Here is a 72,089-nt window from a genome sequence, read left to right on the forward strand (position 1 = left end):
CTGTTTTACTATTTCAAACATTTACGGACTCAAACTCTATGTTGTAATTTATGAAGAGAGGAAATAAGTTTTAGTAACCATGAAATAAGTAAATCTGTTCTCAATATATAGTCTTGCCCATCACAAGGTCTTTTTAGCGTGTAACACTCTTGGAGCAGTTACAGATATCATGGGTTGAATGGAAATAAGAGTGGACCAATTCAGTGAGTTTTTCCTAATTCAAAATATCTACTTTATGTTAAAGGAAAAATAGGGAATAAACTACTAACGTGTCTATCTTTTAGTCTGTCAAATGGTCTTTGTTTGGACGATAGTATAAGACACCAAAGGAACTGTGTCTAATTTGTGTAGAAGAAAGTTTCAACGGTGTTGGTTAGGGAACAACTTTAGGTCGAACTGAAGAGAAATGATTTATGAGGAAATCAATTTTTCAAGAATAATATGGATTATGCAAGCATGACTAGAGATTCCTACATTCATTTGATAAACCTTATTGTGATGATAAAGAGACGGGTGAAGTGGAAATATAAGAAAGACACTTGGAGTCTACTCAAGACTACGAATTTTGAAGAAGCACACTCCATTCATGTTCTATTTTGTTTATAAATCGCTATTGTCTTTGTCTTTGTCTTACTCTTTACTAACATGTAATGTTGTTTTGCAACTGCCATGTCTTTGCCGAAAATTTTAAAAAAGTTTTAGTATAATAAAGTTGGCTCTAGTTCACAAGAACTATCATTTCATGTTCCTTCGATTTCTACTATAACGTCTTTTAAGCCATGAAATACCTTATGATTTTGTTTGGGAGTTTGGAGGGGAAGGGAAGGGAGGGTTTCGATAAATAATTTAAAAAAAATAAAATATAGAGAAAATCTTTGACATTTTTTTAAAAAAAGTTTTTGTATGGAATAATAAAAAATGCTTATCATTACCATACTGGTAAAAAAATAGAGGTGTGTGTGGTATCTCTACACGGGTAGAGGATACTTAGAAGCCTTAGTAAATGAGGATGGTTAAGGCTTTCATACGGTGGCGAGAGGTCCTGGTTGATCATGTTTATGGTGGTAAGAGAGACCAACTCATGTGAGGTGAGAGACTATGTCTTTCTCCTATTAGTGGAGAGGTATCTATAAAGGCTTTTGGGCCTAAGGTTTAATAAATCCTAAGAATTGGTAACCACTCCCCCTTGACTGGGGGAGACTGTTGACCACCTATTTTCAAGGGAGATGTGGTATGACTCGTTCTCGTATAACTAGTGGGAAGATAACAATGTTAAACATGTCATTTGTTCTAAAGGCGAGACTCCATACTTCATAAAGGTGGCGCCCGGACAATGCCTCATGACGTCGCTCCTATTTGGGACTCTCACAAATATAACACTACAATTATCATATTTTAAATTTTTTTAATACTATAACAACATAAATTATATTTGAGCAATTTTTTTAAGCCTTTCAAGACCTTCCAAACTCCTCTTACAATACAATTTTTTAATTATTTAAAATTAGGAGGGTTTTGGTTTTTGAATAAAAATGAATCTCCAAAACCCTCTCCACATAAATCCTTCTATTCTTTTCACTCTAAACTCCCAAATAAAGCCTAGAGGGTCATTAATCACGATCAGAGTGTGAATCCACTTGCCTGGGACCTTATTTCCTAAAAGAGGAACACTTATAAATTTGGCTTTTCTCTTGAAAGAACTACCAATCCCTTTCAAAATAGGAGTAATCTTTGTTCTTGGGGTTGCCTCCCTCCCTTCAACCCATTGGGGCTCTTCGTGTTATCGTTCTAAAGATTAATGTCAAAAGAATGGTTGATCTTAAGCCATTATGTTATTAGGCGGAGATGGTGGAATGTGTTCCTTATCATAATATGTTAGCTTTCATTTGTGTTATGTTTATTGCGGACATGGATTTCCCTTCAACAAAAAAACGTCTTCGAACTTACTTTGCCAATGTCCAACGAGAGGTTAATGTCCAAGTTGCTCGAGTTAAAAGTATTATGACCATTATTGCTGATAAGGATACAAAAAATCATTATAGTTGTTGACCTACAAACTGGTCTTTCCAAGGCACGACGAAGCCTTGAGTCATATTAGACGGAGGTAGAAGATTTGCAACACTGAATCCGTTTACAAATTAATGAAAAACTAATTATCTGTTCCTAGTTATTTGACCTTTCTTAAGATAAGGCAATTGAGAACAACAGGAAAAGACTAGGTTGACAAAAGGAGAGTGAGAGCGGTTGATTGAAGAAAAGGAATGACTAATACAACATCCCTAACAATCGAAATTGTGAAAATCCTTAACACTACCGATGTTTAAAACCTTGATTTTCTTAACAATTATTTATTTATTTATGAGAATCCAAAATCACAAAGAGCAACAAAATATATATACAAGACACTCAAATGCTAATCTTTTCCTTAGCATTTCATGGTATTACTATTAAATTTTATACATTAACAATCATCGAGCTAAAATATTCACTGCTCAACTAATCCATACTAAAACGGTTGGATTGCATAGCAAATTTTAGAAAAATAATTGTCACTAAATAGTTTCATTGAGAAATTATATTCAAGAGGGAAGATCTTGTTTTAATCAAACGTCTAAATAAGTTCTCCAATCCAATCTCAATGCTTTCAATAGCATTCTCCAAACCCTCTAATCTTTCATGTGCAGCCTTCAACTTTTCACCATTATTGGCTTCACTTATAAGTGTGCTTAAAGCAGCTTCCACACACTGCAACTCATTCCCATTCTCTGAGTTGTCTTCACATGTTATAACACCCTTGTGAATCAATTTTGCTACCAACAACCATTTTGTAGCCTTTGACTTTGACGAAGACACACTTAAAAATGACAAAATGAACTGAAAAACAGACAAATTCATTGTAATAACTTCCCTAAGAACTCTAATAACAGAAGAAAGGTGATGATCAAGTTCCAAATTTGGAGACATCCCAAGTTTGGTATCCATGTGCTTCAAAGATGTGATCAACTTGTTGACATTTTTCCTCATCTTTTTTGTGAAGAATTTGTATTCTGCCACACTTGTTTCAACACATGAATCTCCTTTTCTTCTCCTAAGAGAAGAATGAAGAGCTTGAACATTTTCCTTGATTTGCAACATGGTGTCCCTTGTGATGCCACATACATCCAAAATTCTCATAGAACTATCCAACACTTCTTCAACGAACTTCTCACCTCTATGACTAGAAATGAGTTGTTGAGTTGATGGCATGTTGAGAAGATGTTCCAATGAAATATACAAATCTTCAAGTAAGGAAAGACCATTATGAATAGAGGCTGATGTAGATGTACAAGTGGATGTGGATGTTACTTCCCAAGCTTTGAGCTTGTTCAAATCCTCAGTTACTCTAATGGTGCTAGGATGAGATCTAGAAGGCAAACTAATTGAACGAACATGGTACTTGTTTGCCATTGTACTTAATCTTTTTTTGTTTCTCTCAAATAGTTGAAGTTCAACTTTGTGATGCTCTTACCAAGTTATTGATTCTTTCTTTATATAGGGGTCATTCTTCACACTCATTCCTAGAACTTTAGATTCAAAATAAATTCGTAAAAGGACGCACAAGTCAGTGATGACCGTGTGGGGCATGTGATAATGGCATGGGGGCATCCTTCAATTTCGGTTAAATTGTCGCATCAATGCCTAACATTGGGCGGTATTAAAGAGATGGAATCAATTATTGATTATGGTATTTGTTTACATTTATTGATTTTTGGTTTTAAATAGATATTAAAAATTTAGTTTTTATTTTTATTTTTAAATATTGTATTCTCTACACGGAATAGCAAATACTAATTTTATAGTAAAACAGAATCATAATAGACAAAAAAAAATATTTTTCAAAAAAAAATTAACAATGCTACATAATGACAAATAATTTTATTTAGGCTCTGTTTGGTAAAAATAGCGGTTGACTGATAAGCTAGCTGATAGCTTATAGCTTATGACTGATGGCTGAAGACTGATGACTTATAGCTTATAGCAGATGACTGAGACTGATAGCTTATAAGCTCATTGAAGTGTTTGGTAAAATTAGCGGTTCAATTAACTTATAAATGTAAAATGACATAAAAGATATTTAATATATAATTATTTTATTTTAAATTAAAATAAATTATAAGGGTTAAAAATGGATTTTAATTGAAATAATAAGGATAAAAAAGGAAGAAAAAGTAATAAGCTATAAGCCATAAGCTAAAACGCTATTTGAAATAGCGTCTGGAAAATAAGCTATAAGCTAGTAAAATAAGCTATAAGCTCGTGATGAAAAGACCGTTACCAAACGGATCTAAATTATCATATGAGCTTATAAGACATAAGACATAAGCTATAAGCTCGAAAATATATCTTACCAAACAGAGCCTTAATGCGATTATTCTTTGCTATTATTTTTTTTACTTTTAACATATTTTTTATTCAATTTAGAATTTTTTATTTATTAATTAAATATTTAAAAATGCATTCTATAAATAGAATGTCACGATGAATTAAAAAAACTATTAATGTTTATTTCAATCTTATATCTTTTAACTAACATTTCAAAAAATTGAACTTTGTAAGAGTTAGAATTTGGTTTGGTTAATCTTGTAAAATTGTTAGTTGGCCAAATCATTTGTAAAACTCAAAAAATTAGATTGGATTATTCAAAACTGTATGAACCAAAGAGTTTGAGTCGATTTTCTGAAATTATATGGTAAAAAAAAAAGCATGTAATTGGTCAATTTGTTTTTTGAAAAAAAATATTTTCTTTACATTAAAACTTAAAACAATTATTCTTCTAAAAAAAATATTTTATTCTATTTTATTTTTTATACTCTATTGTGTTTAATTTAAATTTATTTTTTCCCTTAAATTAGAAATATTGTTCAATTTATTTTTTTATTCAATCATGTTTGATTGATAAGATATTCAAAACTATTTAAATTTTATTAATATATATATATATATATATATATAATTTTGCTTATTTTAGATATAATGTTTTTTCATATTTATTTTGTTTTTAATTATGTTTAAAATTAAGTGTTTTATTAATGTTGTGTTATGTTCTTGTTGTATTAAGTTTTTAATTAATTTTGAAAAATATGCTTAATTAAATTATGAATTTATGATTGTGTATGAAGTTTAAATTATGTATAAAATTAATTAATCACTTTAATAAATTGTTCAACTATAAATTTAATCGGTTGAACAAATTAAATTTTAAATTAGAAGTCTTGACACTTGACAGTTTAACATTCGGTACACAAGACACTTTAAATATTTCGATAATTCTATATTAGTAAAAGGAGTTATTAATATCTTTAACTATATTTGTTAATATCTTATATTTTACATATTCAAAATTGGACAAAGTAGTAAACAATAATTATAAAATGGGTTTGAGGCTTAATGTATACCTGGCTTGTTCTCCGTGTATTGGTAAACAAAGAGTTTCATTAGTCATCACATAGTTTGTCTCCTTTTCATGCCACATAACCTCTTCAATTCAAATATAAAATTGGTGTACATTATTTGACTGTATCAAGAAGGTGCTTGGACTGCAAGAAACGGAATAAAGAAAGATTATTCAACAGATTTGAGATCAACAATAATTTAAGTTATAGACAAAGACAACCTATATCCAATTTCAAGTTTAATATTATGTGCTGGATCCAATTTCAAGTTTAATATTATGTGCACGAGCGGCATAAGTGATACATCTTCATTCTCCTTTATTTTGCTTTTAAAATTGCCTTAATAATTACATAAAATATCTTTGCTTTGCTTTTTTTTTTTTTCTTCTTTTAATTCTTTAAAGCAAGTCTAGGTGATTATCGACCACCATCTTTAATTCTTTAAAGCAAGTCTAGATGGTTATCGACCACTATCTTTAACTGAATGCATGTATAAAGTGTTAGCTAAGTTTATTAGAAATAGATTGAAGAAAGTGGCTCACAAAATAATATCATCTTTAATTTAATGCATGTACAAAGTGTTAGTTAAGCTTATTACAAATAGTTTGAAGAAAGTGGCTTACAAAACAATATCAAGATCGCAATTTGCTTTCGTAGAGGGTCGTTAAATGACTGATAGTATTCTAATTGTCAACAAGTTCTTGTTGTTAAATACGTTTTCTATCAATGGGCGAAATTTGGGTCGTCCAACAAAATAAGCTTTTCTATCTTTCTTAGCAAAGCAATAACCACTTTAACCAATCTAAAATTTTTGGACAACATTTGGCTCGACCATTGAGTTTTCTTTATTTAGCAAGTTCAATTCTTTGCATTAAATTGGAGATCGAGAGAAATTTGATCATTTCTCTTTCCTTTGCATCCATTAAACTAAATAAATTAAAATAGTTATAAATCAAGATCAATTCACTTTTACAGGATAATTTTTAGTATAAACATAAATTAGGGATTTTACATGTACATGTGTAAGTAAGCTAATAAGTTTTTAAAATTATTGGTGAGAATCATATAAATTCCAAACTTTTCACTCCCAAATCATTCCACTCAAACATATGGCTTTCTATACCCCCTTTAATGAGGGAAATATATTATGGTTGACTAGTATATAACGCAAATGCCGACTATTGATTTGTCTTCTAGCTTATAGATATTCTAGACAATGTAAACATGAAGCCCAAAAGAAATTTTCCGCCGTCCATATTTTACATATAGTCTGTATCCACAAAACTCTAAGTTGTCTTCCTCATGAGCCTCCTTTGTGTATTTCAAAATACCTTTTAAGGAACCATTTAAATATATAAACACCCACTTCAAAGCTTGCCAATGAACTTAACCATATGATTGACCATAAAATGACGTATTATGTTAATTGCATATGCTAAGTCTAGTTTACTAAAAGTCTGGTTTCCAACCTCACTTGCATAAGGAGTATTATTCATCATCATCATCATCATCATCATCATCATCATCTTTTCTTCTTCGATTTAAGGATATTGTTAGAGAATGAAGGTGAAGATTACCATAATTATGTCACCAACATATAGATGATGGTGCATAATGAATTTCTCATTCCTTTTCAATATTTATACACAAATGACATAACTACTTCTCAAAAATCCATGTTTTTAGAAGAAGTTTATCAAACTGACAATACTATTTCCCTGTGCTTGATTTCAACACATATAAATATTTCTTCAGAAGACATACCTTAGACTTATCCTTTAAAATGCCTTGAGTTTGTTCAATGTAGATTGTCTCTTCAAGATTTCCATGTAAGAAAGTTGTTTTTATGTCCATATTGATTCACAATTGCCATAATTATCCTTTTAAAATAATGTTTTGCCATAGATGTACAAATATCATTGTAATCAATCCCCTTAACCTGAGTAAACCTCTTTACTACAAGTATTTTCTTAAATCTTGGTTCTTCAGTCTCAAGAACATCTTTCTTCTCTCAAAGATTCACATGCATCCAACCATCATTTGTTTCTTAGATAGACTTACAGGCTCGTGAGTATGATTCTTAATTAGTGAAGACATCTTGTCATTAACCTCCTCCAACCATCTTTAAGTATATTTTCTATATAATTCTTTCTTGAAGGTCTTTGGTTTTGATTTTTCCAACCCTTCAGCCACTTTAAATGAATAACAAATCAAGTCAGCATAATTGTGTTTATGAGGTGGTACAAACTCCTTCCTTTACCTATAACATACCAACTAATATTTTGGAATAGCTCACAAGAACTAGAATTGAGAGTCTCAAATTCCTCCTCATCTCTAGTTTCCCTAGTTGGAACCTCCACCTTAAACTACATATTCTCCACCATAGTTTTCGATAATTTTATTTTCAGGTCTTTGCACTTCATCCCCATATGAGTCTCATCAAAAGTGACATTCTTGCCTATGATAAATTTTAATCATTCAGGTTCCATCTTCTATAGCTTGTAACCCTTCACACATTTAAAATAACCAATGAAGAAACACTTCACAACCATATCATCTACCTTTTCTTTAACCACATCATCAACCTTTTCTTTCTTGATATGCTTAACGTCAAAGCTCTAAAAAACTTCAAATTAGAGCAGTATAATCATTTCTCACTACAAACTTCCAAATATGTATTGAAGTCGATTCCTATAAGTGGATAAATGTTGATCAATTAAGCTATTTTATCAATAATGAACCTGCAAAAACTCTCTATTAAACCTATCTTCTCTAAAAAGGTCATATTCATGCATTCAAATATGTCATTTGTGTTCCGACATCTGTTCTATCTCTCTTATTACGTTATTTTTGTGCAAAACTCATTAAACTGCTATGAAACAAACTCCAAGCCATTTTTCAATTCACAACATATTTAATTCAACTCTAAACTAATTTCTTTAAAAAGTATGTCATTCTTTAAACTTTTCAAAGGTTTCACTTTATTTTTCAAAATATATACTCATACTCGTCTAAAAAAATCATCGTTAATAGTGAGGAAATATAAGACAAACCTCATAAATTCAAGTGAGCATACTCAAAGAGTCTTTTAAATTATGCATGTCACTCTACCTAGTTTTCAATGATCATAAACTTACAATTTATTCATCTTCTCACTTCATAGAAAACCTTATTATCCAATCAATCAATCCTATTTCACTACCATACCCTAATCTCAAATTCCATAGCTTTGTTTTATCATGAAACTCTTGAATGGTAAATGATGCATAACCACTAACAAAGGAACCATCTAAAGTATATAGCTCACACATTTTAGATCATTTTCAATAATAAATGCACTATGCAAAATTTACATCACTTCATATTAAATTTTATTGAAATAGCCTAAATCATCAAACATACTTATGAACAATAAATTTTTATTAAGCTCATGAACACATTTCACATTGTGTAGAAAGAAATCACGTTTACCAAACATTTCAAGTTTAACCTTACCAATACCATGAAATTTGCAAGCCATATTATTATTGATTCAAATAACTCCATTATCTTTCAGCTCTAAACTCTCTAAGTATTATTTCTTTGGGCAAATGCGAAAGCCTTATGAATTCATGATCTAATTCTTTGCTGTCTCTAAACTTGTTACAACTAGTCTACTTACACTTGCATAACCCTCCATAACTAAGGAAACCATAATCCGGACATAAGTACCATTGCTCCCCCTCTTAGGACAAACAAATAATTTTAAGTTCAACTTGTGAAAATCCTTAGACTTGGACTTTCTTCCCTTTTGGTTTCCTCTACTCACACTTCAGCCTTTTGAAATACACAAGGTTTCCTACTATCATCAATCTCCAAATCTTTCATCCTAGTTTACTCCTTGGTTCATTTAGTCAGTTGAACCTACACTTAGGTGATACAGTCTTACTTAATATTAAGAATGACATACTTGAAATGTTCAAAAGATTTGGGTAATGAGATAAACAAGAGTAAAACATTGTCCTCATTATCAAGCTTTACCTCAATATTTTGCAAGTCACCATTAAACTTGTTAAATTATGTCAATTTCTCTATAATGGATTTGTTCCCCACCATTTGAAATTAGTAGAGTTGTTATTTCAAACAAATATCTATGAGCCAGAACTTTGTCATATACAATGATTCAAACATGACCCACACTCATATGTGGTCTTCTCCCTTGCAATCTTACTTAGAACTTTTTATATATGAATGAGTGGATAATGACATATTTTCCTCTTATCCACCAACTTGATCTTCTCTAGCAAAACTAGGTTTGTAGGTATCAATATCTCACCTTTCAAATACGTTGTTGAAATAAAATTCCTCGCATATTCACTTCCTAAACCTAAAATTGTTGTCTCAAGAAAATTTCTTGATGCCCTATTTAGAACTCATAATGATCACTTATAAAGTTATGCCTCAAAATGGAATTAAGTTGTTGTGAGATTGATATAATTCAAAGGTCAAATACTCTAAGAATAATGATGTGTGAGGAAAATAACAATGACAAACAAAATAAATATCCTATAGCAAAATTTAATATACCAAATAGTGTTAGCAAGACCACATTAACAATAAAAAAAAATAAAAACGAGTATAAACATAATTTGTTTGCGCATATTGATAAAATACATCTACTACGGAAAATAGGACAATTGTCCGATCCACAATATTGTAAAAGATGTTACAAAAATTATAAAATATTCCCTCTATATTAATTATAAGGAAAAAAAACACTCATTTTTTCTTATAACAAATTATAAGAAAAATAAAACATCAACTTTATACCATTTAACCATTTAATCACATTTTATAAGTATTTGAGTAATACATTTCTGCAAAAATGCATGACACACTACGTCTCCACCACACTGCATTTCCCGAAAACATGATATGTTACATTTTGCCAAATTCTTGATTCTTTCTTTGCATTGGGGTTGGGTTATTATTCACATTCATTTCTAGAACTAATTTTTTTTTTTTGATCACATTTCTAGAACTAATTTAGATTCACAATAAAGGTAAAAGGAAGCACCAGTCAGTGATCAACGCGTGGGGCATGTGCTAGTGGCATGGGTTACCCTTCAGTTTCGGTTAAATGGTCGCATCTATGCCCAACATTGAGTAGTATTTAATATGAAATCATATAGTGATTTTGGTTTTATATATTAAGAGAGAATCAGAATAATTTGAGTTATAGATAAGTTAGATATATCTATTTCCAAAAGGATGGTCGAATGAGTATTTAACGATTTATGTGCACGGGTGGCATGTGTCTATACCCTTCTTTGAGGACGCGTATCTTGTGCTGGGTGACGTGGGTGTATAAGAGACACGACGCACATGAATTTGTGGGCTCTTAGGCTGATTTGAAAGGCCACACGCTATAAGTACGAAATTGTTCATTCAAGAAATCTGTACTCTAGTTAAAGTTTAACCGTGATTAAATTTCTTTAAATGTTTCAATTTACAATTGCTATCGGAGAATTTATCTAAGTTTGTTTCAATTTACAATTGCTATGGGAGAATTTATCTCAAGTTTGTTGAGAATAATGCAAATGCGAGCGTGGATAATAGTCCCACATTAGAAATGTATGGTGAGTTGAGCATATATAAGTGGGAGAACTGACTCACCAATCATTTTAAGGTTTTAGGTGAAGAAGTAGTGTCTATCCCACAAATGTGTGTTGCTCAAACGGATTTGAAGTCAAATGAGAAAGGGATAAAGTTGTGAAATCTCATCACCTTAGACCGTTAAGCTCGTATCACGTACTTATGCCACTCGTGCACATAATATTAAACTTATACTATTACTAACTGAAGACGGTCATCGTTCCATGAAATTGAAACAGAAAGTTGATCTCAAATCTTTCTTTAATCTGTTTTTGCAGTCCAAAACACCTTCATATTGAAACAATCAACTCATGTACACTAATTTTATATTTGAATTGAAGAGGATGATAACTTTATATTTTACCTTCATATAAAGCCTAAATAACATCTCACATTTAACAAACTGATTCTTGTATTTGTTCAAAACCAAACTCAATAATTGATTCCATCTCTTTAATACCGCCCAATGTTAGGCATTGATGCGACAATTTAACCGAAATTGAAGGATGCCCCCATGCCATTATCACATGCCCCACACGGTCATCACTGACTTGTGCGTCCTTTTACGAATTTATTTTGAATCTAAAGTTCTAGGAATGAGTGTGAAGAATGACCCCTATATAAAGAAAGAATCAATAACTTGGTAAGAGCATCACAAAGTTGAACTTCAACTATTTGAGAGAAACAAAAAAAGATTAAGTACAATGGCAAACAAGTACCATGTTCGTTCAATTAGTTTGCCTTCTAGATCTCATCCTAGCACCATTAGAGTAACTGAGGATTTGAACAAGCTCAAAGCTTGGGAAGTAACATCCACATCCACTTGTACATCTACATCAGCCTCTATTCATAATGGTCTTTCCTTACTTGAAGATTTGTATATTTCATTGGAACATCTTCTCAACATGCCATCAACTCAACAACTCATTTCTAGTCATAGAGGTGAGAAGTTCGTTGAAGAAGTGTTGGATAGTTCTATGAGAATTTTGGATGTATGTGGCATCACAAGGGACACCATGTTGCAAATCAAGGAAAATGTTCAAGCTCTTCATTCTTCTCTTAGGAGAAGAAAAGGAGATTCATGTGTTGAAACAAGTGTGGCAGAATACAAATTCTTCACAAAAAAGATGAGGAAAAATGTCAACAAGTTGATCACATTTTTGAAGCACATGGATACCAAACTTGGGATGTCTCCAAATTTGGAACTTGATCATCACCTTTCTTCTGTTATTAGAGTTCTTAGGGAAGTTATTACAATGAATTTGTCTGTTTTTCAGTTCATTTTGTCATTTTTGAGTGTGTCTTCGTCAAAATCAAAGGCTACAAAATGGTTGTTGGTAGCAAAATTGATTCATAAGGGTGTTATAACTTGTGAAGATAACTCTGAGAATGGCAATGAGTTGCAGTGTGTGGAAGCTGCTAAGCACCCTTATACATGAAGCTAATGATGGTGAAAAGTTGAAGACTGCACATGAAAGATTAGAGGTTTTGGAGAATGCAATTGAAAGCATTGAGATTGGATTGGAGAACTTATTTAGACGTTTGATTAAAACAAGATCTTCCCTCTTGAACATAATCTCTCAATGAAACTATTTATTGACAATTATTTTTCTAAAATTTGCTAGGCAATCCAACCGTTTTAGTATGGATTAGTTGAGCAGTGAATATTTTACCTTGATGACTTTTAATGTATAGAATTCAATAGTAATACAATGAAATTCTCATAAAATTACTAGACTCTATTTTGGTTTCTTGTGTTAGCTATATTTCATCACTCCTTGGGATTTTGGATTCTCATTAAATAATTTGTGAAGAAAAGCAGGGTTTTAAATTGTTGTTATTTTAAGCATTTCATCATTTCGACTATTGCGGATGTTGAAAGTTGCAACAATTTAGATTTCCTATTTGGTTTTTTTTTTTTTTTGACAAAAGATTTCCTATTTGGTTTGAGTCAGAAAAAATACAAAATAATTATTAAACATTATGGAGAAACAAAAACGTACATAACTACGGTGTAAAATGTAATAATTAGTGTACAAATAACATTCCTCTAACATTCCTCTTCCTGTTTACTACTTCATGCATTTTGCCTCACAGATTATTATAAATTTTGTGAAACAGTACTTGTGCAGGTACATGGGAGTGAGTTCGAACTTACAAACTTCAATTATTCATATTTAAAATGTGAATTTCAATCATTAGACTATTTGACAAAAAAATCAAAATAAACATATGAGTGTTAATCACCTAACATAAAAATATAATTGATTTGTCTTGTCCTCATATTCATTTGAGGGTATGATTAGGAAGATTTAATCACCTTTATTTTCTTGTGCAAATATGATCTCGTTACATTGAGTACTCTTATTGTCATTCTAATAATATTCATTAGCAAAATGTCCTCATTTTGATGAGTGTTAATCACCCAACATAAAAATACAATTGATTTGTCTTGATGCTAACACCACGGATGGCAAATCTATGGAGATGGCAAGAATTCAAATCAGTAAGAACGTTCGAGATAAGGTCCAAGAATCAGCGAACTTCCTCGTAGATGGAAAGCAGTATTCGTTGGTGATCAAAGATGAATCTTTGGCGAAGTGTCGACATATTTCAAGTACCTCTTGAACTCAATTCCCTAGTTCAGAATCTTCGGATTTTGTTTGCTCTGATGATTATAGGACTGATGATGATTCCGGGCGACTGGTATTGGTCGAGCGCTGAAGTCAAGGAAGTTGACGCTGCATTTTATTGGTCCGTTTCAGATTACGAAAAGAGTAGGGAAATGGCTTATCGTATTGCGTTACCACCGACACTTGCGAATTTGCATGATGTATTTCATGTGTCTCAGTTGCGGAAATACATTGCGGATCCGTCTCATGTGATCCAAGTGGAAAATGTGCAAGTGAGAGATAATTTGACAATTGAGGCGTTGCCTATGAGGATTGAAGACCGAAAGTTGAAGTTGTTGCGTGGCAAGGAGATGGCTTTGGTCGGGTAGCTTGGGGAGGAGCAGCAGGTGGGAATGTTACATGGGAACTGGAGAGTCAGATGAAGGACTCCTATCCCGAGCTCTTCACTTGAGGTATGTTTTCGAGGACGAAAACTCTTTTAGTGGGGGAGAGTTGTAACACCCCATATTTTCCGTTTATTAATTTAATTTGGATTTAAATTAATTATTTGGAATTTTGGTATTTTAATTTGGATTTAACTGGAAAATTATGGAATAAGAGCTATTAGGCTTAAGGTGTGATGTTAGTAAAAGAGGGGTGCTATTTGGTTAGGCCTTTTACTAAGTTGTGTTTATTTTATTTTATTTTTCATAAAATAAGAAAAGAGTCAATTGGGAGAAAAAGAGGAACATGTGAAAGAGAAGAGAAGAGAAGAAGAAGAGGAAGAAGAGAACCTTCAAGAACTCCGATCGAAGGTAAGGGGGGACTCCTCCTTTTAGTATCTATTATGTGATTATAGGTAATAGGACTGATTAAGATATTATTTGATTCAATTGGTTGTATTGGGATTGGGATTGTTAGGTTTGAGAATGAAATAGTTTGGGGGAATTGATGATATTGCATGAAATTATGAATGGAAAAATGTGTTTTCATGGTGTTTGATGATGTGTGATAATGTCTGCGTTGTTTTTATACCTTTATGTGATGTTTGGAATGAATTTTGGGTGGAGAATGGGTGAGATCGCAGGTCTGTTGCAGAGATGAAAATTCTGCATAATCGCACGTCTGCTAAGCGGATGCTGTTTATTTTCCAGAAATTGTTTGAGCCGCTAAGCGGAGGTCCCCACGTAGTTTGCTTCTGTCACGAGTCGCTAGCGGGCTGCTGAGCGGACCCTGCTGTGTAGAAATTTTTCCAAACTACGAAATTGCGTATCTTTTGATCCGTGTACTCTTTTTATGTGCCGATTTGGGTATTGCAAAGATAATTAAATGTTTTATAATATAAAATAGAAGTATGGGCAGTGGCCGACTTTATTTCTAAAACTCGATTTAATTGCTTTGGTGAAATGAAACATTGTGCAAATATGTGATTTGCGGATAAGACAAAGTAATGTTGTGGTGATGAATGAATTGTGATTCGCTATGTTTAATTAATGAATGAGTGATATGATTGAATGATTGCGGAACATGGGCATACTTGGTGGTGGTGATAATGGTGAGTTTGTGAGACGATGTATTTCATCGGATCGGTGATGTGTAAGTATGTCATATGTGTGTACATTCATTCATACATCATTTAATAACTGAATCCTGGTGACGTATGGATTAGTGGTGGACATAATTCCCATTGTGTGGAATTTGTGTCGGTAGGGCCGTATTTAGGTGATGTTTAGATCGGTCGGGTGGATTAAGTCCACGGTTTATTGGTACCACATACATAGTGTCAGTTGGTCCATATGCATATTGATATAACATGATTGAATGAGTTTTAGTGTTATATTTTGGTGATGTAATTGTTGGTATGGTTGCTTGATGATTGTATGGAAATCTGAATATAATGCAATTTGGGTGAATGGTATGCTATGATGTTATGTTGCTTATGAATGCATAATATTTACTAATTGTGAATGAGACTCGCCCTTACATGTTGTCATTTTCAGATTGAGGATAGCGGCTTTTGACTTGGTGAGGATTAGCTCATAAGTCAGTGTGTTTAGTATAGCGTCAAGTGTCATGCTCTTATATTGTAACACTGGGGAACGCAAGTTTTTGAGTTTATAAGTTTATAACTTTAATTGCTTGTTTTTGAGTTATTTTATGGGACATGCTATCAAAGATGTTGTGCCTATTTGTCTAATTAATTTTCCGATGTGTTGACATGAGATGTTGTGAACTATTGATGAATGTTCCTTAGTGAATGCATGACAATGAAGTACGTTATTTTGTGTTTTAAATTGAATTGTGGCACCCTTGTTTCATGTTACTCTGATTATTTATTTAATTGCCGCGGGGTTTAGAAGGGTGTTACATATCTCCTCTTCATCTACTTCTTCTTCTTCTTCTTCTTCTATTTGGTGGAAGGATTTATTGTCGGTTGAGAAGAATGTGAATATCAACCCTTTGGTGTCGCATTGCCGATTTAAGGTTGGTAATGGTTACACGATTCCGTTTTGGGAGGCGAGATGGAGCGATGACGTTTCTTTGAGAAAAATTTCCGAATTTATATTTGGTTTCTAGTTTGAAGAAGGTGTCGGTGGCGGGTATGGGCGGTTGGGAGAATGGTGTTTGGTAGTGGGGAATTATGGTATAAATTTTTATCATCTTACCGATCCATTATCTAGATCGGATTTTATCGCTTTCAGTACTTTCATTGACGGGTGTGGGGTGCTTTTAGGTGAGAAGGATGGCATTTTTTGGGATATTACGAAGGATGGTTCTTTTACGGTGGCTTCTTGTTATAGGCATTATGTAACACCCGTATATTTTAATTTTTAATTTAATTGAAAATTGAATTAATAATTAGAATTACTTTGGTTTTATGAAAATAAAATTGGAAAAGAATGGTTTATGACATTGGGCTAGGTGTGATGTTAGTAAGAAGGAGGTGTTAAGTTAGTAAAGCCCTTTACTAATTAAAATGTTATTTTTCATAAAATAAGAAGGAAATTGGAAAAGAAGATAGAACGTGAAAAGAAGAACTGAGGAATTAGGAACTCGAAGAACGTGAAAGAGGAACGGAAGAGGGAGAGACCAATTAAGAACTTTTGGCTAAGGTAAGGGGGGATTCTCCGGTTAGCATCTCTTATCGTATTTTAGATGATAATGTTGATTAGGGATATTGTTTAGGTCAATTGATTGTATGTTAGATTGGGATTAGGATGATTTTGAATAGATCATATGATTGATGATTATCTATACTGAATTTTGTGCATGATTGTATGTAAATTGATGTTATGGTATGAATATGGTGTTTGTTTGATTGTGTTGCTGTATTCATCCATGGAACTGAATCTATGAATGTAAATCCCTAACTAATTTAGTAGAAAATAGGATTGTAATGAGTTAAATTGATATAGGGTGATAGACTATTGAAGATAGATGAATCCTATATGTTAAAGAGTGCAAAAATTATGTTTTAGATCCAAAATCGCAGGCTGTAATGGTGTAAAGCGCGAGGAAGCCGAGCTGGTACGATTGCAGGTTTTGGAAAGTCTCTGGCGTTTTGCGTATGATACGCGTATGAGGAACTTCCCAGGGGTCGTACGCGTATAGTACATGCCCTGTCCCGTCCAAAATACGCCCTTCTACTGGTACGCGTATGATACGCGTATGAGAAGGTGGTGATACACGTATGATGATGTGATACGCGTATGGCGCGTTTTGTGTGGAAATCAGTCTCTGTTGGTACGCGTATGACCAGCGTGAGTGCAGAATTTTGCAGTTTTGTGATTTTTGAAAGTTTGATGATGCGTAAATTTTGAACTGTTGGCCTGTTTTGAGTGCCGTTTTGAGTATGATGAACTTGATGAAATAACCTTTGTGTTGATTGATGATATGATTGTATTTGAATGATGTTAATATATATAAACATGCTTTGATGATGATGATGATGATGATGACGATGGTTTGAGTATGAGATGATGTTACTCATAGATTTGACGATGGTATAAGTATGTTTTATTTATGTTTTCATTTATTCATAATCATTTGTTGAGGGATGTATCCAGATGATGTGTTGGATCAGTGAAGGGCATAATTCCCATTGTGTGGAATTTGTGCTGGCAGGGCCGTATCTTGATGATGTTGGATCGGTCGGTGGGTTATCCCCATTGTTGACGTTGGTACCGCATGCATAGTATCAGTTTCATACATATGCATGATTTTCATAACATGAATAAATGTGTTTTGATGTTATGGTTGACGATGTGTGATTGTGTGATGATGAATTGTTTGAATATGAAACGATTGGGTGAATGATATAATTATGATATGTTGTTGTTTATGATGCAATAATATTTGCTAATTGTGATGAGACTCACCCTTATATGTTGTCATTTTCAGATTGAGGATAGCGGCTTTCGACTTGGTGAGGATTAGCTCATGAGTCAGTGCGTTTAGTTTAGCGTCAAGTGTCATGCTCTAATGTTGTAACACTGAGGAACGCGAGTTTTGAGTTTATGTTTTTATGACTCTTTTTGTTTTAGTTTGAGTTTTGAGGGATATAGTTTTCAAAGATGTTGAACTTATCCGTATGACTGATTTTCCGCTGTGTTAACATGAGTTATTATGTATTATGATGAATTTCCTCAGTGAATGCATGACAACGACATATGATGTTGGTTTTTAAATTGAGTTGTGGCACCCTTGTTTTCATGTTACTCTGAAATATTTATTTAATTGCCGCGGAGTTTAGAAGGGTGTTACATATTATGCCGGTATAAATATACCGTACGACCCTCAAAATAAAAATGATTTTGCTTTAGCCTTGATTTGGAAGATGGAAGTCCCTTTCAAAATTAAAGTCTTTGATTGGAGTCTTTTTTGTTAATAGGCTCCCAACAAAGGATTTACTAGTTCATAGGAAAATAGTTTTGTCTTTGGAAAATACTAAATGTCTTTTTTACGGTATTGATCCGGAAAGTAGGGAACATTCTTTCTTCAAGTGTAACATGGTGAAGATGGTGTGGAGGGAGGTTTTTATTTGGATTGGAAAGGAGGAAGGTGAGATAGAAGAGGATTTTTTTATCAAGTTTCATGGGTTGGTCCCTTTTTTGTAAAGAAAATAAGGTGAAAGAAGGAAAAATCGGAGTGGTTTGGTTAACTACTACTTAGTTCCTATGGTTAACTAGGAATGGTATATGCTTTAGAAATGATGTTTGGAATGTGAATAACACAGTTTGGGGTATAAAATCTTTGATTTGGAAATGATATTTTATAGGAGAAATTACTCATCCCATTTGTAGTTTTTACGAATTTAACAAAGGTCCTTTGTTATATCTTTCGTAATTCTAATTGGTTTGTAATTTCTCTGTTTTGGCGGGTTTTTCCCGTTCTTGTATATTCAGGTTTTGAGAACCCTTAGTTCTCTATATTAATATATTCTTGCTTACACAAAAAAAAACAATTAATTTGTCTATCTCCTCACATTCATTCGAGGGTACGATTATCAAGACTTATTCATCTTTATTTTCTTGTGCGAATTTGATCTCATTACCTTAAGTTTCCTTATTGTCATTCTAATAACATTCATTAGCAAAATGTCTTCAGTGTTAATCACTCAAACATAAAAATACAATTGATTTGTCTTTCTCCTCATATTTATTTGAGGGTACGATTATCAAGACTTATTCATCTTTATTTTCTTGTACGAATTTGATCTCATTATACCTTAATTTTATTTTTTTAATTGACACATTTTAATTTTTTTAATTTTTAAATTAAAAAAAAAAATTTATTACTTCAATTGGTCATGCCAACCAATAGGAAAATATATATTTATTCCCTCATTTGGTCATGCTAACTGATACTAAAACTATTTTTTAATTGAAAATAAATGATCTATTCTTTCGATTGGGTTATCCGATCGATAGGAAAACCCAGCCAAGCATATTTTTCAGAACATTCATTGACTATAGCATTCACAAATTATCATCCATTTTTGCAAAAAGCTCGAGGAGATCTTCATCTTATACCTCCAAACGTCATCTTCCATTAACAACATTCTATTTCTACACTCAACCAAACTCAAAAACATTCCATAAATGATTCTCGTAAAAATTATTTCTTTCATTAACGAGCTTCAAAACTCCATAATCTCTTCTCCAACTCAAACAAACTAAGGAAAGAAATAAAACAGACTTATGAATCACAAATGAAACTCGAAGTAAGGAAGCTCAATTGAAGCTCAAACGAAACTCATTTCCTTGTCTTCTTCATAACATTTTTGGTACGTAAATACTTTCTCCAGGCATGTAACGTAGTAGCATTAGTTGTTGTTGTGTTAAGTAAATGGTTTAATATTCTTGTTGTTTGTTGTAGTTCAGATAACAAATGCATATTTACCATCTCCATGAAAACTCGTTGCGTTTCAAATATTGTTGAATGGTTATATTACTTTAAGTTTTGTTTATAAGAAGTTTGCTTGTCTGAATACTTGAAAAGTAAAATAACAGAAAATAATTGTTCGGTGTTTCTATAATGAGAAAACTTTGTTGGGGTTAGACTTGATTGACATATTTTTATGTAGCATCCTTGATCAGTAATATGAAATTCTACTCAGTTATTAATATTACTGCATATTACTCTCATCATAGATCATGTTTGAGTTAACAAAGTGAGATTAGTTGTATTACCCAATAAACAATCTCAAATTGCATCAATATTAAGTTTCAACAAAGAATGCAGATATTAATGTTGCATTTCACCAATATCATAGAACAACATAGAAAGCTTACTCATAAAGTCTATGTACATTGTCAGGGCCGGACTTGGGCCAGGGCAAACAGGCCCATGGCCTCAAAAAATTGGGGGCCTCAAAATCAAAAAAGAGTTAACAAATTATAAGAAATATTAAATATAAATATCGATTCTTGGATGTGTATTTTTTACAATTTTATTATTTTGTAATAGTGCAGTTTGTACAATTTTATTTTGTTTGTTTTACTAAAAAGCCAACTATGTATTAATATAACTAAAACAAATTATAGAAATACTTAATTTAGTTTATTTTTAAAAAGGTCCATTATATAATAAAATATTTTATTATTAAATTTATATAATAAAAAATCATACTAAATTATAATCCTACAACTTCTTCCCCAAAAAATTTCCCGCCAAAATCTATAATAGATTAATTAACTAAAAATATTAAAATTAACAAAAAACAAAAAAAAAACTATTCATTTACTCTCTTCTTTTTGCCCCATTCACCAATGTTTCTATTAATTATTAAATTAATTATTAATATATAAAATATTAACTCTCACTTTTCAACTAACCATCACCTTAAATTAACCCTCACATTAAATATTGAATTGAAATAATTTCATTTTATTAATTTTACTTATTAATTAATTAATAACTGAATTTAAATAAACCCATTAAAACATTAAACATATTAAACATAACCATATCATAACCCACTAACAAAAGAACCACTTCTCTCCATCTCCCATGTCATAACAATGTATATAGAACGTGGGGATGCATTACTCACATGTTCGGATGCATTATCATTCAAATGAGCTATGATGGATTTAAATTTATGTATCAATTTCCAGAACTCTTCCTTCTACACACTCATGTCTTTTAATTCTATTTCAAAACTTCTTCTACTTATTTACGTAGACCACATCATATCTTATTTCATATTTTTTTTAAAGATACAAATTTGGTGAAATCTAAGTAATCTTCTACTAAACAAAGACTATCAACACATTCTGCTAATACAACTGCATATTTATTATGTCTTTCAACACTTATAGATACAATTTGTCATTCTTTATATGAATATGAATGTGTATGTTTATTCCATTACAGTTGTTTAGATTATGATAATCTCAACCTCACTTCATTTTACTTCATTTTTTCTTTTGTTTAGGTGACTAGATTTCAGTTTGTATTAAGGTAACTGTTATTATTTATTTATTTTTATTTGTTTCACTTTATATTAAGGTAATTTTGTATTCTCTATTTTATATTTCTATTATTTACTTACTTTTATTTGTTTAAATATTATTTTATTTTATTTTATTTTTAATTTTACTTTTTTTACTAATTTTAGTTGTGTTTATTTGCAGGTGATTTTGAATCATTCTAAAATACATTTTCTTAGTAAAGGTTCTTTTTTAATAAATCAAGTTGTGAAATAGAATGAGTTTCAAGATGAATTAAAATATATTTTTTGTCATGTAAAGAGAATTTTACTCTTTATTTATTTTATTATTACTTTTTAATTATTATTTAACATTATATTATTTTACTTTCTTCTAATTTTATTGATGGTCGCTAGCTAATTCACTTTCTAGGTATAGACTTATCACAAATTTTCAAAAATATTTTGTTTTATTAGTTGATATATTTGGTTAATCTAATAGGTTGTAAATGAACTTTACAAATTAATTTAAATTAATGATTTTTATTTTTCTTTCTAATTTTAATAATTTTTTAAAATTTTTGGTTATGTTTTATTTTGTTGGGTTCTCTTAGTTTTATTATTGTTTTCTAATATTTACTACGGTTTTATTATTATTTTTTTTTTTGTATTTTATCAAATAGGTTGTAAATGATCTTATTGATCTTTACAAATTATTCTAAATTAATGATTTCTATTCTTATTTCTTACTTTAATATTATTTTCTAATTTATTGTCTAATTTTGGTTATGTTTTATTTTGTAGTGTTCTTTTCATAGTTTTATTTTTTTTAATTAATATCTTATTAATATTTTACTGTTGTTTATTAATGTTTTTATTAATATTGAAGAAGTCGAGTTGTATGAGAAAGTAACTTAGAAACATTTTTTATTTTTTAATATATGGTTTTTATTTTATTTTTTTAATTTTTGATCTATTTTATATTTCTATTTCCTAATTCAAAAATTTTCTAAATTTATATAAAAAAGATAAATAAATAAACAATTAATTAATTAAAATAATTATCATAATTCATTAAGACAAAAAAATTATCATAATCCACCTTCTATCACAATGCAATGTCTCTAGCTATCTCACTAATCCAAAATTTACTTACGTATGTAAGATAATAACTTGACTTCTAAAAATTGTTTAGTATATGAATTTTTATTTACATACAATTTTCATTTTTTTAATTATCTTATAAATATGGATTTTATTTTTTCATTTAATTTAAACTATTTAAAATAAAATATACTATCATAATCCATTAAAACAAATAGAACGAAACTCTCACACATGAAAAATAAGGAAATCCACCTTCTATTACAATACGTCTTTAGTTATCCAACTAATCCAAAATTTCTTTTCATTTTTTTATTATTCTTTTTTTATTTTGTTTATCATAGTTTTTCTAATTATTATAGCTTAATTTTGATTTTTATTATTTACATATGTAAGATAATAAGTTGATTTCTAAAAATTAATTAATATATGAACTTTTTTTATATACAATTTACATTTTTTAATTATCTTATAAATAAGTATATATTTTATTTTTCATTTAATTCAAACTATTAAATTGTTTTTTTTAGTAAAATATATACTTTTTAGAAAATACTTAAATCATATTTTTTAATATATATATATATATATATATATATATATATATATATATATATATATATATATATATATAAAATTTTACCGTGCATCGCACGGGTAGACGGCTAGTAATACATAATTGTTTATGTCTATTATTATTATATAAAATTTTTTTCATTCAATTACATTTTATAATTATAAATTAAAACTTGGGAAATATATTATTGGATTATATTTTATAATTATAAATTAAAACTTGAGAAAATCAGTATTATTTCTTATTAAATTAAATTTTTTAATAACAATTTGATTAGAGTTAATCTAATATGATATAGTATTTATACAATTTTATAACTTTTTTAAAATTAGTTTAGTTTCACTTATGTTTGTATATTAATTCTAATAAAACTTTGAGGTTTTTACTATTATGTCTTAAAGTTTTGAAACTCAATCAAAATAATTAAAACTACTTTTTAGTTTTAATGTTGTTTATAATTTTTATGTTATTTCAAATTTTTTGTATAAATTTTAATATTTTATAATTAAATATTCAAAAAGTCATCATACAATCATATAATTTATTATTTTATGATTAAATATAATTCATTATTATTTATGAAAATGGATATTCAACAATTGATTTTGTACAATACTCTCTAACTCATTACATTGACATGATTTGATTGCATCGGTGATAATATAAAATTCACATCACCTTTCTTAATATGTTTACACTTTTTCAAACATCTATCTCCCTTTTAACTCTTCATCGTCAGACCTCTGACTCAGGAGCGACGGCAAAAAAAAAATAATTCATGATTGATTGTTTAATTTTTTATTATAACTCAATTTTTATTATTTGCCCAGGGCCTCTAAAATGTCGGGACCGACCCTTTACATTGTCATAAGGTAAAACGCACAAGCATGTATACTATTTCAACATCAATAAGATAAACATCAACATCAACACAATAGAAACTGAAGTTTACTGTAGATGCATGGGGAAAAACGTTTACCTACAAGAAACATGATGAATAAGTAAAAAGGATAACTAAATGTTGTCAGATTTTTTGTCTTCTTCTTCGACGACATGTAGACCAAGAACGATGAAGATACAATTTGTTTAACAATGAAGATGAATATGATGTTGGTTGAAAAGGATTATGTTTCGTTAATTAATGATGAATGCAGTTGGTTAAACTTTGAAGATGGAGATGATTTTGGTGGAGAAGGGTTAGGTTTCATTAATGAATGATGAAGATGCTCTTGACTAAAAGTTGTTTCTCAAATGGAAATAAAATAATAGCTACTGAAGAAACATACTAGTTGTGTTTTATTTAAATGAATAAATCATATCACCATTGTCATCTAAACCAACCGTGGGGATATATGGTTTACTTAATGAAATTTTATAAAAAAGCACCAGATTTTAAGCAGTTGATTTTTTTAAAAAAATTGAAAACTTTATAATAACGGTTGGATTAAACAACCATAGTGATATCAATTTTATTTTTTTATTTAAAAATTAATAAAAATGAAAGGCACAACTAGAATACTGAAGAAATCATGAATTTGCTTGCGTAGAGATTCAAACCTATGAAAGGTTAATGATATCACCATAGTTATTCTAAACAATCATGTTAATATGTTAACTATTTAAAATTAAAAAAAATATGGCGTCTGAATTTAGAGATATTACCTCGGTCCTTCAAAGGATTGTGGTAAAGTGAGCATTGTTGTATATATTTTTTTTATAGTAATGCATGTTAATACAAGCTATTCTCTAATGACATAGCCAAGATTCATCCTTGTTACTCAGGAGACATGCATAATCTGAAGGAATTTTATTTAAATTCACTGTGCAAGTATTTCCCCTTCTAGAGCTCGTGAATAGAGTTTATTTTGATTTTGATTTTATAACCCTGCAACCAGAAGAATTAATAAAAGATTACATTGTTACCTTTATCACATAATTTACTTATGCTAAATAAATTATGCTTTATCCCTTTAACCAAAATAACTTCCTTAATAATTGGACTTAGGGACTTATCAACAGTACCGAAACCTTAATTTTCCTACCTTATTATTTATCTCCATAATAAAACCTCATTTCATGGGATCAGTCCTTATGTTTTAAGGAGCCGTTATCAAGGTACCATTTAGCATCCGAGACTGTAAATCACTCATGCAATAAAAATTTACTATTTTGGTATTGTCATTAGTTTTATGTTTTGAGCAACCACTATCAAGGTACCATTTAGCATTCGAGACAGTAAAGCACTCCTGCAATAAAAACTTAGTTCTTAACTTTAAGTACCCATATCATATTGGATCCTCTATTCTTAGTTTCATAAACAATATTTCATTTGACTTTATACTAGAGACATAAACATTTAATGAACCAGATGAATTCTTTATTTTTCTCTCATAAAGTTTATTATATGAGTATGAAGAAGGATGTCCTTCTTTTCTCTCACGACTTTTCATAATAAAACATAACATGGCAATATGATCTAATTTATTACAGTAGTTACATTATAAGGTTTTGCAATGAGATATAAAGTTAAAATTATAATTATTACTAAGGTTTTTACTATTATTGTTCACATAGCCAATATCGACTTTGCTGTAGGAAGCTCTTTGATTTCCCAACAGAAGATTCAAGTTACCTCTTCCTTTGGTGAACTTGACAAATGTCTTTTAAAGATCACAAATTTCATTTTTCAAAGTATCACATTTTTCATCCATTTTGTTTGATGTGGAAGAGTTTTAAACTTAGTCATTTTATCTTTCTCTATGAATTTATATTTTTTAAAGGTTTTTATCTTAAGATTCAGGATAAGGAATAGTATCCTTGGATATATAGACAATTTGTTCCAGTTTTCTTGTTTCTTTTGTTAGCTTCTTATAAATACGAAAAAAATCATGATATGAAAAATAAGAGGTTCCCTCACCATCTTGATGATTTTCCTTGAGATAAATATTGGCTTCTTATTCATCATATGAGGATTCTATATTGATATCTTCTCCTGCGATGTAAACTTTCTTGCCCTGTTTCTAAGGCTTCTTAGATTTATTTTGATTTTCCTTTTTAATTAAAGGACAATTTGGCCTAATGTGCCATTTCGTTCCACAAAAGTAGCCAGTGGGGATAAATGAAGTTTTTTCCTAATCATTTTATTGTTACTCGATTTTGTTTTTTCTCATATTTTAGGAATATTTTGAAGTTCTTTACCATAAGAGACATGTCACCATCATATTCAGAGTCTTTAGTCCTGAGTGCAAGGCTTTTTCTTTTCTTTTCTCCTTTCTCGTCTATGGAAAGCCTCTTTAGTTCCATCTTGTGTTCTTGTAATTTTCCAAACACAATGCGTGTCTCCATAATTGCTAGATCCCTAGATTCTCAAACCGCAATGACTTTAGGTTTCCAACTGCAGTTTAAGCATCTAAGAAATTCTACAACTAATTTCTCATTTGAAAATGTTTTTTCCAAATTTCTCATATGACTCGTGATATGTGTGAATCATAATTAAATTTGATTAATGTTCTATGTGAGTTTCATCCCAAGAAGTTCATACTCATGGGTTAATATTCTCAAACTCGCCCTCTTTATCTTAATAGTTTCTTCATGGTTAATTTGGAGGATATCGCATATTTCTTTTGCAGTATCGTAGTGAGAAACTCGCTAAAATGCATCAAGACCAAGAGCAGTGTGATGGCAGTTTTTGCTTTCAAACCGTTATGCACATTTTATTTATCATGTTTGGTTTAATCCTTTTTAGGTTTGTTCACTACAACACCATCAGCATCATGTGTTGGAACAAATGAACTTTCGTTCACAACCTTCCAAATACCACGATCCATCTCTTCTATGAAAATTTTCATTTTCTCTTTTTATAAACAATAACCTTCTCCATTAAAGGATGTGGCTTTGTTTAGTGAGTAGCTTGAATTCGTTTTTTTTCTCCTAGGACAATTAGTCTTTAACAGGAGTTAGACTTCGATGAAACTTACTGGACAAGTGACTTCAAACACAAGAGGGGGATGGGTGAATTGTAGTATTTGAATTTCGCGATAAAATTTAAGTTTTTGTTATCTAAAAGAAAAATCGTGTTATTATCAAAATCATAATGAAAAGAAGCGGAAAATAAAGGTAGTAATAATAAATTACCAAAAGTAAAAGATAAAGGTTAGAAAGATATATGGTACCAATAATTTACCCAATTTTGACCGAACATTGGCCTACTACTGTTCGAAAGAGATCTTTTTGAAATTTGACTATTAAACTTAGCTTTTACAGGTTATGTCCACGAAAATTTCATACAAACAAATCATGAAATTTTACAATGGTTTATCCTTAACCAAAAGAAATTTTTTCCACAGGCTGAACTAACCAATTATAGATTTTACCGCCTGATCACAATAACCAAAAAGAACATTTCTAAAATAAGTTCGAGATTCAAATAGATATTTTAAGACTGGTTTATCTCAAGAACCAAACTCGATTTCTCATGAATATTGCACTCTTGAGAGTAACAACAATGACATGATACCAGTACAACTTCTTTCTCACAAGCAGTTTCTACTCACAAGACACTAAGGAAATTTTGGTGAAAAGAAAATATTTAGAGAAGGAGAGAGAGAGAGAGGGGGGGAGAGAGAGAGAGAGAGAGAAGAGAGATAAAATGATTAGAATTAGAAAAATCTCGAATTCTGGTGTGAAATGAAAAAAAGAGGCGTCCTTTTTATATAAAAAGAAAATTGGCTCAAAAATGAAATGATCCATGGGCTAATTAACTCACCTTATCAATATAGGTCTCAAGTCTGATTAATTAGACACCATAAATAGTCGATTACTTGTGCCCAAAATGAAAGATTTGAATAGAAGGTCGTTACCAGTCATTAATATACTGTCATAAAAGATTATATAATCGATTTTACTTATTCTAATGGATTAGGCTTAGGATCTAATTGATTATGTCGTTTAAAAAATATCTTCTAATGAAGTCGGCGGTCTCTTGATCAACAGATCAAGCCTTGACGAGGCTTCTTCAAATTAATCACCATCATCAAAAAGTTGAAAGTTTATTATCATTGACTTCAACAATCATTAGTGCTGCCGTAATTAAAATATTTAGAATGGTTGTCAACAGGATTATCAGCTTCATAGCTTCAACCACATAAATTCACAAACATTGTAGATTTATGATTCCTTGTTTCTCCTAATGATAAGTTAATATTTTTATAGAGTGGTCTCAATCTTTCCATACCGACTAATCCACCCGAGAGCATTACTGCCCCACATAGCCTCCGAAAGTTGGTCCTATGCTCCTTCGAACTCAGGATCTTAAGGAGAACATACCCTTGAGACCCAAGCACCCTCTCACTTGGCCAACCCTCTCAGATTACGTTAATCTAGTTAATAAGGATTCAATTCATATTCCATAATAATTTAAGTTTTTATGATTTTTCAGACAATGATGATTACTTGTTTCTTCAAAGCATATGAAGGAGGATGAATTTAAATAATGGTGGCTAGTATAGACAATATTGTGAGTTGTAGCCAAAAGTTCGCATTATAAGGCAGGAATCTAGGCTACGTTGCATTAAGGTGTGATGGGGGGACATTTGAGTCATGTTTGTTCAAATTGCTATAATTTATCATTTTTGGTAAATGAATAATGGAAACCATATGTACCGTGTGGCAGTGAGTTTGCCAATTTTAGGAGACATAGGAGGCAATTGATATTCTTAGAATAATAATGAAAAACATTACAGCATAGAAGCTCTGGTATTTTTGTTGGGTGGGTGACTTGTGTTAGGAATATAGTAGAGGAATTTAGGAGCTAGTATGATTTAAGAGTAAAGGGGGGGAGTATAGGAATCAAAATTTAATTGTCTAGGTAAGAAGCTGATTCTTTTTGTCTGCTTCTATTATCCTTTTCCATGCATCTAAACAACATTATGTTTAACATGAGCAATGTACCTAATTAACCTTTAGATTAGAGACTTATGGTCGTGAAAACTTACACGTTGCATTTTAAAATGTTCAAATAAAATATTTGCTATCATTCCACATAATATTAAGGTTTACTAATTATTTTAAGTTGAAATAATTGTTATTTGATAATTCAAGTACTCGTGCTATATATGTAACTTGTAATTAATTTATAAAGGAGACAGCATTATAGTTTCCATGTGTTGTAAAAATGAGTATCATATTCACCATGCTTATAATGGATTGAAAAAAAAAAAAAAAAACTCGCTAAGCAAGTTGGCCACGTAATGCATTATGCATCCTCACAGACTTGCAAGTAAGCGTTACTCAATTTATTGCACTGCTACTGCATGTGTTTTCATTAGAAAATAAACCGTATTAACGATGTACTAATAGCAATATAGCATCAATGGTAACTGTTGTTGAAGTAAAAGAGGAGTTATAGCTTGTCAACAATGGGTTATTATTACCTTTAAATATTCATATGACACGTGTTAAAAAATTTAGCCAAGTGCTTTAACACTCTTTGAATAAAGGTTTGGTGTGGATACTGCACTTATAACCACATTGTTAGGCAATTTATTATCTTGCATGAGACTCTTAATTAATACACTCGATCATGCATAAGACTAGACATATGAAGTATGAACATAAATGGTAAGTGATTCAACGAATATTAGACGAAGTTGTAATATCATGCTCGAATTAGAGTTTGTCTTAACTCATCCATACAAAATCAGTTTGTAAGATGACGATTGTCTCCACTTATAAACACATGTCCGACCATTTATTGTCCAATGTATGACTCTTAACGCATATGAGGCATGTTAGATATATAATTCACACAAATATTTAACAGATTATTTTTTTCTTTTCTTTGACACACGTTATACATATTTTAGACACGTGTTAAACACATTTAAAAAGGTTAAAATTGTGTCGAAGTAATGTTGATCAATAAGGATTTGAGAATGTTATTATATAGTTGATTGGCTTTTTTTTTTCAGAAAACTTTTTAAGTTAGATGTTTTGACTTAGTGTGAGACATTCTATCTCTGTTTGAATATTGGACGCGCTGTTTTGTTTGTTTGAATACCGCTTCTAACACTTAATTTCATATTTGTTACTTTTTTAGTTTAATAAGAGGTTTGATTAAAAGTTCACTATTTGGAAAAGTTTTTAGTCATAATCAATCTGGTAAATATTATGTTAAATCTTAAATCTGTTTGAAAAAGATTTAATTGGATTTGATTTTATAAAAGATTTAAATTTGGCTTTAATGAAGAAGATTGATCTTGTGGATTTCGGATTTCGTTGGTTTTTATCAAAATCCTACTGGACTTTTCGGTTAGGTTTTGGTTGTTATATAAAGAGACGATTCTCATGTTTGAAGACTCACCAATTGAAACTTTTAGTGCGTCGTATTCTCTTTCTATTAAGTTTTTGTTTTGTTATTGTAATACTCTATTCTTGGAAGTCTTTCTAATTTTAAAAGAAAAGAGTATTTGGTATGTAATGTTGATTTAAATCACTCCACTTATATATGTTTTCTTGCAAACACATGATAGAGTGTTTGAGTGAAAGTGAGAGCGCTCAGATACGAGAGCAGTCTGGAATGATATTCACAAGTAGTATTAGAAAAAGGGCATTGAACTAAGAGAGTTCATATGAGCCGCTGTGTACAATTGACTTCTGATTTAGTGAATTTCCTTTCACTGGGATGGTGAACTCCAAATGTAGGTGATGTTGCACCGAAATAGGTTAACAATTATTTGTGCCTTTTGATTTGTTGTTTTTTCTTTACTTCATTTAATTATTAATGTCTCACACATTGTCTCAATATTGTGTGTGACAACTTGTCACTGGTCGAATATAATTTCAATTGGCATCACAATAGGCACACCATTCTGGTTGAGTAAGCTCTAGGGTTTTGTATAAATTCTATTCAATATGGACAATGTCAAAGAATAAGGATATGTCAATTGTCCACCAATTCTTGATGGAACGAACTATGACTATTGGAAGGTTCGCATGGTTGTTTTTCTTAATCCAATGGACAACAAAACCTAGAAAACAGTCATAAAAGATGGACTCCACCAAAGATCACAATTGAAGACAACACTGAAATTGTAAAACTTGAAAAGGATTGGTCAGTTACTGAAGACAAAGATGCCCTTAGAAACTCTCGTGCTCTTAATGACATCTATACTAAAGTTTATAAAAATATCTTCAGGATCATTAATACTTGCACAAGTGCTAAAAATACTTGGGAAACTCTTGAAGTTGCTCAAGAAGGTATGTTCAAAATTCGTATGTCAAGACTTTAACTTCTTACCATAAAATTCAAAAACCCAAAGAAGCGGGAGGATGAAACTATCTAGGATTTTAATGTCTAACATCGTGACATTGCTAACATATATTTTGCTCTTGGTGAAATAATGTCCAAAGAAAGGCTTTGTAAGCATAAGAATAGAATCATACTTGTAAAAACACTCAAGCACTTGTGAAATAAGTGCACTCTTCCCCCTATAAGAACACTTAAGTAAATGGATGGAATCTTGGAATGAAAGAATGCAAAAAAGATTCGAGGAGAATGGAAGTATTTTTATAGTTGAGGGAAGTCTAGTTGTATGGGTAATCTACCGCCTCCTATTGGGCACCTCAATAGTTAAAATAAAACAAAAAGATTCCCTACCTAAGAGACATGCGTAAGAAGTAAGATCTAAATTGGCTTCCCGAGGAAAAACCATCACCGATCGCATTCAATGCAACACATGCTTTCCCGTAACTAAAGTTTTGAGATTTCTATCAATTATCAACTAAAGTCTCAGCTTATTGACGTATGATAATTCACCTCATTTACACCTTGGGTATATTCGAAGTTATATTCATGGGTCCCACCTCAGCTTGAGGGACTTTCCCCATGCATGAGAGACTCACCTTACCCGCGAGGGACTCGCCCTATGTCTGCCTAATCCATATAAGGAGAGGAAAGCAATACTAAATCACTTTGTCATTTTCAAGCTCTCAAACTTGAGGGACTTTTTATTGGTATATTTCCCAAGGTCCCACAAGGGGCAACGTAAAAGGGGATAAGCGTAACGCAACGCCCAAACAGCTTCCTGACCACTCGTTTATTAATTCGAGTGTTCATCATTTGGATGTGACGGTGAGGAAAGCACCATGGCATATATGCATGGTGCGTTGGATGACCTACCTCTCTAAAACCAAACTTTGGAGGATAACGTCCCCCATATCCATCACTTCCAGTAGAAGATTGACCATAAAGAAGAGGTGGAGATATTGTACCCCTAACCCCTCTCAAATGAGATACGAGAGGTGCCTATTCCCGAGAATTTTAAGCAGCATCCGTTGGCTAAGTTTGATGGACGCGGCGACCCGTATGAACATGTCACCTCCATCAGCACATAAATGACTATCGATTGGGATCCCGAAATGCAAGATCTTCTCTAGAACCTTTAAATATGTAGCCCCAAGGTGGTATATGGGTCTGCCTCGAATCTCCGTAGCCAATTATCATAGTTTGGTGAAGAAACTAGTCCATCAATTTGCAGCAAGCAGCCACTAGCCTTTTCAATATTCTTTAGGGTCCTTCCAATTCGTTGAGGGAGTACCTCACCCGCTTCAATGAGGCAATGATCAAGGTCATTCATCCAAAATAAGAAATAATTGTGGGAATTTCAAAATGGCCTCAAGGTTAGACATTTTAATGAATTACTTACCTAAGGCCCTCATCTTCCATGGATAAGGTGGTGAGGTATGTGAAATGTTATATAAAGGGCGAGGAAATAATGTTGAAAAAAATTCTAGTGATAGGAAAGATCGTACCTCTATTACTAATAGCTCACATACACCTCTCCAATTAGAGAAAGCAAAACGTTTAAGTGAAGCATAAAACCCACAGAGAGCTTTACGCAACTTACTCTCCATGTGAGCAAATATGGCGAGAATTCCTCCACATGCACGACATCCCTTAACCGACAACTCCAAAGTCAGATGTCATGGGGCCTGAGCCTAGTAGGTGGTGCAAGTTCCACAAAGTCAAGAGGAACCATACTAAAGACTCCTGTCAACTCAAGAAGGAGATAGAGCGCCTAATACAAGAGGGTCACCTAAATAAGTATTTCACGGGCGACTTCGCTCAAAGGCTAGGAAAATCTAATTCTCAGAGACAAGATGCTTCTAGGAGTCCTGGGTCAAAAAAGGGAAATGAACCGAGTAAGGGGAGCAACAATAGAGATGTATGCCACACCCTTGATACTATCACATAATGATTCACTAGGGGTGGAGAGACCAGTTCTGCTCCTAGAAGATACATTTGCCAAAAATTAACTATTGAAGACTCATCCACATGTTCTAATGCGGGAGGATTGAAAGCCCCAAATTTGAGGTTGTCTTTTCTAAGAAGGACGCTGCATGCATTAACCCTGCACAACGAACACCCCATGATATTCACCGTAACATGTGATGAATCAGAGATTAAGAGGGTAATGATTAATCATGGAAGAGCTACAAACATGATCTATTTAGATTCTTTTAAGAGGAATTTCCTGAACCTAAATGACTTCAAAGCTTTCCCTTTTTTCAAAATCGAAATAAAACAATTTAGAGGTAAACTTTATCGACTAGAATGCTTTCTAGACATTAGAGGCTAACATGCATCTTAATAGATTAGATTCAGTGTCTCATCGATTAAATATTCATTTTAGCTTTCCTAATTGATCACAATTATTCTTAATTAATCAAGTACTTGCCATGATTGCTTTAACAAGTTTTGAAAAATAAAAAGATGGAGACTTTCAAATGGTTTTAGTGTGTGTGTGTGTGTATGTGCGCGCGCGCACTCGCATCACTTTAGTACTACAAGATTTGCTCTTGTTTAATTTACATTCAATTGATCAATTACAAGATAAATACACTAAGGGTAGGATGAGGCGAGCTTTCACATCTTCACTTCCTTTTGATTGATAGATTTGATTCTTTTTACCTTCCTAGAGGGAAACTTGAATACTTTGCTTTGAGATTACTTCTTAAATGGTGATATTGAACTTATCTTTTCTTTTTCTTTATACAGTTGTCATTATCAAAACCCTTATCAGAAATTATCCGGAACAACACATATAACCACATTTTCTATTACCTCTTCTAGAAGATGATCCATTTACTTTGAAGAAGGAACTACACCGTGACTTTCTTTATAATCCTCTCTAAGAAGAGACTCTCCACCTATTCTTTTTAATCTATTTTTCGTCTCTGTTTCATTTCTCTTTCCATAAGAAATGTCTAAGATTAGGGAAAGTTGGAGAATGGAAAGTCAGAGAATTTGAATTCCATATTTATCTAACATTAATACACCAACACATCAAAATTGTGTCTTTGGTATATCCACTATCACTCTTCCTATACTACGCTCTCCCAACTCCTCTTTATCTCACACCAATCTTGACAATTCTGTATAATCACATAGTTATGGTCCTTCTTCCCTGAATCAAAAACAACTCCTTCATCAATGTCATAATGTTCATTGAGAAGATCTACAGGGTTGAAACATCCATCATCTTGATTACTTATCCAGTTCATCAATTCAATTGTGAAGTTGTTCTCTCTAAGGCTCTTCTTATATCATTTCATCATTCAGATCTCTTTCTATTTTTTCATCTTGTAAGTGTCATTTATCAATGTCCATCTTGAACTACTTTAAACCTTACACTTATGATGAGGATTGTTCCCACTTATAAAGACATGTTTAAACCATATATTGTTTGATATGAGACTCTTAACTAGAGGTGTCAATTTAGGGGGCCAAAAAATTTGAGCCCCTAAAATTTAAAAGGGGACCTTGGGCCCAAATCACAAATTAATATAGATTTTTAGAAAAAAATAATTTCGAAAAATAATATTTTCAAAAAAAAAATGAATAAAAAATATCTAAAAAATAAAAAATAACTTTTTTACAAATTATATGGATTACTTTTATTCATATAAATCATCTCTTTATACGGAAGATACTCTATATATTTAGGTCAATTAATGCTTTATGAATGAAATACTTCTATTCATATAAATAATCTCTTTTATTTTCTATAGTATAATACAATTCACCCATTAAATTCATGGATATAGAGCTTTTCTAGAAACACTTAAATGTCCCAGCGACTTCTCATACATTTTTCAAACTAAATGTACGAAAAAAATAAATAAGAAAACGCATGAATATGAGCATATATAGAATTCTAAATTTTTATTATTACTTAAGATTAAGCAACATTTTTTTATATATTACAGTTACATCAGAAAGAAAATAACAAAATCTCTATTGATAAATCATACTTTGAATTTGTCTCACTAACAGAGGTGGAGTTTCTTTGTGTGGGGTGGAGTTTTCTCAATGAAAAACGGAGGAATTGGTGAAAAGTTACTGCAAAAGTGAAATTTTTGAAACAAAATAAAGCGCCCTCAGTTGGGTTCAAAAACAACACATTAACTAAGAGCATCTACATCCATGCTACCCAAGTTAGTGGTATAAGTGGACCCTACTTAATTTATTATATTTTTTTATACTTTTACCACTTCACTAAATTTTCCAAACATCCATACCACTCACTTAAAATTCTAAATTGGGTCCCACTTGTCTCACAATTATTTTAAGCTACGGTAGTTTTCTTTGGCAACGGTGGTTTAGAAATTTGGTCCAATTTATTTTAAATATTAATATTTTCTGACACATGGTGGCTTAAAAACACAATGCTACCACCGATGTGTATGCTCTAAGGGGCCTAAAACTATGGGCCTAAAAATTTCTCATTAGCAAAGGGTTTAATAAAGTTAGGCTTTAGTCGGACCAAAAAATAAGGGTTTTATAAAATTGGGCTTATTTGACACACAGCTCTACTCTTAACATGCATCTTTCTTATTGTGACAATCTAAATGTTTTACATATAGCGGCCAACTTGGTCTTTCATAAATTTTGAGCTTTTAGAATTCTATACTATCATATATAGAGTAAAAATAGCTTGAGAAAAGAGCTTTAATTTTTTTTTAAAGATATCTTTGCATGTAATTGATGTGGCTAATTTATTGATTCTTGCCTTCATAAGTTCAAACGAATTAAGAATGAAAAAAAAAAAAAACAAAGAATATGGAAAAATTTATAAGATTATGCATTAATCTGAATCATGTTGATGCAATCATTCAAACATATACAAATCTGTATAGAGCTAATCCTATAAAATTCGGATTACATTATCAGTCTGATAGTCTTGTTAATAGTTACAAACTTGGATACTGATTTATAGTTTACTCATCATTCTTCTAATTAATGAGCAAGCATATTAAGAAAAGAAACTCTATTTCTTACTAAACATCTAAATATGCAATCCAATCCACCTTCAAGATCACAAACATTATCGTTCAATTTCTCCAACACACTTAAGAAGCCTGCGAAATCAGTGTTCTTCTGCTCCTTCTCGGAAGAAAACAATCTTGTTGGATTAAGCTTTGAGATCAAGGATGATCCTTTTGTTGTTCTAATTATTGGTGTTGATATGAATAACAAAAGAGAACGAAATATTGATATTGTAATCATACTTGTTTCTCTTAAAACTCCTGCTAAAAATATCATATTTTGATCTTGACCCATTAAAGAAAAAACCTTAACTTTGTTTTCCATTCTCTTCATTTCACAAAGCTGCTTTGAAATTTCCTTCTTCGCTTTCTTTCTAAAGCAATCATATTCATCAATGCTTCTTTCAACGCTTGATGATGAATTTCCTCTTCTTCTACGTATAGCAGATTGAATTGTGTGAACATGTTGTTTAAGATTCAAGAGTAACTCCCTTGATGAACTACATGCATCTAAAAGTGTGACTGAGCCACCTAATGAATCTTCCACTAGTTTTCCATTCTGATAGTGCAAAAGAGCTTGTTGCGTTTGTTGAGAATGAAAGAGTTCCTCCATGCAATTGTATAACTCTGCGAGAACAACTAAATCACTCTGAATTGTATCCGCTTCAAAAGAAAATATTCTTGAAACAGATTGAGAAGAGATTTGTGGTTTAAAATGGTTTAATAATGCATCAATTCTTTGTGAAGATGGGTGAATTCTAGTAGGTAAACTAATTGACCTTACAGGTTGATGAGTAGATGGTAACATAGAAATTGTTTCCATTTTTTTTTTGTTTACACAGAAAGATGAACTAACACAAGGATTAATGGATGGTTGTTTGTGAATTAGTGTTTCTTCCATCTATTTATATAGGAATATGGTATAAGAGAATTAGAATTTGAAGGTGAACAAAGCCAATAATTTGATTTTGAGTATTATATGTGCATGTGATGACAATGTGGGTCTCCCTAAATTCTCGATTGGTTTGTTATATTTTAGGCCAACAATTCCATAACATTGTAATTTGATTAATCCTATGGCGGTAGGATTGTCTAAGTTGAGGTTTGAGGAATTTATGGTCGTGCACAAACAATTGATACAGGACAACATGAGGCAGAAATCTAGGCAAGGTGTTATTGGGGGACATTTGAGTGATGATTATTCAACTTGCTATAATTCATCATTTTTGGTAGTAAGTGAATAATGGAAACCATGTGTATTAATGTGTGGCAGTGAGTTTGTTAAATTTAGGAGACAAAAGGTTATTATCAATATTAATATGTTTGGATCTACTTTGGAATGAAAAACATTACAGCATAGAAGCTCTGGTGTTTTTGTTGGGTGGGTGACTTGTGTTAGGAATTAAAGAGGTAGTATGATTTATGGGTAAAGGGGGAAGTATAGGAATCTAAATTTTAATTGTATAGATAAGAAACTGATTCTTTTTGTCTCCTTTGTGTTATTTATTTTGCATGCAGCTAAACAACATTATGTTTCACAAGAGCAATGTACCTAATTAAGCTTAAGATTAGGAACTTATGGTCGTGAAAACTTACACGTTGCCCTTTAAAAAAATAAAATATTTGCTATCATTCCTCGTAATATTTGCGGTTACTAATTATGTTAAAGTTAGTTGGAAGTTTTCGACGCCAAATTTAAGTTGATATGATGAAGTTAAAAGGATATATCTTTAAAGATATTATGAGTTTTCGACAAGAAAAATATGTTGGAAAAGTGTAGTTGAAGTCGTTCTCATGTGAGAGGAAGATATTGGATGGGACTTAGAAATATTTTTTATGTTTAAGTAACAAATTTGACGAACAACAATGCTGATAGTACATTTGATGAGTAGTTTGAATTTGAATAAGGAATAATTGTTTTTTGTCCTTATCCAGTTTCAAAAGACAAGTGGAGCTTCAGGGCGAATGGAAGACATGTCGAGCGAAACGTGTTATGTTATAGGAGAAAGACCGTTGATAACGGTTATTTCGATTTAGTATATATAGGAATCTTAGCATTAAGATTTCATGTATTCATTTTGTTGTACAAATACTCATAATACTCAAAGTATCGTGTGAATTGAGAAAAGAGTTGTTGATAATGTGCGTATAAAAACACCATTATTTTTATTTCAATTTACTGTTCATTTACATTTTTTAACATTTACCTTTCATTGTTTTTTTATTTTAGAACACACTCTTTCTGCATTCCCTTTATATTTTTGTAAGTTATAACATTTTTCGAAACAAACAAATCTTTAAGTCATGAACATTGTCGAAGTATTCAACATTCAAAGAAATAGAATCTAAACAAAAGCACATGTCCTAGGATTCAATGGTTGATTCTGCAAGTTAACAATTTCATTAGACACTAGAGGTTGTTTACTAATTTTCAAGGTAAAAAAATTGGCATGCTTAGTGGGACAGTGCTTTTGATTAGAATATTTGTTCTTGTGAGATTTTTTTTTACAAAGTTCTTCATTATTTCTCTGATTAGACTTCATTGCATGAGATTAAGAAGTGATAAATTAGCCATAAATAACGGAGAAATACCTAAGAGGAGATAGGTTAGGAAAATGGCAAATCAAAGTTAGCCAAGTAATCAAAACTCACCAAACAATTATGAAATACCACCCTCAGTCTCTTCGACAGGGGGAACTACGGTTTCAGTGTCTATGTCTGATGTTATACCATCCACGGGGAATTCGACGCAAGTATAGTCGAATGCCCACACTAGACCTATTTTGACTTATATAGGGCCACAAGGTCCACTAGTGACCACCCTTATGACATGCCAACACTACGCCAAATTTGGCTTTTAGCAGCACCCCTACGAAAGCGCTTTTAGGAAAAGCGCTGGCATAGGCTTCGCTAAAGACAAAATTAAAAAACACGCTAAAAAAGCGCTCTAATAGTGGGGGGGTATGAAAGCGCTTTTAAGAAGCGCTCTGGTAGGGGGGGGTTGTGAGAGCGCTTTTCAAAAGCGCTCTGGTAGGTGGGGGGTACGAAAGCGCTTTACAAAAGCGCTCTGGTAGGTGGGGGGAACGTGGGGGGAACGAAAGCGCTTTTCAAAAGCGCTCTGGTAGGGGTGTTTAATGAGAGCGCTTTTTGTCAAAAGCGCTGGTATAGACCAGGCTATGAGAGCGCTTTTCAGAAGCGCTTTAGTAGCCTTTATTACTAAAAATTAAAAACCAAAACACGCGTTACTGTTTCTCATTTCTCTCTTTCGTTTTCTGCAGAACCCTTCCGTCCACCACTGTTCTTCATCCACAAACCCTCACTGCACGCGAAACCCTTCCGTCCACCACCATCGGCAACCACCGTCGGCGTCCCTCCGTCGGCTTCTCCTCCGTCACTCGTTTTATCCACCGCCGGTGAGTTTTAGGTTTAATTTTCAGTGAAAATTTTATTTGGTATCAAAGATTGAACTTCTGCCTGCAACTTGTTTGATGAAATGCCTGAAAGAAATGATTTGAGTTGATAATTGATGAAATGCCACAATCCTTAGTAGGTATTTTTAAATTCTAAGTTGATTTACTTCCGCTTTTCATGATTCAAAAATCCATGGTTTTTTGGCTGTAGTGTTGATAAAATTCTGAAGTTACTGAATACAAAATAGACTTGCCACTGTTTATCACAAAATTTTGGCATTTCATCAAACAATAGTAACATAGTACGGCTAAACTTGCACCATGAGTATCACAAAATTTTGGCATTTCATCAAACAATAGTATCACAAGTGTAGCTTATTAATGTATTAGAATGAGACTTTTCTATTAGAATTGAGTTAACCAAATCTTTGTGCCATCTTCAAATCTTTGTCTCTGGTTTCTACTTTAAAATATATATTATATACTTTTATTTATATATAATAACTCTATGATATATATGTTGTGTGTGTATGAGATTGAGAGTGATGGTATATATATATTGTACAATAAATTGGCTTGTTCAAGGATGCCAAGTACTGTAAAGTATGAGAATGACAGCACATAGAGAAATTAAATAATAAATAATATATAATAATAGTAATAATATATACCTTATGAGAGTTGAATTAATGAGGAAGAGAGAAGGTAAAGAATGAAACAAGAGTGAGTTAATGTATATAGACAAGGATGATTCATAAGGTTTGCTTTTGAGCAAAAAGTTTTATAGCTTCGTGTTAGTAGTGGTGTATTTAATTAACTGCATCGTGTGTCTTGTGTTAGTAGTGTTAGTAGTGGTGTATTTAATTAACTGCATCATGAGCTATTCACCCATTCTTATTATAATCATACATTGAATTGAATTTCTTGTATAGGTCTGACTGGATTGATAACTTTGGATCTCTTTGGAGCTCGTATCATTGACTCTGGTACTACATATTTAGGAGTATGTACACACATCAAACTATTGTTGATTTCCTTTGTTCAATCGATTTTGTCTTGGTGGTTACTAACTTTGTGAATTTGCTATAGGGGTAACTTGTGTATAGTGAAAGTTTGATCGTTTCCCAGCCTAGTTCGACGTTTGGCGTTTTCTTGAGTTCGGTAACATCCGAGGTAAATTTCTTTCTCAAATTACTGGTATTATGATGAATTTGTCTGAAATTGTGTGATTATATATGTTACGTTTTATTGCTTCGGATTCATTCCGTTTATACTTTGCGTTTTGACAGAAACACATTAGTTTTATGTGTTTAGAGAGTTAATATAGGAGGTACTTACTAACTTTGTGAATTGAATTCGCCATAGGGGTTACTTGTGAAGAGTGGAAGTTTGACCGTTGTTGTTTAGCTTAATTAAGACATGGATAAGACATGGATGAATTCAAACCGATTGTCGAAAGAGTACGAGAAAGGGGTATGGGAATTTGTTGAGTTTGCGGTTGCGAACTCCAAAGACCCGCTTCGAATGCCGTGTCCTTGCTTGGGTTGCTGTTATGCCGGGGGTAAGGTTGACGGGAATCAGTTGGGATCTCATTTACTACGGTTTGGAATTGATAGAAGTTATACATGTTGGACAATGCATGGTGAGAAAAGTACCGGGAATGCTGGGTCGAGGTGTAATAGGAAGTATGCTTCAAACGACGATTGCACAGACACATACGATTGTGATCGAGTCGAAGAGATTGCAGAAGCGCTGGAAGAAGATCTAGCGGATTGTCCCAAAATGTTTGAGAGGTTGGTAAGCGATGCAGAGAAACCGTTGTATGATGGTTGTTCAAAATTCACAAGATTGTCTGCGGTGTTAAAGTTGTACAACTTAAAGGCGGACAATGGATGGTCGGATAAAAGTTTCACAGAGTTATTAGCCCTTATGAAAGATATGCTACCAGAGGATAATGTTCTTCCCAATCGAACGTACGAAGCCAAAAAGATGTTGTCTTCTATTGGAATGAGCTATGATAAGATACACGCATGTCCAAACGATTGCGTTTTGTTTCGAAACGAGTATGCAGCGTTGAATGAGTGTCCTAAATGTGGTGCCCCTCGATATAAGAAAAAGTTGTCTCCTGCTAAAGTCTTATGGTATTTTCCTATAATTCCGAGATTTAGACGCATGTATCGTAGTGAGACCGATTCAAGACACTTGACTTGGCATGCAGATGAAAGAATTATTGATGGAAAGTTGCGACATCCGGCAGACTCACCACAATGGAGTAAAGTTGATACTGAATATCCTGAATTTGGAAAAGAAGCAAGAAACCTTCGGTTGTCATTGTCTACTGATGGAATGAACCCGCATGGTATTCAAAGTATCTCGCATAGCACATGGCCTGTGATTCTTATGATTTATAACTTACCTCCGTGGCTATGTATGAAGCGTAAGTACATGATGTTATCTATGCTAATTTCTGGGCCTAAACAACCAGGGAATGACATAGACGTATACTTGGCACCCTTAATCGAAGATTTAAAGTTTTTGTGGGAGAGAGGTGTGGAGGTTTACGATGGGTATAGGAAAGAAAGTTTCAACTTGAGGGCGATGTTGTTTGGAACAATTAATGATTTTCCAGCATACGGAAATCTATCCGGGTACAGCAACAAGGGTCAAAAGGCGTGTCCTGTTTGTGAAGATGAAACCGATACGACACGATTGGCGCTTTGTCAGAAGAATGTCTTTCTCGGCCATCGTAGATTCTTAAATTCTAATCATCACTACCGTGGGTGGAGAAAAGCATTCAATGGAGAGGCCGAACATCGTACAGCCCCGCCTTTTTTGTCAGGTGATCAAATTTTTGAAAAGGTGAAAGATGTGAGCACTCAGTTTGGCAAGCCTTTTGCACATTCAATTGTCAAGGGTGGGTGGAAGAAGAAGTCAATTTTCTTTGAACTTCCATATTGGAAGTCGTTGTACGTAAGACATTTCCTGGATGTTATGCATATTGAAAAAAATGTATTTGACAGCGTTATAGGTACGCTACTCAATATACAAGGAAAGTCTAAGGATGGCGTTAACATAAGGAATGACATGGTAAACATGGGGATGAGAACTGAATTGGGGCCCGTGACGAAAGGAAGACGAACATATCTGCCACCTGCTGTTTACACTCTATCTAGAAAGGAGAAGAAAACATTGTGTAAGTTCCTCAGTGAAGTAAAAGTTCCAGAAGGCTACTCTTCAGATATTAGAAGACTTGTGTCCATGAAAGACCTCAAGTTAAAGAGTTTGAAGACGCATGATTGCCATGTTATAATGGAACATTTTTTACCAATAGGTATACGTTCTATTCTGCCAGAAAAAGTAAGAAGCGCAATAACTAAGCTGTGTTTCTTCTTCAGGTCTATTTGCAGTAAGGTGGTCGATCCCGCGATCTTACCAACATTGCAAAATGAGATAGTTGTTACTTTATGTGATCTTGAAATGTATTTTCCTCCCTCGTTTTTTGACATAATGGTTCATCTAGTCGTTCATCTTGTGAAAGAGACACAACTGTGCGGACCAGCTTATATGAGATGGATGTACCCTGCTGAACGTTATATGAAAATATTAAAAGGGTACGTGAAAAACAGAAGTCGACCGGAGGGTTGTATTGCCGAGCGATACGTTGCTGAAGAAGCGGTTGAGTTTTGTACTGAATATCTGTCAAATGTTCAATCAATTGGACTCCCCAAATCTCATATTGTCGAAAAAAAAGAAGGAAAAAGGCTAATTGGAAATAAAGTTGTGACAGTATCAATGGTCGAACGGGATCAAGTGCACTTGTATGTTCTGCACAATGAGATTGAGGTTGAGCCATTTGTTGAAATGCACAAAGTTGTTCTCCGAGATTTAAATCCAAATAGAAATGAGAACTGGATAGTACGAGAGCACAATCGAAGTTTCATACCGTGGTTTAGAGATCATATTTATTCAAAGTATCGTTCAGATCCTGCTTCAGTAACAGAAAGGTTGAGATGTTTAGCCTATGGTCCATCTGTAATTGTACTTTCTTATAGCGCATACGCAATTAATGGATACACATTTTATACCAAAGAACAGGATGATAAAAGTACTATGCAAAATAGTGGTGTTACCTTGGTAGCTGAAGCTATGCACATATCAAGTGCGAATGACTTAAATCCGAAATTTGCAAATTTGTCATATTTTGGGGTTATCGAGCGCATTTTGGTGTTTGATTACGCGAAGTTTCAGATTCCTGTATTTGGTTGCAAGTGGGTTGAAAATAATAGTGGCGTACGAATGGATAAGTCAGGATTTTTGCAAGTGGATCTCAATAGGGTAGGGTACAAAGATGAGCCTTTCATTCTAGCCTCTCAAGCTAAACAAGTGTTCTATGTCAATGATCCGACAAGTACGAAATGGTCTATAGTGCTTTTATCTAACAAAATAGTTGATGAAAAAATTGAAGATCAAGGTGATATTGGTGTTGGCATTGAATCTTGTACAAGAAACGATCAAAATGAGAATGAATCTTGTATTAGAAATGATCATAATGAGGGTATTTGGATCAATCCAACCGTCCGCATTGTTAAGAGACGCGTAGTACACAAACCTACCAAGAAAAGAAAGAGACGTTAGTGATAAAGGTAATAGTATACATAGTCCGACTAATTTGTTTTATTCAATTTGGTGCATATTCTCGTTTTGTACATAACTTTTGAACCATGTATCCGCTTGTTGACTTCTTTACATGTAACTATACTATTTTGACGATTCCGGAGCTGCTCATGCACTTATCTTTACATTTCGGGACTATTTTTTTATCGGTTTTGCTTCTGCCCGTAATCAAAAGTCGGGCTTAGGGTCTGAATTTCGGAAAACCGACTTTGTTTTTGAGTCCGTGGCGACGTTTTACCATAGCCATGTAAATTTCGTTCAATTCCGATAACTTTCTTTTTTACGCTTATTTTGATTTGTACCGATTTCGTTTCCGATTTACTTGTACATGCATGGTTTGACTTCCATTTGACTTGTATAGATTGTTAGCTTATTAATAGTGTACTAATGTGCTTTAGTTTGTTTGATACAGGTTCAATGGCTTCAGATAGAGATGCTCCACCTGAAAACCCACCTGAAAACTTACAAGAAAACTCACAAGAAAGAGTTGCTTCGGATACAAATGCTCCACCTGATACTGAAGCAAAAGAGGTTGCACGAGGCATCACTATTATGAGGAGTATCATACGACATAGAGACCAAGGATTAGTATACCGATTGGAATGGAATTCTGATAAACAACCAATTGGTCCTAATTCTGCAAAGTTGACAAGTTATATTGGTACACTTGTCCGTATGCATATTCCGGTCTCCATAGCTACCTGGAAATCGAAAACGAAAAATTTAGAATTGGAGGAGAAAAAACAAGCGATTTGGGAAGAGCTTCAGGTATATATCATATATGGTTAATTGTTGTTATTATCTTGACGATAAATTGTTTAAATTATTTATACTAACACACTATGCGTACGTTTTTTTGCAGAGGACTTTTGAGATACCAGATGAACGTAAAAGCTACATACTTAGTTTGGCCGGCAAGAGATATAGAGGGTGGAAAAGTTTTTTGACAAACACCTATCTTAAGGATAAAGATGGAAAATTTCTTAAAGATGCACCGGGACGGCCAACAAAGTATGCGACCTTCATTGATGAAGCAGATTGGGCTGAGTTTGTAAAGCAAAGAGATGAAGCTTTTCAGAAAAAGAGTGCCACGAATAGGGAGAGAGCATCCAAACCCGCGTATCCATACAAAAAAGGGCGTTTGGGATATGCACGCTTAGAGGATAAAATTGTAAGTAAATAGAAATTCGATTTAATTAATTGTCTACATGTGCATGTTTTAATTGACGATTTTATCGTTTGTGTCAATGCATAGTTGGAGGAGAGTAAAAGTGAGGAAGCTTCACTTCCTGTACATGTGTTGTGGAAGGAAGCTCGTGTGGGCAAGAATCACGCTGTCGATCCCGATGTTCAGAGAGTTTATACTGAATGTGTAAGTATAATACTGTGTCTTTAATTAAATCAAATGTTTTTTAATATATAAATGACTTTTTATCTCCACTAATAATTATTTAAATGTAAATGAATTACAGGAGACCTTGTCGCAATCGGCATCCACCGGTGAGGAGAGCGTACTTAGTAGAGTACTAGATGCTCCCGAGTATCCCGGTCGGGTGAGGGGTAAGGGTCATGGTGTGACTCCAACCTCTTTTTACAAGAGTCCTAGGAGAAGAAATCCTTCAAATGAAGAAGTGTTGCAAAAGTTGGCGGAATTGCAAGCACAAGTCTCTGAATTGCAAAGAGATAAAGAAGTGTATATGAGAGAAAAGTGCAACACTTCATCGGTGAAAGAAACTAGTGATAAGGCTAGTATCAACTATCAAAGGAAATTTCCCGAGGTAATTATAATTTTTTTTCCTTTTAAATTGTTCTATTTTATTAATGATAATGACTTTATATTTACTTTTGGTTTAGGGCATTTCATCTTGCCAACTATACTTATCGGAACCGAATTATCGACTAGTTGGCAAGGGAAAAGTGCACAACACTTCGGGAGATTTACTTCACCACAGACCGCTCCCGGATGGACACCTGAAAGTATCGGTGGATGTTGTATTAGATCGTGATGCGATTCTACCGGTACCTGACATGGTCTCAGAGACGACATTGCTGCGAGATGCAATAGGATCGTTTGTTGCATGGCCCTCGGAGCTCATTACCATTAGTGATGAGGTAAATTGAAAACGATTATGAATCATTTAGTTTTCGAATGTCAATTCTAAACCGTTTATTAATTATGTTTTACATTTTATTTTTAGACTGCTCCTATAAAACCCGCAATTAAGGGTAAAGGGATTTTACAGGAGGAGGAGTCTGTTGCATCGCTAAAAGTGGTACATTTAAAGTGTTAATATATAATCTGAATCAAAATATGCATGATTTTATATTTTACCTAACTTATATGATTTTTAGGCATCCGCTCGGGAGTCACAACAAGTGACGCAGCAGGTTCGTAGTGTACCACCCAGTGGTCCTCCGAAGCAAGCGGCAAGAAAAGGCGGTGCTTTTGTGCCTCGATACCGGGCGACACTCGCAACAATGGTTGATATGTCCGATATGAAGGATGGTGCTTTACGGGAAATCGATATGGATGAAAGTGTCTTCGGTATTGAGTTCAAGTCACATATTACAATTGATGACTTGCAAGAGATTTTTAACCAAGATCAACTAGGCGTCAGTAATATGCATTCATACATCCGGTAATATTCACTCATCCGATATATTATTTAATTAGTCCCACAATATAATTTATTTACACTTTTCAATGAAAAGAATCTAATGTTTATTATGTTTTTATTTAAGGTTGTTGTATGACAGAGTGTTGCGCGGGACTGCATTGTCTAACAGATTCCGGTTCGTGTCTTCCGCCCATTGCAGCGGAATGGAAATTGTTTCGGATCCGGAATCTGTTAGACAGCGCTTAGTCGATAGATTCATGTCCACCGGCAATACAGAATGTCTGCATCTTTGGGCGTATAATACCCGACCAGTAGGGTTAGTTTCTCATTCTTTATTCATCTAATCTCTGTTTCTTTAGTGTATAGCAATATTTTCATATAACCTATTGTTTTAATTTATAGAGCACACTGGTTGCTGCTTGCTATCAACCCGATAAGGGAAGTCGTGTATTATCTGAATTCGGTAAAGGGTGAATGGACCAATTATCCGGCCATGAAGGAAATCGTTGATTTGTAAGTGGGATCGTTCTAAATATATATTCGTGTATATTTATATATTTACTTATTTGTGGGATTGATCTAAACATATGCTTTTATATATTTGTTAATTAGATCAATACAAGTATTCCGTAGTCAACGGGACGCACAGGTATCCCGGACTAAATCAAACAACATCACCTGGATCGAAGTGCAGGTACATTACTTTTCACAAATTTGCTTATAATATTTATGCTACTTGGTAAAACAAGACAACTTATATAGAATCTTATTTGTTTTTCTATGTAGTGTCCGCTACAGCGTAACAGTTCAGACTGCGGATACTTTGTATTGAGGTTTATGAAAGAAATCATTCAGGCGAATCAATTAGAGATTCCTCCCACGGTATAAAGTTATAACTTAAGATAATTTCATATAATTTATTACATTTACCTAAATATATTATTCATATTATGTTTTTGTTTTATAGTACCTTGACGAATTCCGTGCTGCTGGGTACTCGAAGCTAAAGTTAGAAGAAATCAAAGAGGAATTGTGTCAATTTTATATTAAGCTATTTTTCATGCAGATTTGAACTATAATATTGTTGATTTTGTAATGATGTATATATATAATTTTGTAATGATGTATATATATAATTTTGGATATTATAATGGTATATATTAGTATATATATTGTCTTACTGATGGCTGAAATAATATAGTCGAAAATATATTACAGGTCGAAAATATATTACAGGTCGAAAATATTACAGGTCGAAAACATTACAGGTCGACTGGGAGGATTAAATTATAGGCTGCACATAAAAATACCTCATTTAGCAACTACAGCGCTTCTAAAAAGCGCTCTTAAAGGTCCACATACTAGAGCGCTTCTTAGTAAAAGCGCTGGCAAAGACCAGTAAAAAAGCAAAAAAAATTAAAAAATTACGCAGCATACAAAAGCGCTTTTGGAAAAGCGCTCTGGTAGGCCCCCCTATGAGAGCGCTTTTTCTGGAAAAAGCGCTCTCATAGGGGGGCCTACCAGAGCGCTTTTCCAAAAGCGCTTTTGTATGCTGCGTAATTTTTTAATTTTTTTTGCTTTTTTACTGGTCTTTGCCAGCGCTTTTACTAAGAAGCGCTCTTAAAGGGGGGTCTACCAGAGCGCTTTTTCCAGGAAAGCGCTCTTATAGGGGGTCCTACAAGAGCGCTTTTTCCAGGAAAGCGCTCTTAAAGGGGGGGTCTACCAGAGCGCTTTTAAAAGCGCTTTCGTAGCCTACGCCAGCGCTGGCTTTGGCAGCGCTTTAAAGCGCTGTTAAAGGCCAAAAAAAGCGCTGTGAAAGCCCTTGTACGGCGTAGTGCAACTTCATTTATGGCTGGTTTGCACAACGCCACATCAAAGTTTTCAATGCCAATAATGAACGTAACCTCACCATTACATGGTTTTGGGCCCGCTGTTAACAATTTGGGTCAAATTAGTTAGCCCTTAGGGATGGGATTTTATTCCCAAATGTCAAACTTGACCAATAGTTCTACAGCAGTAATAAGGCAACAAATGGACGGAGGTAACCATGACATGGTCCAAATGCTTCCCGAAACAACGAATACAATATTCAGCCCTTTAATCGAAAACACCACTCAAGCAAATCAACAAATGGCAGTGTAAATGACGTGCATTGTTGAGTTTATTGGGTTACCACAACCCCCACCACATCCTCAAAGGGAATGTGTAAGAGAAAATCAAGGGGTAACCCTCGAAGAAGACCCAACTATTAACCAAGTCCAACAAAATCAAAGAAATATACCAAGGCGAATGTGGCAAATTAGGGAGTGGCAGTCGAACAACTTAGGGTTGAAACTCTTAGACATGAACCACATATTCCAATGGAAAGGGAAACTAGGATAGTAATGGTGAATAGAAACCAACATGTTAATGAAGTCATACATCAGATTCGACGTGATGACATTGCATCAGATAATAATCTGGAAGCCATGGTCGAAAGAATCATGGAACGAAATAGGGTCAATGTTGGCCTTCATAGGCTAAGTTACACTTCGCTATTAAATGAGTATATCTTGAAATCAGATGTACCCCTTAGGTGGAAAGTCCCCAAGTTTACTAAGTTTTCTAGGGACACTATCAAGTCCACTATCGAACATTTAGCCAGATACCTAATATAGGCAGGAGAAATTTTCAATAACGATAGCCTTAAAATAAAATACTTTCCAAGTTCTCTTACGCAAAATGCCTTTACATGATTTACCACATTGCTAGCGAGTTCAATACATATTTGGGCTCAATTGGAAAGAATGTTCCATGAGCAATTTACATGGGACAGACGAAAATCAGTTTGAAGGAATTAGCATGTGTCAAACAAAAATTCACTAAGCCAATAGATGATTACTTGAATAGGTTTCGTTTGCTCAAGCCTAGATGCTTTACGCAAGTGCCTGGGCATGAGTTGGTCAAAATGGCCATTAGGGCCTTGACTATTCCATTAGGAAGAAGTTAGATACTTAACACTTAAGAGACATGGCCCAGTTGGCTGATAAGGTTCGACAGATATAACACCTAAAGAGTGAAAAAGCTAGGGAAAATAAGAATAATAGAAAGGAAAGAATAGCCTATGTCGAATTCGACGAAGGAGATTAAGAGATCTACAATGATCCTTCAGATTTCGACGAAAGGGAAATTGATCTCGCTGAACTGAAACAATGACCACCTTATTCTTGTAAAGTCTTGACACCTTCGAATGGAAAAAACCCAGTCGAACCAGAAAAGGGTGATCGGTTTCTTAAGAAAACTTATACTTTCGACGTTACCAAGTGTGACCAAATTTTTGATTTATTAGTTAAAGATGGCCAGTTGATAGTACCTTCTGGTGATAAGATGTCTCCTCTTAAACAAAGGAAAACAAATGGTTTTTGCAAGTGTCACAACTTTTTGGGCCACAAAACTTCTCAATGTTTTCTTTTCAAAGATTTGGTTCAGAATGCTATAAAGGATGCGAGGTTGAAGTTCGGTGAAAAGGAAAAGTCCAAAATGAGGATCGATATTGACTCTCTCCAGATTGATGATGCTCATTACATTGAGTCGGGTGAAGTTAACATGGTGGAAGCTACTGAACGCCTCAAAGTTAGACTCCAACAAATCAGGATCACTGATGGTCTCGGTATGGACGTGAACATGGTCTCCCTAAGCGAGGAAGTCGAAGAGACTAGCCAATGCAAGGAAGACCAAATGAAAACTGCCTATCCCACAGAGGATGAGAATCTGGTGGATTTCCTGTACAGATGCCAGAATAAAAGGTTTGAAGTCATGATGTGCCATAAACTTGTGAAGAAGGCATGGAAAGAAACACATGAACCTATGAAGTTTCTTGATGAATCGAGCCACATAATCTTGAGATGAATTTGATAAAATGAAGTTGAGAGATGCTTAAAATATGAACTTTGACAATAAGAATATATCTCTTGAAGTTTCATCCATTTAGCTTCCATGAATAGTCAATTGATTAAGGGTCGATCCTCAAAACCCTAGTTTTAGGAGAGATATGGATGCATTTGATTCAATCACCTACAATGCACAAAGATTTAAAAGAAAAATACATCTTTTTGTATTTTGGTTAGTATAACATAACAAAGAAATATTCACAACTTTAAACAAACATGGGTGTTTGGTGATTCCCCTAAAGGTGAGGTGAGCACAAAGGTAAAAGTTGAATCTCAAGATTGTGATCTTGATAAATGATTGGAATGCAAATGATTAAGCAATCTTAAGGTCAAAAATTAGGGTATGATAATCCTCTCCACTTAAATAGGTGAGAAAATTGGCTAATTATATTTAGGTTTTTCTCCACATAGAAAGGGAGTCCAAACCTAACACTACATACACCTAAAAGTTATAATTGACCCACCTAATGAATCTTCCACTAGTTTTCCATTTTGATAATGCAAAAGTGTTTGTTATGTTTGTTGAGAATGGAAGAGTTTTTCAATGCAACTGTATAATTCTGCAAGAACAACTAAATCACTATGGATTGTATCTGCTTCAAAAAAGATAGTTTTTGAAAGAGATTGAGAAAAATTTTGTGGTTTAAGATGGTTTAACAATGTTTCAACTCTTTGCAAAGATGGGTGAATTCTTGTTGGTAAACTATTTGTCCTTAATGGTTTAATGGTTTATGAGTAGATGGTAACATAGAAATTGTTTCCATTTTTTGTTTTGTTGTTTACTTGTAAAGATGAAATATCATAAGGATTGATGGATAGATGTTTGGGAGTTACTTTTTCTTAACTCTATTTATAAGAGTTAGAGAACCTTAATTTTGAACAAAGTGTAGAAAGTCAAATATTAGTTGAAGTATTATTATATGTGCATGTTGTGAAAATGTGGGTCTACCTGTTGTAAATTATTAATAGTAAGTAATAATATGATAGTTGTTCCAAAATGACAAGAGAAATGGATTTGAAAAATGGCATCACTTCATGAAGAGTTGTAGAATGAAACCATGCAACTTTTGAAGTGTGTTGTTATAGGTCAATCATTGTGACTTTTGGTAAAAGGCATTGTTTCACCAAGGGTCTCTATCTTGTGAAACAATACCAATGTGGCCTATAAATAATTCATTATGAATTCAGAAAAACAAATAACAAAAAATGAAAATCCTCTAAAATAATTTCAGAGCACTCTTCGCTACATTCGAGTTTTCGCCGGTCTTGCACAAACTCGATAAGGCTGAATTATCCTGGGTATTCCTGCATAGAAACTCTAAAACAATTTGAGAGTGCTTGAAATACTATAAGAAAAGTGTTCCGTACACGATTCTAGCCTGGATTTCATTCAGTTTAAATTAATTTTCTAACAATTTTATAGTATTTTGTATAATGGCAATCGAGGTTTTTGTTTAAAGTATAAAGTGGAATAATGAAAAGAGGAGAAGAACAAATCCAAATCATGATTACAAGAAGAAAAAAAATCAGTGTTATCTTTCTAGAAAATTGAATCGAAGCACTGCTTTAATTCGTGTGACTTGAAGGCACTCTTTCAAAATTCACGATCCATCAAGGTATATGATTTATATATAAAGCATTTTGTTATATATATACATAGGTGGTTTCTATATAACATGATATTTTATTCTACTATTCAATTGAATTATCAAATCCTGAAAGCACACACTATATAAATGTATATAATGGAACATTGCATTAATTATGCATATAATTTAAAGCATTCTATATACATACATACATATTTTAGATAGGCTATTAATTTTTGATTTATTTTCAATTGTATATATTGAATGACATGAAACTTTGCATCATTATGAAATTTTATATTGACGCCTTAAATCTTAAAGATAAATCTTGTAGTTAAATTTGATTAAAAGTTTTAAATTATTTATTGAACTATCAGTAAAACGTTACACTTTATGACTTCAAAATTATACAATTGAATATCGATTGGATTTTATGTGACATATTTGTGTTCTATAAAACTTTATTATTTTAAGATATATAAAAATCATTCAAAGATGGTTCATAACTTCTCTGAATTTGGAGTCTAATGTAACTATAAAATTCTAAGTTGAATATTGAGAATCTTATCGCGGAGGATAAGGAATTTGAGATTCACACAAATAAGGAACCTTGTGAGGAGGCTTCTCTAAGGGTTGTTGAAAATAAAATTCGAAAGTTCGTCAATGATTCTTGAAAAACAACCTGAACTTAGAATAAGAAAAAAGTTTGAAAGGCTAAGGATTTATGACCGAATAAAATCGATTGTTGACATATTTCTTTTATCTAGTAGAAGTAAATAGTGAGAATTTTGTTTGTAATACTCATATTATTCTTCAAGTGAAAAATGATCATAAGATTTACAATAAAGATGTAGCTTCAAGAGTCTTATCTTGGAATGAAGTTATCCAAAACGAAATGGATTCAACAATGTCAAATCATACTTGGTTGGATGAAAGTGAGTGTTTAGAATGAAGTATCATAAAGATGATACACTAAACAATTACAAGTACTAGATTTATAGCCAAGAGTTTAGACAAAAGGAATGTGTTGGTTATTTTGACACATATGTACTAGAAGGAAGCACAACGAAAGTTAGAATTTTGTTTGCTTTGACTTCCTTGCATGACCTTATAGTTCATCAAAAGGATGTCAAAATGACATTCCTAAATGGATATCTCGATGAGGATATTTACATGGAAAACCAGAAAGTTATAAGCTTCGTGGTAATGAACAAAAGTGTGCAAGTTTGTCAAATCACTACAACACGGAAGGCCTACGAAAGCGCTTATTTTGGCCTTTAAAAGCGCTTAAAAGCGCTGTGAAAGCCAGCGCTGGCGTAGGTAACAAAAGCGCTTCTGAAAGCGCTCTGGTAGACCCCCCCTTTAAGAGCGCTTTTTCCAGAAAAGCGCTCTGGTATCCCCCCCTATGAGAGCGCTTTTCTGGAAAAAGCGCTCTGGTAGCCCCCCCTATAAGAGCGTTTTTCCAAAAGCGCTTTCGTATGTTGCGTTTTTTTTTATTTTTTATGCTTTTTTTTTAATCTTTGGCAGCGCTTTTACTAAAAAGCGCTTTCGTAGGTGTTTTTAGTAAACCTATTATTTTTATAAATTCTAATATTTTGAAATATCTCAAACTCTCACAAATATTTTGAGAAATACATTTATTATATTAAACAAATAAAAATTAAAAAAATACATTTAATATGAAACATTTTATGAATTGAATCTATAAGTATTGCATATATTTATTATCAAATACAAATAAAACATCACTAATTTTATAAGTGCTCTAGAAGCTAAGTTTACAATCAAATTCTCAAAACACAAAATACAATATATATATATATATATATATATATATATATATATATATATATATATATATACTGATTTGCTCCCTAAGAAAACTAGTTCTCTCCAGCCGAACGTGACTCCTCGATGGCCATAATTGACTTTCCAACAATGCACAATTGTCAATCTTCACCATGTACATCTTCACTAGAGTTCTAATAAGCCTTTTCAAAGCCAATACGGGTAGTAGAGTCATTGTTTTACATTTCAAGAGTAAAAGCATAGAAAACAATACCTTTCTCGCAATTCCCGAATCAAGCATCCATGCAGGAGGAATAAACTATAAGATTCTTGGTCAATTATTAAATGACAAAAAATATCATAACTTGGCTGCCAAAGTTTAAACTCATAATAAGATACACTAAACAACCAAATGAAACAAAACCAAAAACATAAATGAGATTTTAGCTTAACTTGAGCATAAAAACATATTGAAGTTTATACGAGAATGAAGTGTGTCAATCACTCATCAACATAAAGAATCAATGATAGTTTTTAAAATATGAACCATGATTCTTTATTGAATAATTTTAACAACAAAGCAAAATTTTATACTATTGTATAAAAGTAAAAGACAATAATGTTGAATTTTAACAAAAGAACTTTCAATATAGTAGTTTCTTAAAGCACACATTAATTACCGTGATTATCAAATATAATTATATAGCAGTGAACCAACATATAATTAGCTTTGAACTTTCAATGTGTATCTCAATTGATAAGAAAGTATATTACAATAACAGCTTAAACATCAAGAAAGAATGGAAAATAGACAAAGAAAGAAGTTAAGATTGCTCACCGGAAAGCATTAATGCATCAGTGTGTTTTCTCACTACCTTAAGAGACATTTTCTACTTCAGCTCCGATACTCAATCACGAGTTCAAGTAGCTGAGAGGCCACAATACAGTTTAGTCTGGACTATCAAAAAAATATGAAACATAGTTATTAAAATCACACTATTGCATCACTATAGCCGCAAAAGGGCTTCACAAAGTACCCTTTGGCTGCATTTTAATGCACCATATCGTGCTTCCGTGCTATTTCTGCTCATAGCTACCAAAAACACAGAAGTCGCCACATAATAGATGGAGCAATACCAGAGGCTTTTTTTTAAGGGATAAAAGGGCATATTTCATCAAGAACTAAAACCAAAAAAACAATTAAGTCATCTCTAGAGATCTATAAGAAACCCTTTGATTTGTTCCACTTTAACAAATCTCAGTTTCACATATATAATAATAAACAATATCAATTTCCACTTAAAAGGAAAACGAGAATCAAATCCAATTCCAACCCAATAAAATTCAAACTATCGACTATAACTCTTCTTCAAAAACAATAATACAATTATAAAATCAAACAATAGTAATAATTATTATTACTATTAAAAAAATGAGTATAAAGAAAATGGGACACACACCTCTTATCATATGGTCTGAACTTTGAACCTAGTATGAGAAGCTGAAGCTTGAAATAAGAATAAGGGTTTCCCCTTTGTTTCTGAGTTCCACATTTGTAAAAAGTAGGAGAAATAAACATGAAATGAGAAACCGAATGTTGAGAATCAAATTGAAAAAAGGCATTTTTTCCATTTTTGAATTGAAGAATCTTACCTTAATTTTTATGATGGAGATGCCAGATCTGAACAACTACAACCAAGTGAGGTTTGGGAATTTCGTGCGTCTGAACAACAACAGTGAAATGAGAGACATCGAACCCTAATAATCAATTAAGGAAAGACGGCTAACCCTTAAAATCAGTAAGGGAGAGATGGCGAAAGATGTAAGGTTGATGGTGGCGGAAGCAAAGATAGGGTTAAGAGAAGAAGACAAAGACGAAGAAGGATACCGGAGCAGCGAACAGAGACGAAGAAGGATACGGAGACGGCGACGGCGAACGGTTTGAAGAAGAAGCTCTGAGTTTGTTTTGTTAATTTGGAGAAGAAGCTGAGTTCGTTTCGTGAAAATACGCCCAAATAGAATACTGAATCTGTTCGTTTCTTTTTTTTATTTTAATTAAAATGCCTACGAAAGCGCTTTGTAGAAAAGCGCCCTCGTACCCCCCCCCCCTTTACCAGCGCTTTTAGAAAGCGCTCTCGTACCCCCCCTTTACCAGCGCTTTTAAGAAGCGCTCTCGTAACCCCCCCCCCCCCTTTACCAGCGCTTTTAACAAAGCGCTCTCGTATCCCCCCTTTAGCAGCGCTTTCAAAAAGCGCTCTCGTACCCCACCCCTTTACCAGCGTTTTTTTCACCTGTTTTATAGTTTTGTTTTTAGCGCAACCCTATAGCAGCGCTTTTCATAAAAGCGCTTTCGTAGATGCGCTGCTAAAAGACAAATTTGGCGTAGTGAATCCTTGTATGGATAAAACTATGTACCGAAATAATGACTTAAAAAGTTTGACTCTGTCATTGCAAAGTTCACCAATTAAAGGGAGACATACAAATTTGGGGGAGACTTTGAATCTTATCAAAACAAGAATTCAAAGAGTTTGTCATCATCAAAAAGGGTGAGATTGTGAAGAATACATCTTATATCTAGTTTTTGATGAAGACAAAGACTATCAAAGAAAGAAAGGATCAAAAGTGTCATGCACGTCAATGATGAAGTTGACCAAGAAGGTTTAACATATAAATTCAAGAGAAAATTTGAGAGAAGTGAAAATAACTAAAGTTACTCATTGCAATTTATACTATTTACTTTAAATTGCTCATAATTGTATCTCTCATTTCATCTAAAAACCTTCTTGCATCATCATGCATGATTATCTAAAAACCTTCTTCATCTAATTCTTGCGATAAGTGTTTTTACACAAAGCAGTGTAAGAATATTGTGATATTCCTTTGTCTCTATGTTGATTACATGTTGATCATTATTAACTAGATGACTGGAATCTTAGAAACAAAGAGGTTTCTAGCTTCCACATTCAAGATGAAAAATCTTGAAATAGTGGACACTCTTTTCGATCAAAGTAAAGCGAAATAGTGGGGGTTAAAAACATAATCAAACACATTAAAGATGAAAGATCTTGGACTAGTTGACACTCTTTTGGGGATCAAAGTAATGCAAAAATAGTGGGGGTTGTGAACTTAGTCAAATACACTTTGTTGAGAAAGTTCTTGATAAGTTCAAACTGTCACGGTTCAAGAAAGTGAATATTCAATTTAATCTTAGTGTCAAAATAATGATGGAAGAGTTATGGTCATATTAGAATACACAAGTGAAATTAGTCTTCTAGTATAATATACTATATCCGACATAACATTTGCAATTAGTAAATGAGTAGATTTACTAGCAATCCAAATGGTGAGCATTGGAAGGTCATCACAAGGATTTTGATTATCTTTTAAAACCAAAATCTTGACCTCCATTATGGTAGGTTTCATACCATATTAGAAGGATATACCAATATGAGTTGGATATCGAGTGTTGGAGATCATATATTTACAACTAAGTGGATATTTACACTAGTTAAGGGTGAGATTTCTTGGAAGAGCAGGAAACAAATATGCATCACTCTCTTGACCATGGAGCCATAGTATGTGGATCTCGCTTCCATTGGTCAAAGAAGTTGAATGGTTTAGGGACCTTCTGTTGGAAGTTCCATTGGCTAAAGACAAGTTTCAAAGGTGTTAACACAACATGATAGTTAAGCCAATTTAGCAAGAGAATTCAGATAAGTGTAAAATGAAAAGTCTGGGCACTGAGGCCTTAGACATTCTTTTGTGAGAAAATTGATTAAAGATGTAATAATTTCACTCACATATATGCGATCGATCTATAATTTAAATGATTCATTTACTAAACTACTGGCCATGGATTTAGTAAAGGACAACATCAAGAGGTGTGAGGTTGAAATTCCTTGAATAAGTGTTCCAACAATGATAGCAACCCAATCTGAAGTTAATACATCTTAACCTAAGATTCAATGGGTAACATTAAGTCGTTAATTTGGAAGTTGTGCAACATTTTGTGACAATGTTGAGTATTACATAATTGAGGGTTAGTTTTTTTAGAAACTCTTAATGAAATTCTATATCGAGGAGGATATGTATCTCAAGAAATAGATACAAACTGAACTTCACATATATGAATTTCAAGATGGTGTCGTCTTAAAGTGAGAGTTGAAGTTTCTCTCATGAAAAATTCATGAAAACAGGAAAAGCACATGGACATAAATAGTGCTAGGCGAGATATGTAGGCGAAGAACTTTTAAAGAGTGTGTGTATAGTAACGTCGGTCTGATCACATGGGATAACGGTTCAAAGCATAGCTACCTAACGTTCCGATTAGGATTCGCGTTGTCTTTACTAAGGTTAAATTCAAATCGAAAGATACCTAACTGTATTAACACTCTTTTGCTTTCTATATTCTGAAATTATACTTGTCATTATTAGAAAAAGTGGGGGATTGTTGTAAATTATTAATAGTAATTAATATTATGATAGTTGTTCCAAAATGACAAGAGAAGTGGATTTGAAAAATGGCAACACTTCATGAAGAGTTGTAGAATGAAACCATGCAACTTTTGAAGTGTGTTGTTATAGGCCAATCATTGTGACTTTTGGTAAAAGACATTGTTTCACCAAGGGTCGCTACCTTGTGAAGCAATACCAATGTGACCTATAAATAATTCATTATGAATTAAAAAAAACATATAACAAAAAATGAAAATCCTCTAGAATAATTCCAGAGCACTCTTCGCTACATTCGAGTTTTCGCCGGTCTTGCGCAAACTCGATAAAGCTGAATTATCCTGGATATTCCTGCATAGAAACTCTAAGACAATTTGAGAGTGCTTGAAATACTATAAAAAAAGTGTTTCGTACACGATTTTAGCCTCGATTCCATTCAGTTTAAACTAATTTTCTAACACTACCTACCTTTTCGATTGCTTTGTTATATTTTATGCCAACAATTTCATAACGTTGTGGTCGTCATGCACAAACAATTGATCAGAAAATTGCAGGTTTATGCTTTCTTGTTTCTCCTTATGATGAATCCATAATCACCCTATGTCAATACTATAACATATCTATATGCTAGTTGGTCCAATTGAAAAAACATTACAGCATAGAGACTCTGGTATTTTTGTTTGATGGGTGACTTGTACGTTTGGAATATAGGAAAGGAATTTAGGAGCTAGTATTATTTAAGGGTAATGGGGGAAGTATATGAATCTAAATTTCAATTGTATAGGTAAGAAGCTGATTCTTTTTGTCTCCTTTGTGTTTTTTGTATGTATCTAAACAACATTATGTTTCACAAGAGCAATGTACCTAAGATAAGGAAGGAGCTTATGGTCGTGAAAACTTACACGTTGCCCTTTAAAATGTTCAAATAAAATATTTGCTATCAGTGATATTGGGGTTACTAATTAATTTAAGTGGAAATAATTGTTATTTGATAATTCAAAACGCTTGTGCTATAAAAACGAGTATCATATGTTTCCATCATGTGCTGTAAAAACGAGTATCATATGTTTATATTGAATTGAAAGAAAAAATGGCTTAGCAAGTTGGCCTTGTAATGCATCATTAGAGGCTTGCAAGTAGATTTTTTAACCAAGTGCCACACTTTTGGAAAAAAATACACCAATCTGCCACCATTTGAAATGAATATACGAATATGCCACAAATCATAAAGAGCTCGACACAAGGTTGGTAGAAAGGGTATGGCCTCCAAAGAAAATGTTACACAAAATATAATAGTTACACTGCAAAAACATATTTCTTAAAACTTAGAGCATCTTTGCGTATGAAGAACTCAAACTGATAGCTTATAGATTAATATTTCATTATGCATATGCTCGACCATTGGTTGGTTGAGCGGCTAAAGGAAAAAAAATTCATTTATATGCTCGTCCATTGATTGATCGAGCTCTTGTATGATGTGTGGCATATTCGTATATTCATTTCAAATGGTGGCAGATTTGTATTTTTTTCAAAAGTGTGGCACTTGGGTAAAAAATCCCTTGCAAGTAAGCATTGCTCAATTTATTGAACTGCTATTTGCTACTGCATGTGTTTCTTGGATCATTTGAAAATAAAACGTTTTAACAAAGTAGCATCAATACTAACTGTTCTTGAGGTAGAATACGAGTTAAAGCTTGTCAAGAATGTGCTATGACCTATGATTGGGTCTTGGTTTATGAGGGTTGGTGGAGTTGTTAGGGTCTTCTACTCAACATACGCTCCATAGAGATGTCTTTGGTCACTTCCTATAACTCTTATATATGATATTCAATTTTGGGGTCCCAAACCTTTAAGGTTTAATAATCATTGGTTGTCTCATCATAACTTTGCTTAGTTGGTTTTTGATTTCAGGTCTGATTCTTCTTTATATGGTTGGAAGACTTTTATCCTTATGGGAAAGCTTAGATCTCTTAAAGCTACCCTAAAACGTTGGAATAAGTAGGTGTTTGATAATCTGAATTGTTGAATTGAATCTTTTAGAGTTGTTGTTGGGAACCTAGATATGTAGGCTGACCAAAGGGCCCTTTCTTTTAAGGATGTGGGAACAAAATCCAAAGCCATTGCTGATCTTTGGGCATTTCTTAGGACGAAATACTCTCAGATTTTCCAAATAGCTAAGGCTCAGTAGCTCAAGGAGGGGATTATATTTCATGTTTTTTTACGCTTCCATTAAATGTAAGATTAGAAGAAATTTGATTTTAGCACTTCAGGTTGCGAAAGTCTAGATTGAGGAAATGGACGACATTCAATGAGAAGTGGTCAATTATTTTTCTAAGAGGTTTAAGGAATTGTCTATTGTTAGGACCGGGTTTAGTGGGGTGCCTTTTTGGACCTTAACCGTGGAGGATAATTTGGCCTTGACAACTCCTATCCTTCTTGAGGTGCTGGGTGAGGTGGTGCCCTAGTGTGATGAGAATAAGAGTCCAGGCCCTGATGGATTTAACTTTTCTTTTTTTAAAAGGATCTGGAGCATGCTAAGGGACGATGTGAGGATTGCATTAGATGAATTTTATAATTTCTGCATCTTTATCTCATATATTTGCTTCCTTTTTGTGACTTATTCTTAAGGTTAAGAACCTAGGTTCCTTGGGAGATTTTCAGACTATATCTCTGGTTGTATATATATCCATGTATAAGTTGGCAGTCAAAGTTTTGGCTAAGAGACTAGTAATGGTAACAGACAAGCGAATATCTCCTAATCAGCCATCTTTCTTAAATGGGAGAATGTTGTTTGATGGAGTTACTGAGGTGATTGACTTGGCTAAACGCCCTAGAAAGGCTTGTATTATCTTTAGAGTAGATTTTCATAAAGCGTCTGATTCATGTATCTGAGACTTATTGGGTTATATGCTTATAAGATTGACTTTAATAATAAGTGGAGATCTTGGATCAGAGCTTGTGTGTTTGCTGGAAACATGGTCGTGTTGGTTAATGGTTCCTCAACTCAATAGATTGAGATCTAGAGGGGTTTGAAATAATAAGACCCTTTCGCACCTTTCCTTTTCCTCCTAGTGGCTAAAGGCCTTAGTGGGTTGATCAAGAGGACCATTGAGCTTAGTATTTTCTCAATATTTAAAGTCGGCTCCTCTAATTTAGAGATTACACATCTTCAGTATGCCAAAGATACATTAATCTTGAGAGATCCTTTGGCTAAGAATCGGTGGGATGTTAAAGAAGTTCTAAGGGGTAATGAGTCACAATACTACAAAACGCGCAAACCACAACGCCGTGTTTACAACGTATTTATATACACTGTAGTGATAGATTAAAATTTTTGCGCCTAGTGAGTTGCTGGATTTATAAACAGTTATTTAATGACGGTTGATTTTAAACACCATAGTAAAAAAATGATGTATAACACGCTTCGATTCCCAACTACTACATTGTTTCTTTCCATTTTTTAGAGTACATTAAGCATGTGTCACCTATCTTCATTATTTAAAAAATAAATTGTAAATGATTTAACAGCGGTTAATACACCAACCGTTGTTAGAGGACTTAAGTTTCCACTACGCTTTATTTTTCCAACTGCGATTAAAGGGTTTACTGCTAAATTAAAACAAAACTTATTTTGTATTTCTTTCATATGACGCTCTAGGTGGAAAAGCGAGCCAGGGACGAAAGAGGTGGCGTAATGTTTACCCTTTCCGTATCCATTCATTTGGAGCTCAAATCTTCACCCTATTCGTTCATTTGTTTCTTCAACTTCCCAGTACGGTACTCTTCAACATCTTCATTCATTGTTTCTTGGTTTATGTTGTATATTCTAAAATCTTCACGCTCTTCGTTCATTTGACTCTTCAGCTTCGAAGTACGATACTCTTCAACATCTTCATTCCTTATGTGCATAATATTCTTCAGCTTCGAAGTACGACACTCTTCAACATCTTCGTTCCTTTTTTTCTTTGTATATATGCTCAAGTCAGTATGAGAGTACTTTTTTCATATGCTTTAGGTTTAGATTTTGGTGTGTCATTCACATTATTATATGTGTATAAATTTCAGAAGTTATTATGGATCGTAGTTGGATGAAAGTCGATAGATTAGGTCCGATTTATGAGAAAGGAGTTCTTGAATTCCTTGAATACGCTGATAAAGATCTTCCCGACAATAATGATGTATTTTATTGTCCTTGTGTTGTTTGCACAAATATCAATAAGGGTACAAAGAAAGAAATATTCCAGCATATTTGTTGTGATGGTATATGTCAAAATTATATAATATGGGTGTGGCATGGTGAGGTGGATAAAGAGGAAAGTCGGGCGCCACAAAGTCAAATAGTGGATGAAGATGAATATATGGAAGATCAACTAGAGGATATGTTCTGTGATATTGGGGAATCTTCTTTTAAGAATGCTCATATTTATGATACCTTATGTAGTGATAAAGACACCCCTTTATATAAAGGATGCACACATGTTACACGATTGTCGGCGGTATTAAAGTTGTTTAATCTGAAGGCAAAAAATGGATGGTCGGATAAAAGTTTCACGCAATTACTTGAATTGCTAAAGCAAATATTACCATAAGATAACAAATTGTCGGATCGTTGCTATAAGGCCAAGAAGATATTGTGTCCAATAGGTCTGGAGTATATCAAAATACATTCTTGCCCTAATGATTTCATAATATACAGGAAAGAGTATGAAGACTTGTATCAATGTCCGAAATGTGGTGTGTCACATTACAAGCTGAAGGCCAATAATGGTGATGACAATGACTATGAAAATGTTAGTAGTAAGCATCCTCCTGCTAAAGTGTTATGGTACTTACCAATAATTTCACAATTTAAGATACTTTTTGCTAATTCGAATGACGTAAAGAATCTTAGATGGCATGCAGATGAAAAGAATCATGATGGAAACATTCGCCATGTAATTGATTCATTGCAGTGGAAGAAAATTGATTCGTTGTTTCTGGATTTTGTAGTTAAGCCAAGAAACCTTAGGCTTGGGCTATCCACCGATAGAATGAAACCCGTCGTGGCCTGTTCTTCTCACTATTTACAACATATCTCCTTGGTTATGCATGAAGCGTAAGTATATACTGTTAAGTATGATGATTTCTGGACCACGACAACCTGGTAACGACACAGATGTTTATCGAAGTCCATTAATTGATGATTTACGACTCTTGTGAGATAAAGGCGTTGAAGTTGATGATGCATATTCTGGGGAAACGTTTAAGATGCGTGCAATGTTATTTTACACAATCAATGACTTTCCTGCTTATGGTAACTTGGCTGGATATAGTGTCAAAGGACATAAAGCATGTCCTATTTGTGAAGATAATACTTGTTATCACCAACTTGAGTTTGAAAAAAAGACCATTTACCTTGGGCATCGAAAATTTCTAAAACTCGGTCATCCTTATCGTAGATTGCAGAAGGCTTTTAATGGAGAGCAAGAGTTTGATGAGTATACGAAAACATGGCTCCAATAGAGAAAGGATAAAGAACTTATATGCCTTTAGCATATCACACTCTATCTAAAAAGGGAAAGAAAATTTTCTGCGAGTGTTTGTAAGGTATTAAAGTTCCGCAAGGTTACTCATCAAACATCAAGAAACTTGTATCAATGAAAGATTTCAAGTTAATTGGTTTAAAATCTCATGATTGTCATGTATTGATGCAACAACTTCTATCAGTGGCTATCCGTGGGATCCTACCATAGAATATGAGAGTAAAACTAAGGTATCTTGGTTGGAGGAGACCGTTTTCCGTCTATGATAAAACTAAGGTATCTGATTTCTTCCTGGTTCTTCAAGAGTTTCAATTTAGTGAGTAGAGTGATAGATGGATTTAGAGACATACTAGAGATAGTTTGTTCTTAGTGGAATCTTCTTACCAAATTCAAGTTATCCCTTTTATCTAGGGAGAATTCAACTATTCCCCTTATTTGGGACAATTGGGCCCTCCCGTCTAAGATGGTGGTCTATTCTTAAGAACTTATGCATGACAAATTTCCAACCAGGGAAAACTTGTTCAAACGGAAGGTCATTGTTGACCTAGAGGAAATTTCTTGTATCTTTTGTGGATATTGGCCTAAATTAGCCATTCATTTATGTTTTACTTGTAACCTAACTTCTAGTATTTGGTATAGGATTTTTAGGTGGTTAGGAGTTCATTTGGCTCTACCTAAGGAGCTAGGTTTTCTCTTCGATTTTTTCTATGGGGATGGCTAAGTGTAGGGGAAGTTTTGTCATGATTTAGCATGTAATGGTGTGGATTATCTGGTTAGTGCGTAAAGATAATTATAAGCAAATTTTTGGATCGTCAAGAAACGTATAAGTGGTGGAGGATAAGAACATATGTTGCCTTGGATTTGGTTTCTTAACAGGTGAACATTGAACTCACTTTCCTTCTACAGCTGGCTTCAGAATCCTATCACGTGTCTTAGTTAACAACAGATCAAGAGTTCTAACCTACTACAAGAGGGTTTAGTGATCTCGTTATTACTAGTGATTCTTTTGGTCTATTGATGGTAGGCCTAGAAATTAGAGCTCTAGTTTATTTTCTGTTGCGCGGCCCTTTGTGGTATTTTTGCCTTCTATGGAAGTTAATACTTTTTTGTTTGATGCTCCTTGTGACACTTGACTTTGATATATATATATATATATATATATATATATATATATATATATATATATATATATATATATATATATATATTTTGTGTGTCATAAAATTCAGACAAATGTCTTAAAGAAATAATTTTTTTCTTAACATCGACAATCTTTGAATCAATGTCTCACACCTGCATGACACACACACTTTTATGTGAGATGAGAATAGTCTACACTTATAACCAAATGGTCAAACATTTTATTTTTCAATGTAAAACTCTTAACACACCTCTTCATACATAAGACTAGACATCTGAAGCAAGAATATAAATGATAGTTAGTCCAATGAATCTTAAATGAGTCTCAGATATTATGTTAGAATTAAAGTTTAGCCTAACTTATTCTAATAAAAACCAACATGTAAGATGATGACTACCCTACTTATTAACATGTGTTCATACTATTTATTGTTCAATAAATAATTCTTAACACATATGGCACTTGTTAGATAATTCAAAGAAATGTTTAAAAAAAAATCTCTTTGATTTCACACACGTTAAACATATTTTGGACACATGTTAAACGCATTAAAAAAGCGTGGTAACAATGTTGATCAATAAGAATTTAAGACAATAAATTTGATTCGAGCATTTTTAACTGTTTTAACAACATAAAGATATATAAAAATTAATTATAATCACATATTTAATAGTGTGCTGTGTCGTGCCATTAGGGGTGGAAATAGGCAATGCCGACTAACAGGAGCTTACGGCCCAGTCTAGGGGTGTTCAAAACCAAAACAACCCAATAGAAAATCGCAAACCAAACCAAACCGAAACCGCAAAAAACCGCATTTGGTTCGGATTAGTTTGGGTTATCTTTTAACAAAACCGCACGGTTCGGTTCGGTTTGCGGTTTGAATTTTGTAAATCGAACCAAACCGAATCAAACCGCATTATGTTACAACCTAACTTTATCTTAACTTACATTCAACCCAAACTTAAATCTATTACACCTTAGCCTTATGATTACGAACAATTTTTGCATCCTTACACATATGATTTTAGTCCCGATCTTCTCAAATCTCTAATAACATTATCACGCCTTCTTTGCCACATATATCTTCCCTATTTATCTATAATCTCTACTCTCTTATATTCTTTCTTTTTCACCTTCTCATTTTTAAGCAAATGTTCTCTATTTCAATTTCGTTTTTATCGCACATATTCTTTTCTAATCTCTCAACTCTTTTGTTTTTTCTTTTTCACCTTCACTAATCTCTCGTCTCTTCTATTTTTTTGTTTCATTCTAATAATTTTTATATTGTTTTATATTATTATTTTATTTTTATTATTTCACTTTTGTCTAATTTAATTTTTACATATTAAATAGAAAGTTGTTGTCAAAATATGACGAGTTTTGTTGTTATTTGATAGTGTATGAATGTTTAAATACAAAGTTATGTTGTCATCTATATGTATATGTATGCCTCAATAAAATATTTGTAAAAAACCGAACCAACCAAACCAAACCGCATTAGTTTGGTTTGGATTTTTTTAAAAACCAACCGAACCAAACCAAACCGCACGATTTTTTCTCTTGCGGTTCGGATGATTTTTTTCGTCAAAACCACCCAAACCTCACCGCGAACACCCCTAGTCCAGTCTACATAGGCCTAGGTCAGGTCAGCCTTTTTATATAAATAAAAAAGACCTAGACTATTTTTTATAAGTCTATTTAGTTAAAAAGGTTAGACCACGTGCCATATAAAAAAGTTTTTTAAGCCTATGAGGCCGATATATTTAAATAAATATAAATAATTTTATTATTATTATATTATATTTTGTAGTTTAAATTAAAATAAAAAATAAATATTAGTTATATTAAAAAAATTGTGAAAATAAGATGAAAAAAATCTTATGAAAAATATCATAAGTTGTTTCCATAAGTTCCTTCAAACAAATAAATTTATGCTACTAGGTAAACTCAAATAAGTAAAAACAAACAAACATTTAATTTCACTAATCTTTTAATTTGTTAGTCTATATAAAGTTTAGTTGAATGACTTGTTTACAAATGTTCAGTCTATATAAAGTTGAGTTGAATGATTTATTCACAAATGTTCAAATGAACTAGGCTTTTAAGTAGGTTAATAGACCAATCAGACCTTCAAAAAATTCAGACTCAGGCCAAAAAAAATTAGCCTACGATAAATTACAGGTCAAACTTAGACTTTAAATTTTTTAACAGACCAGACTCGAACTTGATAAAACCTAACTCGGTTCAGTCTATTTACACTCCTTAGTGCCATGTGTTTAGTGTTCCTCTTCGTCCCGAAGTTCGTAATTCATAAATTATTATAACATTAAAACAAAATCGTTAGATGTGTCATTAGTTTCAATCTTGCCATGACACAAAAATTCCTACATGACACCTCTAATATAAACTCCATTATTTTCTCATATTATTTTCCATTTTCTCTCGACACATTTTAGCATCGAATATTGTTAGAGAACACTTCTTGTTCAATCTATTACTCAATATTTCTTTTTTTGGATCATTATTTATAATTACTTTTGGGTTAAATATACTTTTAGTTCTTATAAATATTTTAAATTTTTATTTTAATCTTATTAAAAAAAATGATATATTTTGGTCTCTGTAAAAATTTTATGCATACAGTTTTAGTCTATGATATTTTTTAAAATTTTGAAAATTATGTAATTATCCTCTAATTTTTAAATTTTTGAATAATTTTTTCATAGTATGAAATATTTATTTATAAAATTTTAGAATTTTTTAAAATAAAAAAAATTAAATATGAATATTAAATTTTTTAAAAATTAATGATAAAAGTAATGAAAATCTCGACTTAAAAATCAAATATTGAGTTTCTTTTTTTTCAAAGAACTTTTTATAACATTCTAAACATATTTGTAAAATAAATATTAAAAAATAAATATTAATTTAATAGTAGAAACTAAAATTATGTGTATAATAATTTTTTAGGACTAAAATATAATATTTTTTAATAAAAATTAAAAACAAATTTTCATAATTTTATAGGAACTTAAAAACATACTTAATCCATTGTTTTTTAACGATTATTTTAATTAATATTGTGCATGTATAGATTATGGCTGGCGTTTTGTTTGGGAACTAGAAGTGTTCAATGAAACGATGCAATGAGATTTTAGATCAGCGAAATAAGTGTTCGGTATGGTGGAGGATGGTCTTTTTAAATAAGGAGAGTAGGCATGGCAACGGGGCGGGTCGAGAACGGTTTTTACCTCCCCCAAACCTAAACCCGATCCCCAATCAATCCCCGTTACCCGCCCCAAACTCAAACGGGGATGGGGAATTAAAATCTAAACCCGTCCTTAACGGGTTCGGGTTGAGTTCGGGTATTCCCGCCCCGCCACCATGTATTTCGTAAAATCAATTTTTAATAAAAATATTTACTTTTTCAAAAATCAAATTACATTATAAATAACAAAATAAAACAATCTCAAAAAATTTCATACATATATTTCAAATATTTAAAATAACAAATACAAATCAAATTATTAAAACATTAGCCACATATTTAATAATATGAATTATGAAATATAAATAATAATGTATATATTGAAATAAACGGGGCGGATTCGGGGACGTGTTCGGGGTGGGTACTAGTGTCCCCATTACCTGACTCATCCCCATGTTTTCTAATTGGGGAAAACCCAAACCCGAACCCAAACCCAGTCAAAGCAGGTTTTCCCCGTCAACTTTGGGGCGGGTTCGGGTGGGTACCCGTGGGTCTGAGTTTTATTGTCATGTCTAAAGGAGAGCTCTCATTGATCATCATGTTATATGATATATAGATCATTAAATTAAATATATCATACGAATTTCATGTCTAAAAAAATAAAAGTTACAATTACAATTAAAAAATGAGTTAGATTTTATTTAAAATAGAAAAAGTTTATGTTTTTTATAAGTTTATTTAATTAAATAAGTCAGATCACCAACCATAAATTTATTAGCGCAATAATCGGGGAAGGGTCGAGCGAGGAGCATTGTTAATTTCGAGACATTATGTTCGAGCAACACATCTTTGTGCGAGACACACAACTTCTTCACCTACAACCTTAAGGTGATAGGTGTGTGGATTCTCTTACTTATAAAGTGTTTATTCTTCTATTTTCTAACCAATGTGAGACTTATTCTCAACAAAATTTATTTATTTTTAAAATTTATTAAACTGACCTATTTAAATAAATATAAATAATTTTATTATTATTATATTATATTTTGTATTTTGAATTAAAATACAAAAATATTGATTAGTTATCTTAAAGAACTTACGAAAATAAATCGAAAAAATCTTATAAAAAATATCATAAGATGTTGCCGTAAATTATTTTCAAAAGTTTTCTAAAACAATTAGTATCACAAAATTTATGTTAATAGATAAATTTGGATGAGTAAATGAAAATAAATATTTAGTCTAATTGATTTTTAAATTTGTTATTATATGTAATAAGCTTTTAAATAGACTAATAAATCAATATGACATTTGAAAATATTAAAGTCAAGCCTAAAAATAAACCCATGATAGACTATATGTCGACTTAAATTTTAAAATTTTAACAGACATGAATCAAATCTGGCAAATTAACTCGGCATAACATATTCTAACCCTCTAAAGCTCTATTTGACAAGTCTTATTTTAAGCTTATAGCTTATAAGCTCGTATGATAATAAAAGACCTATTCATTAACAGTCTTTTCATCACGAGCTTATAATTTATTTTACTAACTTATAGCTTATTTTTCAAACGCTATTTTAAATAGCGTTTTAACTTATAGCTTACCATTTTTCTTCCATTATTACCCTTATAAATTTTAATTATTAATTAAAAAATATTTTTTATGTCATTTTATATTTATCAGCTAGTTAAACTGCTAATTTTATCAAACACTTCAATTAGCTTATCAGCCATCAACCATCATCCATAAGCTATCAACCATCAGCAAAAAATTATCAGTCATCAGCCATAAGCCAGCTTATCACCGAACTGTTAATTTTATCAAATAGAACCTAACTAAACGTCTCTATCTTCTAATGTTTAGTCTCAGATTACTCTCCTTGATAGAGTTTAACGTTAAATTCAGATGCTTAAGATAGAAGTTAATTTTAATCTATATACATGTTTATTTGTTTATAAGATTTTCACTAAATATAATTATAATTAGAGTTATGCTATACTACAACTTTTTTTTACACCCCGTATTTTACACCGTAGCTATTAACCGAAAAAAAATATTCTGGCACAAAAACCAAGACAGGATAATTATTAAAAAATTAAAACTTATATGCTGCATGTACAAATCTACGGTGTTGTGTTAAATCTAGATGGAAGCATATCATTTTTCTTATAATTATATATTTTTATTTGACATGTCTCGTCCCAATTAAATATTATAGTAAATTAACCTTGATGTATAGATAGATATTCATCAACAACATTTTATGTGATAAGAGGTGGTAAATTAACTAGATTATTTCATTAAAACAGTATGGAACCTATTTTATTTAGCAAAGTTCCACTTACATGTAGGATGATTCATTACCATCCTATTTTTACCATTCTTTATATGATAACATTATCATTGGATTATTTACTTAAGCAAATGACCTTTGGTTATTACAATCCAAGTTACCACCAGGACTCACTCCCAAGATTTGACAATACCTTTTATAAAATCCGACTCTATCATCGGCTGCATTATTCTGTCCGTGTCCGCATTCATACCCGCCGTTGATTATGTTGGTGATCACGCCATATCCGGGGAATCTCCCTGCTGACCTGTCAGCACTAGATGGAGTCCATCTCCCAGTAATCACATCATGGCTTGAAGGCTTGTTTCCCTGAGGGGTCATCCAAAACCATATGGCTGTTTTGAATGATATAGTTGGGTTTGTGGACACTAAATTCGGATTGTTTATTAAATCTTCATTAATTGCATTGCCAGCTTGACCATAATTGTAGTTGCTGTGAAAAAAGTCAACATAAGTTCTATTAGTCCATTAAACGTTCACTTATTTTCTTGGTCAAGCACTAATAAACACTCATAAATATAGTACTCCACTAAAATTAAGAAAATTACTAAGTGAGTTGAATTGGTCCTCTGCCATGGTAGCTTTTACCAGGAGCACATGGCCAATCTCTAGATGCACAAAAGTCTCCCCGGCTATCCAGTTGGTTCACAAAGCAATATCCCCACGCATATGGCCCGTCTGGCGCACTTGACCACCCACCTGTATGCTCAAAAATATTAATTTCATATATAAATTCAAAATATAAATATGTTAGATTAAAATGGAATTGAGTTTATTTTTCTG

The 72,089-nt window shown here is 32.7% G+C and overlaps 3 protein-coding genes and 1 pseudogene across 3 annotated transcripts in view; 1 reads left to right on the forward strand and 3 right to left on the reverse strand.

The window, feature by feature from the left end:
- Positions 1 to 2,392: 2,392 nt before the first annotated feature.
- Positions 2,393 to 3,557, reverse strand: LOC131608933 (uncharacterized). The gene has a single exon (XM_058880528.1). It carries the CDS (start codon positions 3,445 to 3,447, stop codon positions 2,563 to 2,565), a length of 885 nt encoding a protein of 294 aa, XP_058736511.1. The 5' UTR covers positions 3,448 to 3,557; the 3' UTR covers positions 2,393 to 2,562.
- Positions 3,558 to 11,634: 8,077 nt separating this feature from the next.
- LOC131608942 (uncharacterized) lies at positions 11,635 to 12,897 on the forward strand (annotated as a pseudogene).
- Positions 12,898 to 36,499: 23,602 nt separating this feature from the next.
- LOC131608950 (uncharacterized) lies at positions 36,500 to 37,918 on the reverse strand. Its single transcript, XM_058880550.1, has one exon. It carries the CDS (start codon positions 37,517 to 37,519, stop codon positions 36,590 to 36,592), a length of 930 nt encoding a protein of 309 aa, XP_058736533.1. The 5' UTR covers positions 37,520 to 37,918; the 3' UTR covers positions 36,500 to 36,589.
- Positions 37,919 to 71,185: 33,267 nt separating this feature from the next.
- The window catches only part of LOC131641107 (endochitinase-like), a 3,106-nt gene continuing 2,202 nt past the window's right edge, over positions 71,186 to 72,089 (reverse strand). Inside the window, exons 2-3 of the mRNA XM_058911437.1 lie at positions 71,855 to 72,005; positions 71,186 to 71,739 (exon numbers count right to left, since the gene is read on the reverse strand). Coding sequence (XP_058767420.1) covers positions 71,370 to 71,739; positions 71,855 to 72,005 — 521 coding nt within the window. The 3' untranslated portion in view covers positions 71,186 to 71,369. The remainder of the gene's footprint in view (positions 71,740 to 71,854; positions 72,006 to 72,089) is intronic.

The sequence above is a fragment of the Vicia villosa genome, linkage group LG1 (assembly GCF_029867415.1).
Source record: "Vicia villosa cultivar HV-30 ecotype Madison, WI linkage group LG1, Vvil1.0, whole genome shotgun sequence".
Classification (NCBI taxonomy): Eukaryota; Viridiplantae; Streptophyta; class Magnoliopsida; order Fabales; family Fabaceae; genus Vicia; species Vicia villosa.

What these genes read in the sequence shown, in the direction of transcription:
- LOC131608933 (XM_058880528.1), bottom strand. Translation starts at nt 3,447, where the DNA reads ATGGCAAACAAGTACCATGTTCGTTCAATTAGTTTGCCTTCTAGATCT.
- LOC131608950 (XM_058880550.1), bottom strand. Translation starts at nt 37,519, where the DNA reads ATGGAAGAAACACTAATTCACAAACAACCATCCATTAATCCTTGTGTT.